Here is a 72,089-nt window from a genome sequence, read left to right on the forward strand (position 1 = left end):
TGATCTGTTATATGGCTTCTCTGCTCCTCTGCTGGTCCTTTTCGTCGGTTGGATCCAGCCGAGAAGCAGACATCACTGTGAGTACACCAAACACTTCACTGTAGCCCCTGATCACCCCCCTGCACCCCAATTAACCCTTTGATCACCCCTTTGATCGCCCCTGTCAATCAACAGTGAAAGGAAAAAAAGTGATCAGTGTAAACTGTCACTTTTTTTTTTTCACTAGTATTGGCTGTTAGGTTTTAGGGATAGTTTAGGACCCTTGGTTAGGTAGTTAGCGTCAGTTAGCGCCCACCCCACCGCACCGCAGTCACTTTTATTCGCTGAATAGCGTATCGCTAATCAGCATTTGTACTTTTATAGTATCTGTAAGTGATCAAAACTGATCACGGTCAGATCTATAATAGTATTAGTGTCACTTTAGTTCGCCCTCCACCCAAAACGCAGTGTTTGCCCGATCAGGCCTGATCGGTCGCCCACACGTGCGTTCACCCACGCCCGCCCCACCGCAGTGACAAAAAATATATATATTTTTGATCACTGCACATTCATTTTACACGCACTGCGGCGATAAAAAAATCAGTTTTGATATTTTTTATCAACCGCAGCGGCCTCCGGTACTTCGCTAGCCTCCCCTTTGTAAGACAGGTTTGCTTTTTTTCTTGGTTAGTCTCAGGGAATACCCCTAAATTTAGTAGTCCAAAATGTCAAACAGGGGGTATTCTTCTGAAGAGGCCTACAGGATTCTGACCCAGTCGGATGAGGAGTGGGAACCCTCATCTGACGAATCTAGCGGGTCAGAATATGAACCTGTGGAAAGCAGTGGCTCTCTGACCCAAAGTTCGGACGAGGAGGTGGAGGTCCCTGATAGCACCAGGCGTACCAGGCCCCGTGTCGCTAGACCACAGGTTACGCAGGATCCGCTTCAAGAGCAGCAGAGTGGGGCTGTCGCTGCCGGATCACGTGGTGAGGCATACACCAGCAGCGCAGCCCTTCCTGGACCTAGTACCAGCACTGCCGTACAACATGGTGACGTGGCGAGCACCAGAAGGGCAGTTGAAGCTGGTACGGTGGCACGTGCACTAGTTACCCCGTCGCAGCCACCGCACAGACAGGCCCGTAGACCCCCTAGAGTCCCTGAGGTGCTGGCAAACCCTGATTGGCAGTCACCAACTTCAGCCGCACCTGTAGTTCCCCCTTTCACCGCCCAGTCTGGAGTTCGGGTTGAGACGGCTCAAATCGGTTCGGCCCTGGGATTTTTTGAGCTGTTCTTGACTGCGGAGCTCTTGGACTTAGTCGTGGCAGAGACCAACCAGTATGCCACACAATTTATATCCGCCAACCCGGGAAGCTTTTATGCCCAGCCTTTCCGGTGGAAACCAGTCCAAGTTTCCGAAATTAAAATTTTTTTGGGCCTTCTCCTCAACATGGGCCTGACAAAAAAGCATGAATTGCGGTCATATTGGTCAACGCACCCAATTCATCACATGCCCATGTTCTCTGCTGCTATGACCAGGGCACGATTTGAGGCCATCCTCCGTTTCCTGCATTTTAGCGACAACACCACCTCCCGTCCCAGAGGCCACCCAGCTTTTGACCGGCTCCACAAAATTCGGCCCCTCATAGACCATTTCAACCAGAAATTTGCAGATTTGTATACCCCCGAGCAAAACATCTGCGTAGACGAGTCCCTAATACATTTTACCGGACGCCTTGGCTTCAAACAATACATCCCAAGCAAGCGTGCCCGGTATGGGGTCAAATTGTATAAGCTCTGTGAAAGGGCCACAGGCTATACCCACAAATTTCGTGTCTATGAGGGAAAAGATCAGACCCTGGAGCCGGTCGGTTGCCCTGACTACCTGGGGAGCAGTGGGAAGACAGTCTGGGACTTGGTGTCACCCTTATTCGGCAAGGGGTACCATCTTTATGTGGACAATTTTTACACAAGTGTGGCCCTCTTTAGGCATTTGTTTCTAGAACGGATTTGCGCCTGTGGCACTGCGCGAACTAGTCGCGTGGACTTCCCCCAACGGCTTGTAACCACCCGTCTTGCAAGGGGGGAGAGGGCTGCCTTGTGTAACGAAGAACTGCTCGCGGTGAAATGGAGAGACAAGCGTGACGTTTACATGCTCTCCTCCATTCACGCAGACACGACAATCCAAATTGAGCGAGCAACCCGTGTCATTGAAAAGCCCCTCTGTGTCCACGACTATAATGCGCTCATGGGAGGGGTGGACTTCAATGACCAGATGTTGTCTCCGTATTTAGTTTCCCGCAGAACCAGACGCTGGTATAAGAAGGTGTCTGTATATTTAATTCAATTGGCGCTGTACAATAGTTTTGTTCTCTACAGTAAGGCTGGGAGAACACGATCTTTCCTCAAATTCCAGGAAGAGATCATCGAGAACCTCCTTTACCCAGGAGGTTCCGTGGCCCCATCCCCCAGTGTAGTTAGCCGTCTACACGAGCGACATTTCCCCAGTGTCGTTCCTGGTACCTCAACCCAACCGTCACCCCGAAAAAGATGTCGTGTCTGTAGCAGGAGTGGAATAAGGCGTGACACCCGCTATTTCTGTCCTGACTGTGCTGACCACCCTGCCCTATGCTATGGAGAGTGTTTCCGGAAGTACCACACACAGGTACACCTAGCATAGGGATTGCATCTCACAGGACAGGCACACAGGGCTATTAGGGCCCTTTTACTCTCAGCTGCTGCAAACCTCTCCTTTCACCTGGGATAAAGTGCATAACGTACTTCGCCACATCTTTGGGCGATTTGCGCTTTGCACATTGTCCCATGGGGAAGGAGAGGTTTGTTCTATAAAGGTAAAAAAAACTAAACAAAAAAAAAATTACCGGTAAGTAAAAAAGTTAAAAAAGTTTAAAAAAGTTAATATGTTCTGTTCTAAAGTTAATAAAGTTATTGCTTTGCGGCCTGGTTTTTTCTTTTTTGTTTTGTTTTTTTTACCTTCCAGGTGGACCAACCGATCGACCAGCTGCAGCACTGATGTGCATTCGGACAGAAGCATTGCGCTGCTGTCAGATTACACGCAAGTCGGTGTATGCGGCGCTGCAAGACGAGATTTCTCCTCTGCAGTAAAAGATATGTTTGCCGAGGCATATGAGCTGAGGAGGTGGCGGTGTTCATATACTTTGGCAAACACTTTGTATATATAAAAAAAAAAATCCCGGCAATGATTTATTCATCCACATCGATTGATGTGAATGGAGAAATCTGGTTTGCCAGGGCATACGAGCTGAAGTGGGTATGGATGTTGGGCGGAGCTCCTATGTCCTGGCAGACGCCTTTCCCCTCCTTTTTCTTTTTTTGGCAGAGATTTTTTCATCCACATTGATCGATGCGAATGAAGAAATCTGTGCCGTTCATTTTTTTCTTTCAGCCCAGAGGCTGAACGGAAAAAAAAAATCTCATTACCCGTATGCTCAATATAAGGAGAATAGCAGAAACTCCTAATGCTGGGCATACATGTAATGATTGCGGAGACCCTCAAATGCCAGGGCAGTACAAACACCCCACAAATAACACCATTTTGGAAAGAAGACACCCCAAGGTATTCGCTGAGGGGCATATTGAGTCCATGAAAGATTGAAATTTTTGTCCCAAGTTAGCGGAAAGGGAGACTTTGTGAGAACAAAATCCAAAAAATCAATTTCCGCTAACTTGTGCCAAAATTTTTTTTTTTCAATGAACTCGCCATGCCCCTCATTGAATACCTTGGGGTGTCTTCTTTCCAAAATGGGGTCACATGTGGGGTATTTATACTGCCCTGGCATTTTAGGGGCCCCAAAGCGTGAGAAGAAGTCTGGTATCCAAATGTCTAAAAATGCCCTCCTAAAAGGAATTTGGGCCCCTTTGCCCACCTAGGCTGCAAAAAAGTGTCACACATGTGGTATCTCCGTATTCAGCAGAAGTTGGGGAATATGTTTTGGGGTGTCATTTTACATATACCCATGCTGGGTGAGATAAATATCTTGGTCAAATGACAACTTTGTATAAAAAAAATGGGAAAAGTTGTCTTTTGCCAAGATATTTCTCTCACCCAGCATGGGTATATGTAAAATGACACCCCAAAACACATTCCCCACCTTCTCCTGAGTACGGAGATACCAGATGTGTGACACTTTTTTGCAGCCTAGGTGGGCAAAGGGGCCCACATTCCAAAGAGCACCTTTCAGATTTCACAGGTCATTTACCTACTTACCAGACATTAGGGCCCCTGGAAAATGCCAGGGCAGTATAACTACCCCACAAGTGACCCCATTTTGGAAAGAAGACACCCCAAGGTATTCCGTGAGGGGCATGGCAAGTTCCTAGAATTTTTTATTTTTTGTCACAAGTTAGTGGAAAATGATGATTTTTTTTTTTTTTTTTTTTTTTCATACAAAGTCTCCTATTCCACTAACTTGTGACAAAAAAAAAAAATTTCCATGAACTCACTATGCCCATCAGCGAATACCTTGGGGTCTCTTCTTTCCAAAATGGGGTCACTTGTGGGGTAGTTATACTGCCCTGGCATTCTAGGGGCCCAAATGTGTGGTAAGGAGTTTGAAATCAAATTCTGTAAAAAATGACCTGTGAAATCCGAAAGGTGCTCTTTGGAATATGGGCCCCTTTGCCCACCTAGGCTGCAAAAAAGTGTCACACATCTGGTATCTCCGTACTCAGGAGAAGGTGGGGAATGTGTTTTGGGGTGTCATTTTATATATACCCATGCTGGGTGAGAGAAATATCTTGGCAAAATACAACTTTTCCCATTTTTTTATACAAAGTTGTCATTTGACCAAGATATTTATCTCACCCAGCATGGGTATATGTAAAAAGACACCCCAAAACACATTCCTCAACTTCTCCTGAGTACGGGGATACCAGATGTGTGACACTTTTTTGCAGCCTAGGTGGGCAAAGGGGCCCATATTCCAAAGAGCACCTTTCGGATTTCACAGGTCATTTTTTACTGAATTTGATTTCAAACTCCTTACCACACATTTGGGCCCCTAGAATGCCAGGGCAGTATAACTACCCCACAAGTGACCCCATTTTGGAAAGAAGAGACCCCAAGGTATTCGCTGATGGGCATAGTGAGTTCATGGAAGTTTTTATTTTTTGTCACAAGTTAGTGGAATATGAGACTTTGTATGAAAAAAAAAAAAAAAAAAATCATCATTTTCCACTAACTTGTGACAAAAAATAAAAAATTCTAGGAACTCGCCATGCCCCTCACGGAATACCTTGGGATGTCTTCTTTCCAAAATGGGGTCACTTGTGGGGTAGTTATACTGCCCTGGCATTCTAGGGGCCCAAATGTGTGGTAAGGAGTTTGAAATCAAATTCTGTAAAAAATGACGAGTGAAATCCGAAAGGTGCTCTTTGGAATATGGGCCCCTTTGCCCACCTAGGCTGCAAAAAAGTGTCACACATCTGGTATCTCCGTACTCAGGAGAAGGTGGGGAATGTGTTTTGGGGTGTCATTTTATATATACCCATGCTGGGTGAGAGAAATATCTTGGCAAAAGACAACTTTTCCCATTTTTTTATACAAAGTTGTCATTTGACCAAGATATTTATCTCACCCAGCATGGGTATATGTAAAAAGACACCCCAAAACACATTCCTCAACTTCTCCTGAGTACGGGGATACCAGATGTGTGACACTTTTTTGCAGCCTAGGTGGGCAAAGGGGCCCATATTCCAAAGAGCACCTTTCGGATTTCACAGGTCATTTTTTACTGAATTTGATTTCAAACTCCTTACCACACATTTGGGCCCCTAGAATGCCAGGGCAGTATAACTACCCCACAAGTGACCCCATTTTGGAAAGAAGAGACCCCAAGGTATTCGCTGATGGGCATAGTGAGTTCATAGAACTTTTTATTTTTTGTCACAAGTTAGTGGAATATGAGACTTTGTAAGAAAAAAAAAAAAAAAAAAAATCATCATTTTCCGCTAACTTGTGACAAAAAATAAAAAGTTCTATGAACTCACTATGCCCATCAGCGAATACCTTAGGGTGTGTACTTTCAGAAATGGGGTCATTTGTGGGGTGTTTGTACTGTCTGGGCATTGTAGAACCGCAGGAAACATGACAGGTGCTCAGAAAGTCAGAGCTGCTTCAAAAAGCGGAAATTCACATTTTTGTACCATAGTTTGTAAACGCTATAACTTTTACCCAAACCATTTTTTTTTTACCCAAACATTTTTTTTTTATCAAAGACATGTAGAACTATAAATTTAGAGCAAAATTTCTATATGGATGTCGTTTTTTTTGCAAAATTTTACAACTGAAAGTGAAAAATGTCATTTTTTTTGCAAAAAAATCGTTAAATTTCGATTAATAACAAAAAAAGTAAAAATGTCAGCAGCAATGAAATACCACCAAATGAAAGCTCTATTAGTGAGAAGAAAAGGAGGTAAAATTCATTTGGGTGGTAAGTTGCATGACCGAGCAATAAACGGTGAAAGTAGTGTAGGTCAGAAGTGTAAAAAGTGGCCTGGTCTTTCAGGGTGTTTAAGCACTGGGGGCTGAGGTGGTTAATTGGGATACCCCCTACATTACTTATCTTGGAGTTAAGATTGGGCCAGACCCTACTTCATTATTCCATCTGAATTATACCCCTCTCTTGAAGTCAATAACTGACCAATTGTTGGTGTTAAAGAACCCCTCGCTTTCGTGGTTTGGCAGAAAAAATATAGTCACCTCCCTTGTCCTACCCAGATTGACCTACCTACAACAGGTTTTACCTATTCCAAATCTGAAGACATACTATGTCAAAATTAAACGTGAAATCAGCACATTTGTTTGGGACGGGAAGAGGGCTCGACTCGCTCGCTCTGTTCTCTGCAGACCAAAGGCTAAAGGAAGGATAGGTTTACCGGACCCTGAGCTTTATGGGAAAGCTGTATTACTATCAAGGGTAGTGGACTGGCTGACGGGTCCTATAAAAAGCCTTGGGTCTTCATGGAGCAGAGTGATCTGGGCTCGTGCCTCTCGGGTCTCTTAGTAGGAAAGGGAAAGTTTCCTGCCCAAGATAAACATCTCAACCCAATTGTAAAGTCGACACTGTCGACATGGAATTGGCTTCAATCTTCGCAATATGCGATACCCCTTCTGTCACCTCTACTTCAGATAAAAGAGATCATGGCACATGCTTCTCCTGACTTAAGAGACTGTCTACCCTTCTCAGTTAGGAACTCCACAATCCAGGTTCTCTCCCTATATGACGAGGAAGGCACAGTATTAAGCAACAGAGAGATTTTACATATTTTTCCAGACTGTAAACCCTTCCCACACCTGCTTTCTTTTATTCGCTCCTTCATTACTAAAAATATACCTATGGAAGCTCTCTTACGTCCATTAACTTGGTTTGAAAGCCTACTTGTGGACCACTCTAGACACACCAAACTGATATCCCGACTCTATAAAAAACTAAATACACCAATGACTATGGCCAAACCGGCTTTTATAGGTCACTGGGAGAAAGATTTGGGAGTTGTATTCTCCCAGGACGAGGTCTCACAACTCTTATTGCTACCCCATAGATCATCCAGATGTGTCCGAACCCAGGAAAACGGTTATAAGGTCTTAACTCGATGGTATAGGTCCCCTGACATCACTTGTATGTACAGTTTGAATGGGTCGGACGCATGTTGGAGATGTAGGGAACAAAGGGGCTCCTTTTATCATATCTGGTGGTTATGCCCAATTATTCAGAAGTGGTGGACCGAAATCTTTAACATAGCCAATAAAATCTGTAAAACGGAGATTCCATTGTCTCCCCAATTGGCATTATTGGGATCCAATCCTTCCACCTCTAGAGGGACTCCTACTCGCCTTTTCTACTGTATGCTAAGTGCAGCTCGCCTCCTTATCCCGAAATTCTTGCTATCACCTGATGTCCCTTCCATATCACAATGGACAGAGAAATTGGATCAGATATACAGATTTGAGGATATCTCGGCCTGGGAAAATCGCAGGTTTAATCCCTTTAGATCTACTTGGAGCGCCTGGACCAATTATAGAAACTTTGCCTAAACTCCTTATTATGATTGCTTTTCCTATGACACTATTTGCACTTAAGGTTATAGGGCAAATCATCTTTATTTGGATACTTGTATGTAAAATGACTGAAGGATAAATACTCAATGTAAGGTTCATTGTCTCTCGGTATTCATACATTGTAATGCAATATATTTATCTATTTCCTGTCATCCAACCTGTTATTTTTATAACATGTACTTCATATGTATGTCCTACATTTTTCAATAAAAAAAATAAAAAAAACAAAAGCATAAAGGGCAAGGACCAGTACTAAGTGGCAACGTACTTAGACCCCCAGTACAAACACAAAATGGCGGACATGTTACCAGCATCACAGAGGGCTGTCAGAATGCAGCATTTCCAGGCCTTTCAGCGGGAGATGCTGCATTTTGCTGTTGCGGGCGCTGGCTGAGGAATTTCCACCCACAGAGAAACAGTTGCTAGTACCAATCCTACAGCGCATGTAAGAAGAGGGTGGTTTGAAGATGTGTTGGTCACTTCGGATTTGAGATCATTCTTGCAGCCAACCCATCGTCAGTCGCCCTCTGGATCCAGCGTCAGGGAACGTCTAGACCGACAGGTGTCTTACTACATCGGGTTAACGGCCGATGTGGATGCTCTGAGAAGCGAGGAACCCCTAGACTACTGGGTGTGCAGGCTTGACCTGTGGCCAGAGCTGGCACAATCTGCCATGGAACTCTTGGCTTTCCCCTCGTCGAGTGTCCTGTCCGAAAGGACGTTCAGCACAGCAGGGGAAATCGTGACCGATAAGCGCACTCGCCTAGCTCACGAAAGTGAATGAGGCATGGATCTCGGAGGAATTCAACACCTGTGACGACCACGTTTAATTGAATTTCCTTATGACAGCCCACAAATATCCGCCTCCACCCAGAACAAATAATGGTCCCTGTCTTAGGTAAATACAGCGGCATAAAAAGCCTTTTCTGTCCGGTGAATGCCTAATGTTTGGGACCTCCGAGGAATTCAACATCTGTGACGACCACTTGTTATCAAATTTCAACAACTATCATTTGGGGATTTTTCAAGAGGGGGGATTTTGTTAGCCATGTTTTTAATCAAATTTTATATTTTTTGTTTTTTTAAACATATGTATTTGACATCTATTTCTACTGGCCTGCAGTAAAATTTATATCTAATGACGTCTAATATACCTCCAGCCACATAATTGCTTGTTCTTTTCTGTTCGGTGAATGCCTAATGTTTGGGGCCTGTACTATACTGGCCTGCAGTAACATTGATATTGAATGGACATCTAATATACCTCAAGCCACATAATCACTTGATCATTTATGTTGACTGCATAATTTTTTGGGCCTGTAATCTAACTGGCCAACAGTAAAATTGTTATACGGTGACCGCTTAATGTACCTCCAGCCACATTATCAATTGTTCTTTTCTGTCCGGTGAATGCCTAATGTTTGGGGCCTGTACTACACTGGCCTGCAGTAAAGATGATATTGAATGACCTTCTAATATACTGCACTTTCAGCCACATAATTACTTGTTTTTTTCTGTCCGGTGAATGCCTAATGTTTGGAACCTCAGAGGAATTCAACACCTGTTGACGACGACCACGTGTTATCGAATTTCAACTTTTATCATTTAGGGTTTATTCAAGAGGGGGATTTCGTTAGCGATGTTTTAATCCAATTTTATATTTTTTGTTCTTTTAAACATACAGTATGTATTTGACATCTATTTGTACTGGCCTGCAGTAAAATTGATATCTAATGACCGTCTAATATACCTCCAGCCACATAATCACCAGGGCCGGTGCAAGGATTTTTGCCGCCCTAGGCAAGATAAAAATTGCCGCCCCCCCCCTTATCAGATGATCTGCCCATATCATGACATCACATATGTTCCACCCCTTTCTCAGCTTTTAAATTAAAAGAACTGCTATGTTTCCCTTACGGTTAATCCAGCTTCTCTTTTTAATTCAGCTGTCTCTTTTTGCGGGCCTGATCCGGAAGTGCGGACCCGGATTCGCAATTCGGATCCTGAAAAAAATGGGGGGGGACTCCCTTTTCACTCTCCCCCCCCCCTTGTCACTCTCTTCTTCTCCCCCCCTCCCTCCCTTGTCACTCCCCCCCCTCCCTTGTCACTCTCCCCCTTTCTCCCTTGTCACTCTCTTCTCCCCCTCCCTCCCTTGTCACTCTCTTCTCCCCCCTCCCTCCCTTGTCACTCTCCCCCCCTCCCTTGTCACTCTCCCCCCTTCTCCCTTGTCACTCTCTTCTCCCCCTCCCTCCCTTGTCACTCTCTTCTTCCCCCCTCCCTTGTCATGCTCCCCCTCCCTTGTCACTCTCTTCTTCCCCCCTCCCTTGTCACTCTCCCCCCTCCCTCCCTTGTCACTCTCCCCCCTCCCTCCCTTGTCACTCTCCCCCTCCCTTGTCACTCTCCCCCTCCCTTGTCACTCTCTTCTCCCCCCCTCCCTCCCTTGTCACTCTCTTCTCCCCCCCTCCCTTGTTACTCTCCCCCCTCCCTTGTCACTCTCCCCCCCTCCCTTGTCACTCTCTTCTCCCCCCCTCCCTCCCTTGTCACTCTCCCCCCTCCCTTGTCACTCTCATTCTACCCCCCTCCCTTGTCACTCTCATTCTACCCCCCCTCCCTTGTCACTCTCATTCTACCCCCCCCCTTGTCACTCTCATTCCCAGATAGCAAGGATAACTTGCCACAAACTTGTGGCAGGGTTAAATTGTAAGTCTTGTTAACTTGCTGCACACATTATCTGGCAAGTTGTACACTTGCAGAGAACTTGCAGCACAAGTTTTTGGGGACTGTACTTCCGTGGCCTAAAATAAAAATTTTCTAGGCTCCAGCAGGCCACATTTTTGACAGTTTCCCTTTAAGACGCATAAAAATGGCCCCGATTACAATACATATTTTTGGTGGGAATTTTTGCCATTGATCCCCCTCTGGTATGTCACTGTCCATGTTGTGAGACGATTTGTGCACTTTCTTGTAAGTATTTGGTGGATGTAATAATGACCTGAAGGTTTTTAAGGTTCGCCTGCCATTAAAGTGAATGGGGACGGCCGCGAAGTTGCGGTTCGCGAACATTTGCTCGAGTTCGCCAATTGTCCCTGCCGATGTTTGTGCATCGCTAGTCCACACCTTCTGTATGTGCATCATGTGTCAAAATATACAATATTTGAAGACCGTACGTACAGTACAGACCAAAAGTTTGGACACACCTTCTCATTCAAAGAGTTTTCTTTATTTTCATGACTATGAAGGCATCAAAACTATGAATTAACACATGTGGAATTATATACATAACAAACAAGTGTGAAACAACTGAAAATATGTCATATTCTAGGTTCTTCAAAGTTGCCACCTTTTGCTTTGATTACTGCTTTGCACACTCTTGGCATTCTCTTGATGAGCTTCAAGAGGTAGTCCCCTGAAATGGTTTTCACTTCATATAGGTGTGCGCTGTCAGGTTTAATAAGTGGGATTTCTTAACTTATAAATGGAGTTGGGACCATCAGTTACGTTGAGGAGAAGTCAGGTGGATACACAGCTGATAGTCCTACTGAATAGACTGTTTGTAATGACCGGCGTCACACACAGGGAGGGAAAAGGGAAAGCCCTGCCCAAGGGAGAGGGAAAGGTGGTGACCCCTAACTCACCTTGCGGCTGGCACCTGACTGCCCTGACGTCCCTAGACGGGTTCCTCACCCGTGCGGCGATCACATGCCTAAACCCTGGCTTTCCCTAGAATGAGCCCTAGATAGTGAACGGGCCGGTGGGATCGCTAGTCCGCACCACTGTCACTAAGAGGGAAACACCAGGGAGAGGACAGACAAAACAGACAAACACATACACCCAGGTGGGCGATCACAATAGACCACAAAAGGTCCAACAGGGATCCGGAGGGTAGCGTTCTGGACCAACTACCAGAGAACGCAGCAACACAGCTCCAGAGGGTCAGAATAGATGTCCAGGCAGGAAGCTCTATATCTGGCACCCAGAGAAGTGGGAGAGGGGAATATAAGGAGGTTGGGAGTGCTGGACAAGGAACAGCTGAGGAGAAGGAGCTACGGATCCCTGAGTGAGCCAAAAGGGTTTGCAAAGCAAACCCAGAAAGCTACCATAAGGAAACAGCCCTATCTTACATAGAGCGTGCAGCCAACCGCTGCGACTTCCTGTCCCCGGGTATAACGGAGTCAGGCGTGGTTCTTGACACCCTCGTGACAGTACCCCCCTCTCTATGAGGGGCCTCCGGACACTCAGGACCAGGTCTCTCAGGATGAGATGCATGAAAAACCCGAACTAGCCTGTCGGCGTTTACCTCAGACGCAGAAACCCACATTCTTTCCTCGGGACCGTAACCTCTCCAATGCACCAGATATTGAAGAGAGCGGCGGACCCGACGAGAATTAACAATTTTGGATATCTAAAATTCTAGATTACCATCCACGACAACAGGAGGGGGTGGCAGCGGTGACGGTTCTAGAGGTGGAACATATTTTTTGAGTAACGACTTATGAAAAACATTATGGATTTTAAAAGTCTGAGGTAACTCCAGGCAAAAAGCCACGGGGTTGATGATGGCTACTATTTTGTAAGGGCCAATAAACCTAGGACCCAGTTTCCAAGATGGAAACTTCAATTTAATATTCCTAGTAGACAACCACACATAGTCATTCACTCCTAGGTCCGGACCTGGCGACCGTCTCTTATCAGCCATGCATTTGTATTTACCTCCCATATTTTTCAAGTTAGCTTGCACCTTCTGCCATACCGATGAAAGAGATGACGAAAACCGTTCCTCTTCGGGAACCCCAGAAGACCCCCCCTCTTTGAAAGTACAGAATTGGGGATGAAAACCATATGCACCAAGAAATGGTGACTTGACAGTGGATTCCTGATAACGATTATTTATGGCAAACTCAGCTAACGGTAAATATGATGACCACAACTCTTGGTTTTCAGACACAAAACATCTTAGATATGTCTCCAGGTTTTGGTTGGTACGCTCCGTCTGTCCATTTGACTGAGGATGGAAAGCTGAGGAAAAGGATAAGTGTACCCCCAAACGGGAACAAAAAGCTTTCCAAAATTTAGAAATAAACTGGGTACCCCGATCCGAAACAACATCGGAGGGGACCCCGTGAAGCTTCACGATTTCACTGACGAATACCTGAGCAAGAGTCTTAGCATTAGGTAGTGCGGGTAACGCAAATGAAGTGTACCATTTTGCTAAACCTGTCCACTACTACCAAAATAACTGTTTTACCCGCAGACAAAGGTAAGTCAGTGATAAAATCCATTGACAGATGTGTCCATGGTCTATTGGGAATGACGAGTGGTAATAGAGACCCTGCAGGACGTGTATGTGAAACTTTTGCGCGCGCACAGGTAGAACAAGAAGATACAAAATCCAATACATCCTGACACAACCTTGGCCACCAAAAACGACGAGACAATAGCTCCAAGGTTGCTTTACTACCGGGGTGCCCAGCAAGTGCCGAATTATGATGTTCCTTTAATAATTCGAAACGTAGGTTCAACGGTACAAACAATTTCTCTGAGGGGCAAGAGACCGGGGCGTCCCCCTGGGCCTCTAACACCTTCCCCTCCAGAACAGAGTGTACAGCAGAAACAACCACTCCTCTTTGAAGAATGGGTACCGGATCACTCACATTACCCCCTCCAGGGAAACAACGAGATAGTGCATCAGCCTTGGTATTCTTTGCCCCAGGACAATAGGTAATCACAAAGTTTAACCTGGTAAAAAATAGCGACCACCTAGCCTGTCTAGGGGTGAGACACTTAGCTGATTCGAGGTACAGAAGTTTTTTGTGGTCCGTAATCACAGTGACGGGGTGGACTGCCCCCTCTAAAAAGTGACGCCACTCCTCAAACGCAAGTTTAATAGCTAATAGTTCCCTATTGCCAATATCGTAGTTCTTTTCTGCTGCAGATAGTTTTTTAGAAAAGAAAGCACAAGGACGCCATTTGCCAGGAGACGGACCCTGAGACAGCACCGCCCCCACTCCCACCTCTGACGCATTGACTTTAACAATAAAAGGCTGAGAGACATCAGGTTGGACTAGTACAGGTGCTGAGGTAAACCTCTTTTTTAGAGAGGAAAAAGCAACTTTAGCGGCGTCAGACCATTTAGAAAAATCAGTCCCCTTCCTAGTCATGTCAGTAAGGGGTTTTACAATAAGTGAATAATTTTTAATGAATTTCCTATAGAAATTCGCGAAGCCCAAGAACCGTTGTAGTGCTTTGAGGTTCTCAGGAAGATCCCAATCTAAAATTGCCTGGACCTTCCTAGGATCCATACGGAAACCTGACGCAGATAAAAAATAACCTAGGAATTGTATCTCCTGAACGGTGAAGACACATTTTTCAATTTTAGCATATAATTTATTCGTCCGTCGGACCTGCAGTACTTGTCTGACATGCACCTCATGTGTTCTCAGATCAGACGAATAAATTAAAATATCATCTAGGTATATTACCACAAACTTGCCGATTAGATGACTAAAAATGTCATTAACGAAATGTTGAAAGACGGCAGGAGCATTGGTCAGACCGAAAGGCATAACTAGATTTTCATAATGCCCCTCAGGGGTGTTAAAAGCTGTCTTCCACTCATCCCCCTCCTTAATACGAATCAGATTGTAGGCCCCCCTAAGATCAAGTTTGGAGAACCACCTAGCACCCGCAATCTGGTTAAACAGGTCAGGAATGAGAGGAAGAGGGTATGGGTCTCGGATGGTTATCCGATTTAATTCGCGAAAATCTAGGCAAGGACGCAGGCACCCATCTTTCTTTTTAACGAAGAAAAACCCTGCAGCCACGGGTGAAGAAGAGGGTCTGATGTGTCCTTTAGCCAAGCTCTCGGAGATATAATCCTTCATGGCTTGTCTCTCTGGACCCGAAAGATTATATAACCTGGTCTTGGGTAATTTTGCGCCGGGAATAAGTTTAACCGGGCAATCATAAGGACGATGAGGTGGTAACTTCTGACAACCCTTTTCAGAAAAAACATCCTCAAAATCCGAAATAAATGTAGGTAGGGTAGTTATGGAGGCGACTAAGCAATTGCTATTTAAGCAATTTTCTCTGCACTGCTCACTCCACTCCAATATCTCCCTGGCCTGCCAATCCACCACTGGATTGTGCGCTACCAACCAGGGAAGACCCAGCACTACCGGAGTGGGAAGCCCCTCCAGAACATAACATGAAAGCATCTCGTTATGGTGGTCCCCTACCCAAAGGTGTAAATTATGAACAATGTGGGTGAGGTTTCTCTGAGACAGAGGAGCAGAATCAATAGCGAATATGGGAATAGGTCTCTGTAGCGTACAGAGAGACAAATCCATAGTGCGGGCAAAATGGGCATCTATCAAATTTACCCCTGCTCCACTGTCTAGAAAGAAATAAATAGTCTCTGTCTTATCACCAAAAACAATAACCGCTGGCAACACAAATTGCGATGTACGTATGGAGGAAACGTATACCCCCCGGCTGATATCCTCCACACAGCCTGGGGTTAGTAGTTTTCCGACGGTCTTTTGTTTCTGAGGAAAGAAGGACAGACATTAATGAAATGACCCCTCTCCCCACAAAAAAAACAAACCCCACGCCTACGGCGAGCCTCAGGAGGACGGACCTGACGAGTAGTACAGACTAACTGCTGCTTGGGAGGGGTTACCAATTGCTCCGGTTTTTTCAACCTGTCCCTAAGGCGTCTATCTATTCGGATAGAAAGGGACATAACCTTATCAAGGGAAAAGGGGGTCTTATATAATGCAAGCACATCCTTAACCCTTTCGGATAACCCAGAGCAGAACTGACTCCTGAGAGCCGGGTCGTTCCATTGGGTATCCGTAGCCCACCTACGGAATTCAGAGCAATACTCCTCTACCGGCCGCTCTCCTTGTAAGAGTCTCCGTAATCTTGATTCAGCCAGTGCGACTCGGTCAGGGTCGTCATATATGAGACCCAAGGCCCCGAAAAACTCATCCACTGACCGAAGAGCCTGGGAATCAGTAGGTAAAGAGAACGCCCAGGACTGCGGGTCCCCCTGCAGCAGGGAAATAACAACCCCCACCCGCTGTTCTTCATTACCAGAGGAGTAAGGGCGCAGTTTAAAATATAATTTACAGGCCTCACGGAATGTCAAAAACTTGTCCCTTCCCCCAGAAAATCTGTCAGGGAGAGGGACCTTGGGTTCCGCAACAACCTGGTTACCAGTAGCAACCGCTGGGCTTGCGGTCAGTTGTAATTGCTGCTGTTGCTGGATGACCGACGCCTTCAATCCTGCCACCTCCAAAGACAGGCCATGAAATTGTTTGGACAGAGCAGCAATTTGATCCATACTGGATTCTAAGTAGGTAAAAAAAAAAAAAAATTTTTTTTTTTACCTACACAAAATAAGGGCCAGATATAATGTAATGACCGGCGTCACACACAGGAAGGGAAAAGGGAAAGCCCTGCCCAAGGGAGAGGGAAAGGTGGTGACCCCTAACTCACCTTGCGGCTGGCACCTGACTGCTCTGACGTCCCTAGACGGGTTCCTCACCCGTGCGGCGATCACGTGCCTAAACCCTGGCTTTCTCTAGAATGAGCCCTAGATAGTGAACGGGCCGGTGGGATCGCTAGTCCGCACCACTGTCACTAAGAGGGAAACACCAGGGAGAGGACAGACAAAACAGACAAACACATACACCCAGGTGGGCGATCACAATAGATCACAAAGGTCCAACAGGGATCCGGAGGGTAGCGTTCTGGACCAACTACCAGAGAACGCAGCAACGCAGCAACACAGCTCCAGAGGGTCAGAATAGATGTCCAGGCAGGAAGCTCTATATCTGGCAACCAGAGAAGTGTGAGAGGGGAATATAAGGAGGTCTGGGAGTGCTGGACAAGGAACAGCTGAGGAGAAGGAGCTACGGATCCCTGAGTGAGCCAAAAGGGTTTGCAAAGCAAACCCAGAAAGCTATCATAAGGAAACAGCCCTATCTTACATAGATCGTGCAGCCAACCGCTGCGACTTCCTGACCCCGGGTATAACGGAGTCAGGCGTGGTTCTTGACACCCTCGTGACACTGTTAGAATTTGTATTATGGCAAGAAAAAAGCAGCTAAGTAAAGAAAAACGAGTGGCCATCATTACTTTAAGAGATGAAGGTCAGTCAGTCAGCCGAAAAATTGGGAAAACTTTGAAAGTAAGGGCTATTTGACCATGAAGGAGAGTGATGGGGTGCTGCGCCAGATGACCTGGCCTCCACAGTCACCGGACCTGAACCCAATCGAGATGGTTTGGGGTGAGCTAGACCGCAGAGTGAAGGCAAAACGGCCAACAAGTGCTAAGCATCTCTGGGAACTCCTTCAAGACTGTTGGGAGACCATTTCAGGGAACTACCTCTTGAAGCTCATCAAGAGAATGCCAAGAGTGTGCAAAGCAGTAATCAAAGCAAAAGGTGGCTACTTTGAAGAACCTAGAATATGACATATTTTCAGTTGTTTCACACTTGTTTGTTATGTATATAATTCCATATGTGTTAATTCATAGTTTTGATGCTTTCATAGTCATGAAAATAAAGAAAACTCTTTGAATGAGAAGATGTGTCCAAACTTTTGGTCTGTACTGTACATGTCTGTGTAACATGTGCCTAATATGCGAGTCTTTGTGTGAACCATATGTCCAATATGGTGATCATGGTGACATCATCACGCTCAGCGCAGGTCCTTCGGCAGGTTTTCTCCACTCAAGAGAGGAGTGGACTGCTTCTCCGAAAGCAAGTGGATGAGGTGATTTTTTTTTTTTAACCCAAAAGGCCATATTGCACTAGTTTGTTAACGTTTTTAACAACTGTTAGACGGGTGCACTTCTGTCTAAGCAGCTGCTAAAAACGGTTCCATTGATTGATAGGCAGAATTCTTGACCATTCCTCTTTACAGAACTGTTTCAGTTCAGCAATATTCTTGGGATGTCTGGTGTGAATTGCTTTCTTGAGGTCATGCCACAGCATCTCAATCAGGTTGAGGTCATGACTCTGACTGGGCCACTCCAGAAGGCGTATTTTGTTCTGTTTAAGCCCATTCTGTTGTTGATTTACTTCTATGCTTTGGGTCGTTGTCCTGTTACAACACCCATCTTCTGTTGAGCTTCAGCTGGTGGACAGATGGCCTTAACTTCTCCTGCAAAATGTCTTGATAAACTTGGGAATTCATTTTTCCTTCGATGATAGCAATCCATCCAGGCCCTGACGCAGCAAAGCAGCCCCAAACCATGATGCCCCCACCACCATACTTCACAGTGGGGATGAGGTTTTGATGTTGGTGTTCTGTGCCTCTTTTTTTCCACACATAGTGTTGTGTGTTTCTTCCAAACAACTCAACTTTGGTTTCATCTGTCCACAGAATATTTTACCAGTACTGCTGTGGAACATCCAGGTGCTCATGTGCAAACTGTAAACGTGCAGCAATGTTTTTTTTGGACAGCAGTGGCTTCCTCTGTGGTATCCTCCCATGAAATCCATTCTTGTTTAGTGTTTTACGTATCATAGATTTGCTAACAGGGATGTTAGCATATGCCAGAGACTTTTGTAAGTCTTTAGCTAACACTCTAGGATTCTTCTTCACCTCATTGAGCAGTCTGCGCTGTGCTCTTGCAGTCATCTTTACAGGACGGCCACTCCTAGGGAGAGTAGCAGCAGTGCTGAACTTTCTCCATTTATAGACAATTTGTCTTACCATGGACTCATGAACAGCAAGACTTTTGGAGATACTTTTATAACCCTTTCCAGCTTTATTCAAGTCAACAATTCTTAATTGTAGTTCTTCTGAGAGCTCTTTTGTGAGAGGCATCATTCACATCAGGCAATGCTTCTTGTGAAAAGCAAACCCAGAACTGGTGTGTGTTTTTTATAGGGCAGGGCAACTGTAGCCAACACCTCGAATCTCATCTCATTGAGTGGACTCCAGTCCAATTAGTTTTTGGAGATGTCATTAGTCTAGGAGTTCACATACTTTTTCCACCTGCACTGTGAATGTTTACATGGTGTGTTTAATAAAAACATGGTAACATTTAATTCTTTGTGTGTTATTAGTTTAAGCAGACTGTGATTGTCTATTGTTTAAGATCAGATCACATTTTATGACCAATTTGTGGAGAAATCCATATCATTCCAAAGGGTTCACATACTTTTTCTTGCAACTGTATATATAATGTGTGAGTGACAGATATGTGGCATGTATATAATGTGTGAGTGGTGGGTATGTGGCATGTACAAACCGGATTCCAAAAAAATTGGGACACTATACAAATCGTGAATAAAAACTGAATGCAATGATGTGGAGGTGCCAACTTCTAATATTTTATTCAGAATAGAACATAAATCACGGAACAAAAGTTTAAACTGAGAAAATGTACCATTTTAAGGGAAAAATATGTTGAATCAGAATTTCATAGTGTCAACAAATCCCACAAAAGTTGGGACAAGGCCATTTTCACCACTGTGTGGCATCTCTCCTTCTTCTTACAACACTCAACAGACGTCTGGGAACCGAGGAGACCAGTTTCTCAAGTTTAGAAATAGGAATACTCTCCCATTCTTGTCTAATACAGGCCTCTAACTGTTCAATCGTCTTGGGCCTTCTTTGTTGCACCTTCCACTTTATGATGCGCCAAAATCCATGTACCAGTTTAGTAGCTCTTCTCTGAACTCTCTCCAAAGTATCAATATCCTTCTGGAGATATGGTCTCCAGTACTGAGCACAATACTCCAAATGAGGTCTTACTAGTGCTCTGTAGAGCGGCATGAGCACTTCCCTCTTTCTACTGGTAATTCCTCCCCCTATACACCCAAGCATTCTGCTAGCATTTCCTGCTGCTCTATGACATTGTCTGCCTACTTTTAAGTCTTCTGAAATAATGACCCCTAAATCCCTTTCCTCAGATACTGAGGTTAGGACTGTATCACTGATTTTATATTCTGCTCTTAGGTTTTTACGCCCCAGGTGCATTATTTTGTGTGGCATCTCCCCTTCTTCTTACAACACTCAACAGACGTCTGGGGACCGAGGAGACCAGTTTCTCAAGTTTAGAAATAGGAATGCTCTCCCATTCTTGTCTAATACAGGCCTCTAATTGTTCAATCGTCTTGTGCCTTCTTTGTTGCACCTTCCTCTTTATGATGCGCCAAATGTTCTCTATAGGTGAAAGATCTGGACTGCAGACTGGCCATTTCAGTACCCGGATCCTTCTCCTACGCAGCCATGATGTTGTGATTGATGCAGAATGTGGTCTGACATTATCTTGTTGAAAAATGCAGGGTCTTCCCTGAAAGAGATGACGTCTGGATGGGAGCATATGTTGTTCTAGAACATGAATATATTTTTCTGCATTGATGGTGCCTTTCCAGACATGCAAGCTGCCCATGCCACACATAGAAACATAGAAACATAGAATGTGTCGGCAGATAAGAACCATTTGGCCCATCTAGTCTGCCCAATATACTGAGTACTATGGATAGCCCCTGGCCCTATCTTATATGAAGGATGGCCTTATGCCTATCCCATGCATGCTTAAACTCCTTCACTGTATTTGCAGCTACCACTTCTGCAGGAAGGCTATTCCATGCATTCACTACTCTCTCAGTAAAGTAATACTTCTTGACATTACTTTTAAACCTTTGCCCCTCTAATTTAAAACTATGTCCTCTTGCAGCAGTTTTTCTTCTTTTAAATATTCTCTCCTCTTTTAGCTTGTTGATTCCCTTTATGTATTTAAAAGTTTCTATCATATCCCCTCTGTCTCGTCTTTCTTCCAAGCTATACATGTTAAGGTCCTTTAATCTTTCCTGGTAAGTTTTATCCTGCAATCCATGTACCAGTTTAGTAGCTCTTCTCTGAACTCTCTCCAAAGTATCAATATCCTTCTGGAGATATGGTCTCCAGTACTGAGCACAATACTCCAAATGAGGTCTCACTAGTGCTCTGTAGAACGGCATGAGCACATCCCTCTTTCTACTGGTAATTCCTCTCCCTATACACCCAAGCATTCTGCTAGCATTTCCTGCTGCTCTATGACATTGTCTGCCTACCTTTAAGTCTTCTTAAATAATGACCCCTAAATCCCTTTCCTCAGATACTGAGGTTAGGACTGTATCACTGATTTTATATTCTGCATTTGGGTTTTTACGCCACAGGTGCATTATTTTGAACTTATCCACATAAAATTTTAGTTGCCAGATTTTTGACCATTCCTCTAGTTTTCCTAAATCCTTTTCCATTTGGTGTATCCCTCCAGGAACATCAACCCTGTTACAAATCTTTGTGTCATCAGCAAAAAGACACACCTTACCATCGAGGCCTTCTGCAATTTCGCTGATAAAGATATTAAACAATATGGGTCCCAGAACAGATCCCTGAGGTACCACACTGGTAACAAAACCTTGGTCTCAATATACTCCATTGACTACAACCCTCTGTTGCCTGTCCCTCAGCCACTGCCTAATCCATTCAACAATATGGGAGTCCAGTCCCAAAGACTGCAATTTATTGATAAGCCTTCTGTGTGGGATAGTATCAAAAGCCTTACTGAAGTCTAGATAAGCGATGTCTACTGCACCTCTGCCATCTATTGTTTTAGTCACCCAATCAAAAAAATCAATAAGATTAGTTTGACATGATCTCCCTGCAGTAAACCCATGCTGTTTTTCATCTTTCAATCCATGGGATTTTAGATGTTCCACAATCCTCTCCTTAAGTATGGTTTCCATTAATTTCCCTACTATTGATGTTAGGCTTACTGGCCTATAGTTGCCCGATTCCTCCCTACTAACTTTCTTGTGAATCAGCACAACATTTGCTAATTTCCAATCTTCTGGGACTCCTCCTGTTGCCAGTGATTGGTTAAATAAATCTGTTAATGGTTTTGCTAGTTCACCGCTGAGCTCTTTTAATAGCTTTGGGTGTATCCCATCAGGCCCCTGTGACTTATTTGTATTGATTTTAGACAGCTGACTTAGGACCTCTTCCTCTGTAAAGACACATGCATCAAAAGATTCATTAGTCTTCTTTCCTAACTGAGGTCCATTTCCTTCATTTTCCTTCGTAATGACTGAACAGAAGTATTCATTGAGGCAGTCAGCTAGTTCTTTATCTTCTTCCATATACCTTCCTTCTTTTGTTTTTAATTTTGTAATTCCTTGTTTTAGTTTCCTTTTTTCATTTATGTATCTGAAGAATGCCTTATCGCCTTTTTTCCCTGACTGAGCTAATTTCTCTTCTGCCTGTGCTTTAGAAGCTCTTATAACTTGTTTGGCCTCTCTCTGCCTATTCTTGTAAATTAGCCTGTCATCCTCGTTTTTTTTTTTATAATTCCTAAATGCTATCTTTTTGTTTTTAATAATTTTGGCCACTTCTGCTGAGTACCACAGTGGTCTTTTCCTTTTTTTGCTTTTACTGACAAGCCTAATGCAATTTTCTGTTGCCTTCAATAGTGCCTCTTTTAAGTTGTTCCAATCTGATAGGGACTCGTATACCACTATTCTAATTTTAGAAAAGTCAGTTTTTCTAAAATCTAAAACTTTTGTTTTTGTGTGGTGTGGCTCAGTCACTGTGCTTATAGTAAACCACACTGACTGGTGATCACTAGATCCCAAGCTTTCCCCTACAGTAATATCATATACCAAATTCCCATTTGTGAATACTAAATCTAAAATGGCCTCCTTCCGGGTTGGCTCCTCAACTACTTGCTGTAGAGATAATCCCAGTAGGGAATTTAGAATATCTGTACTCCTGGCAGAACTAGCTATTTTGGTTTTCCAGTTTACATCAGGAAGATTGAAGTCTCCCATAATGATAACTTCCCCCTTCAATGTCATTTTAGCTATTTCCTCAACTAGTAGATCATCTAATTCTTTGACTTGGCTAGGTGGTCTATATATCACACCTACACGAGTTACCTTATGATTATCAAGCTGCAAGGTAACCCAAACTGACTCTAAATTGTTCTCACTAACTTGTATCAAATTAGATTTTATGCTGTTTTTCACATACAGGGCCACCCCTCCCCCCTTCTTGCCTTCTCTGTCTTTCCTGTATAGAGAGAACCCTGGTATTGATATATCCCAGTCTGTCAGGATTCGAACCGATGACCAGCCATGTCCCAGGCAGTAGCTCTAGCCACTAGACTACCAACCCTTCTGGACATTTCCTTCTACTGAACTCTTTGATCTACCTTGTTCCAGCCTTGCCTTGTTAATCTCTGTGATTCCTTGCACCTGCTACTTCCTCTTTATAAGCCCAGCCTCTTGCACCAGATCCCTGCTGGTTATTGTTCTTCTGGACTTGATCCTGCTGCATCTACTGCTGTTCCTCTGTTGCTACTGCTACCAACTTGACTGCTGCCGACCTTGGAATTGTCCCCGACTACTCTTCTGCTTGTCCCTACCAACTGAACTGCTTCCACCGTTCCCGATCCGGATTGTCTGACCACGCTCACTGCCGCCTGCCCTGACCCACCGCCTGCTAACCGATTACGCCTCTGCCTGACTTCCTGCAACTACAACCTGCCTGCGGTCCTTGCCACTGGGCTCCACCTCCAGCCAGCTGTCCTCTGACTCAGGTGAGCCTGTAGGATTGCAACACAGTCATTACTCCCCTTGAACCATGTCTCAGTAACAGCCACTACATCTACATTCTCAGATGCCATTATAGCCTCAAGTTCATTGATCTTATTCCATAAACTGCACTCATGCAACCCCATACCATCAGAGATGCAGGCTTCTGAACTGAGCGTTGATAACAACTTGGGTTGTCCTTGTCCTCTTTGGTCCGGATGACATGGCGTCCCAGATTTCCAAAAAGAACTTCGAATCGTGACTCGTCTGACCACAGAACAGTCTTCCATTTTGCCACACTCCATTTTAAATGATCCCTGGCCCAGTGAAAACGCCTGAGCTTGTGGATCTTGCTTAGAAATGGCTTCTTCTTTGCACTGTAGAGTTTCAGCTGGCAACGGCGGATGGCACGGTGGATTGTGTTCACTGACAATAGTTTCTGGAAGTATTCCTGAGCCCATTCTGTGATTTCCTTTACAGTAGCATTCCTGTTTGTGGTGCAGTGTCGTTTAAGGGCCCGGAGATCATGGGCATCCAGTATGGTTTTATGGCCTTGACCCTTACGCACAGAGATTGTTCCAGATTCTCTGAATCTTCGGATGATGTTATGCACAGTTGATGTTGATAGATGCAAAGTCTTTGCAATTTTTCGCTGGGTAACACCTTTCTGATATTGCTCCACTATCTTTCTGCGCAACATTGTGGGAATTGGTGATCCTCTACCCATCTTGGCTTCTGAGAGACACTGCCACTCTGAGAAGTTCTTTTTATACCCAATCATGTTGCCAATTGACCTAATTAGTGTTAATTGGTCTTCCAGCTCTTCATTATGCTCAAATTTACTTTTTCCAGCCTCTTATTGCTACTTGTCCCAACTTTTTTGGGATTTGTTGACACCGTGAAAATTGGAATCAACGTATTTTTCCTTTAACCACCTCAGCCCCCAGTGCTTAAACACCCTGAAAGACCAGGCCACTTTTTACACTTCTGACCTACACTACTTTCACCGTTTATTGCTCGGTCATGCAACTTACCACCCAAATGAATTTTACCTCCTTTTCTTCTCACTAATAGAGCTTTCATTTGGTGGTATTTCATTGCTGCTGACATTTTTACTTTTTTTGTTATTAATCGAAATTTAACGATTTTTTTGCAAAAAAATGTCATTTTTCACTTTCAGTTGTAAAATTTTGCAAAAAAAACGAGATCCATATATAAATTTTGCTCTAAATTTATTGTTCTACATGTCTTTGATAAAAAAAAAATGTTTGGGTAAAAAAAAATGGTTTGGGTAAAAGTTATAGCGTTTACAAACTATGGTACAAAAATGTGAATTTCCGCTTTTTGAAGCAGCTCTGACTTTCTGAGCACCTGTTATGTTTCCTGAGGTTCTACAATGCCCAGACAGTACAAACACCCCACAAATGACCCCATTTCGGAAAATACACACCCTAAGGTATTCGCTGATGGGCATAGTGAGTTCATAGAACTTTTTATTTTTTGTCACAAGTTAGCGGAAAATTATGATTTTTTTCTTTTATTTTTTTTTCTTACAAAGTCTCATATTCCACTAACTTGTGACAAAAAATAAAAAGTTCTATGAACTCACTATGCCCATCACGAAATACCTTGGGGTCTCTTCTTTCCAAAATGGGGTCACTTGTGGGGTAGTTATACTGCCCTGGCATTCTAGGGGCCCAAATGTGTGGTAAGGAGTTTGAAATCAAATTCTGTAAAAAATGACCAGTGAAATCCGAAAGGTGCTCTTTGGAATATGGGCCCCTTTGCCCACCTAGGCTGGTATCTCTGTATTCAGGAGAAGTTGAGGAATGTGTTTTGGGGTGTCTTTTTACATATACCCATGCTGGGTGAGATAAATATCTTGGTCAAATGCCAACTTTGTATAAAAAAAAATTTGAAAAGTTGTCTTTTGCCAAGATATTTCTCTCACCCAGCATGGGTATATGTAAAATGACACCCCAAAACACATTCCCCAACTTCTCCTGAGTACGGAGATACCAGATGTGTGACACTTTTTTGCAGCCTAGGTGGGCAAAGGGGCCCATATTCCAAAGAGCACCTTTCGGATTTCACTGGTCATTTTTTACAGAATTTGATTTCAAACTCCTTACCACACATTTGGGCCCCTAGAATGCCAGAGCAGTATAACTACCCCACAAGTGACCCCATTTTGGAAATAAGAGACCCCAAGGTATTCGCTGATGGGCATAGTGAGTTCATGGAAGTTTTTATTTTTTGTCACAAGTTAGTGGAATATGAGACTTTGTAGAAAAAAAAAAAAAAAAAAAAATCATCATTTTCCACTAACTTGTGACAAAAAATAAAAAATTCTAGGAACTCGCCATGCCCCTCACGGAATACCTTGGGGTGTCTTCTTTTCAAAATGGGGTCACTTGTGGGGTAGTTATACTGCCCTGGCATTCTAGGGGCCCTAATGTGTGTTAAGTAGGTAAATGACCTGTGAAATCCTAAAGGTGCTCTTTGGAATGTGGGCCCCTTTGCCCACCTAGGCTGCAAAAAAGTGTCACACATGTGGTATCGCCGTATTCAGGAGAAGTTGGGCAATGTGTTTTGGGGTGTCTTTTTACATATAGCCATGCTGGGTGAAAGAAATATCTCGGCAAAAGACAACTTTTCCCATTTTTTTATACAAAGTTGGCATTTGAACAAGATATTTATCTCACCCAGCATGGGTATATGTAAAATGACACCCCAAAACACATTCCCCAACTTCTCCTGAGTACGGTGATACCACATGTGTGACACTTTTTTGCAGCCTAGATGCGCAAAGGGGCCCACATTCATTTTATGAGGGCATTTTTAGACATTTGGATCCCAGACTTCTTCTCACGCTTTAGGACCCTTGAATGCCAGGGCGGTATAAATACCCCACATGTGACCCCATTTTGGAAATAAGACACCCCAAGGTATTCAATGAGGGGCATGGCGAGTTCATAGAATTTTTTTTTTTTGGCACAAGTTAGCAGAAATTGATATTTTTTTTTTTTTTCACAAAGTCTCCCTTTCCGCTAACTTGGGACAAAAATTTCAATCTTTCATGGACTCAATATGCCCCTCACGGAATACCTTGGGGTGTCTTCTTTCCGAAATGGGGTCACATGTGGGGTATTTATACTGCCCTGGCATTCTAGGGGCCCTAAAGCGTGAGAAGAAGTCTGGAATATAAATGTCTAAAAAATTTTACGCATTTGGATTCCGTGAGGAGTATGGGGAGTTCATGTGAGATTTTATTTTTTGACACAAGTTAGTGGAATATGAGACTTTGTAAGAAAAAAAAAAATAATTTCCGCTAACTTGGGCCAAAAAAATGTCTGAATGGAGCCTTACAGGGGGGTGATCAATGACAAGGGGGTGATCAGAGAGTCAATATGGGGTGATCACCCCCCTGTAAGGCTCCATTCAGATGTCCGTATGTGTTTTGCGGATCCGATCCATGTATCCGTGGATCCGTAAAAATCATACGGACATCTGAATGCAGCATGACAGGGGGGGTGATCAATGACAGGGGGGTGATCAGGGAGTCTATATGGGGTGATCACCCCCCCTGGAAGGCTCCAGGGAGACGCCTGTATGTGTTTTGCGGATCCGATCCATCTATCAGTGGATCCGTAAAAATCATGCGGACGTCTGAATGGAGCTTTACAGGGGGTTGATCAATGACAGGGGTGTAATCAATGACAGGGGGGTGATCAGGGAGTCTATATGGGGTGATAACCACAGTCATTGATCACGCCCCTGTAAGGCTTCATTCAGACGTCCGTATGCGTTTTGCGGATCCGATCCATCTATCAGTGGATCCGTAAAAATCATGCGGACATCTGAATGAAGCTTTACAGGGGGTTGATCAATGACAGGGGTGTAATCAATGACAGGGGGGTGATCAGGGAGTCTATATGGGGTGATAACCACAGTCATTGATCACGCCCCTGTAAGGCTTCATTCAGACGCCCGTATGCGTTTTGCGGATCCGATCCATCTATCAGTGGATCCGTAAAAATCATGCGGACATCTGAATGGAGCTTTACAGGGGGTTGATCAATGACAGGGGGGTAATCAATGACAGGGGGGTGATCAGGGAGTCTATATGGGGTGATAACCACAGTCATTGATCACGCCCCTGTAAGGCTTCATTCAGACGCCCGTATGCGTTTTGCGGATCCGATCCATCTATCAGTGGATCCGTAAAAATCATGCGGACATCTGAATGGAGCTTTACAGGTGGTTGATCAATGACAGGGGTGTAATCAATGACAGGGGGGTGATCAGGGAGTCGATATGGGGTGATAACCACAGTCATTGATCACGCCCCTGTAAGGCTTCATTCAGACGTCCGTATGCGTTTTGCGGATCCGATCCATCTATCAGTGGATCCGTAAAAATCATGCGGACATCTGAATGGAGCTTTACGGGGGGTTGATCAATGACAGGGGGGTAATCAATGACAGGGGGGTGATCAGGGAGTCTATATGGGGTGATCAGGGGTGATCAAGGGTGAATAAGGGGTTAATAAGTGACAGGGGGGGGTGTAGTGTAGTGGTGCTTGGTGCAACATATTTACTGAGATACCTGTGTCCTCTGGTGGTCGATCCAAACAAAGGGGACCACCAGAGGACCAGGTAGCAGGTATATTAGACGCTGTTATCAAAATAGCGTCTAATATACCTGTTAGGGGTTAAAAAAAACACATCTCCAGCCTGCCAGCGAACGATCGCCGCTGGCAGGCTGGAGATCCACTCTCTTACCTTCCGTTCCTGTGAACGCGCGCGCCTGTGTGCGCGTGTTCACAGGAAATCTCGCGTCTCGCGAGAGGACGCCCCGGCGCGTCCACCCAGAAGAGCAGGGCCGCCGCAAAGACGCAATCCTGCGTACGGCGGTCCTGAGGAGGTTAAAATATTACATTTACTCGGATTAAACGTTTGATCTGTCATCTACGTTCTATTACAAATAAAATATTGACATTTGCCATCTCCACATCATTGCATTCAGTTTTTATTCACAATTTGTTTAGTGTCCCAACTTTTTTGGAATCCGGTTTGTATACAGTTGCAAGAAAAAGTATGTGAACCCTTTGGAATGATATGGATTTCTGCACAAATTGGTCATGAAATGTGATCTGATCTTCATCTAAGTCACAACAATAGACAATCACAGTCTGCTTAAACTAATAACACACAAAGAAATAAATGATACCATGTTTCTATTGAACACACCATGTAAACATTCACAGTGTAGGTGGAAAAAGTATGTGAACCCTTGGATTTAATAACTGGTTGAACCTCCTTTGGCAGCAATACCTTCAACCAAACATTTCCTGTAGTTGCAGATCAGACGTGCACAACGGTCAGGAGTAATTCTTGACCATTCCTCTTTACAGAACTGTTTCGGTTCAGCAATATTCTTGGGATGTCTGGTGTGAATCACTTTCTTGAGGTCATGCCACAGCATCTCAATCGGGTTGAGGTCAGGACTCTGACTGGGCCACTCTAGAAGGCGTATTTTCTTCTGTTTAAGCCATTCTGTTGTTGATTTACTTCTATGATTTGGGTCGTTGTCCTGTTGCAACACCCATCTTCTGTTGAGGTTCAGCTGGTGGAAAGATGGCCTTAAGTTCTCCTGCAAAATGTCTTGATAAACTTGGGAATTCATTTTTCCTTCGATGATAGCAATCCGTCCAGGCCCTGACGCAGCAAAGCAGCCCCAAACCATGATGCCCCCACCACCATACTTCACAGTTGGGATGAGGTTTTGATGTTGGTGTGCTGTGCCTCTTTTTCTCCAAACATAGTGTTGTCTGTTTCTTCCAAACAACTGAACTTTGGTTTCATCTGTCCACAGAATATTTTGCCAGTACTGCTGTGGAACATCCAGGTGCTCTTGTGCAAACTGTAAACGTGCAGCAATGTTTTTTTTGGACAGCAGTGGCTTCTTCTGTGGTATCCTCCCATGAAATCTATTCTTGTTTAGTGTTTTACGCATCGTAGATTCGCTAACAGGGATGTTAGCATATGCCAGAGACTTTTGTAAGTCTTTAGCTGACACTCTAGGATTCTTCTTCACCTCATTTAGCAGTCTGCGCTGTGCTCTTGCAGTCATCTTTACAGGACGGCCACTCCTAGGGAGAGTAGCAGCAGTGCTAAACTTTCTCCATTTATAGACAATTTGTCTTACTGTGGACTGATGAACAGCAAGGCTTTTGGAGATACTTTTATAACCCTTTCCAGCTTTATGCAAGTCAACAATTCTTAATCGTAGGTCTTCTGAGAGCTCTTTTGTGCGAGGCATCATTCACATCAGGCAATGCTTCTTGTGAAAAGCAAACCCAGAACTGGTGTGTGTTTTTTATAGGGCAGCTGTAACCAACACCTCCAATCTCATCTCGTTGATTGGACTCCAGTTGGCTGACACCTCACTCCAATTAGCTCTTGGAGATGTCATTATTCTAGGGGTTCACATACTTTTTCCACCTGCACTGTGAATGTTTACATGGTGTGTTCAATAAAAACATCTTAACATTTCATTCTTTGTGTGTTATTAGTTTAAGCAGACTGTGATTGTCTATTGTTGTGACTTGGATGAAGATCAGATTACATTTTATGACCGATTTGTGCAGAAATCCATATCACTCCAAAGGGTTCACATACTTTTTCTTGCAACTGTATAATGTGTGAGTGGTAGGCATGTGGCATGTATATTATGTGTGAGTGGTAGGCATGTGGCATGTATATAATGTGTGAGAAGCAGGTATGTGGCATGTGTATAATGTGTAAGTGGCGGATATGTGGCATGTGTTTATTTGAGTGGCTGGTATGTGGCATGTATATAATGTGTGAGTGGTAGGTATGTAGCATGTATATAATGTGTGAGTGACAGGTATGTGGCATGTTTATGATGCGTGAGTGGTAGGTGTGTGGCATGTATATAATGTGTAAGTGGTGGATATGTGATGTTTATAATGTGTGAATGGCAGGTGGGTGGCATTTATATAATGTGTGAGTGATGGGTATGTGGCATATATATAATGTGTGAGTGGTGGGTATGTGGCATATATATAATATAGTTGCGCCATTCCTGGCTACATTATAGATGAAATGGTTATTTTAGTGTAATTGTATACACTTTTATTACATGAAATGATGTTTTTATCGCCTATTTTAGTGGTATTTAATAAATTGTATATTTTTAAATATTCATTGTGTTTTTTAATGCATGCAAGCAGCTTTTATATAGAAAACGCACTTTGATAATATAAACCGCTTAGGAAACGCATAGAATATCGCATTTCAACAAATCCGGGTTTTATATCCACCCATGGAGTACTGTGATTCCGGTCTGGTCTTTGACATTCATTCCAATATAAAAGAAGGAGGGGAAATGCTGCAAGGTTACCACTGATGAAGGGGCACACCCCCGAAACGCGTATGGGCTACACCTTGCATCGGCATGCTGGCAAAGAGTCTCCCCTAGACTTGAATCAAACTTCGGAACCATAAAACAACTCTGACGACGCATGGTCCCACGGAGCGCACAACTCGCTGATGATACAAGGTACAGTCAGCTGATATCCGCCAGACCATCGAATCGGCGTCCAGAAAAGAGAAACGACCAGACTAAGGTAACAGTGCAATAGCAACTACAAATAGGTGGGACGCCACCATGAATGCTTCCTGCATTAACCTGCTGGTCCTCCGGTCATATTGAAAAGACTGGTAATTCACCTGTCTATACTGACATAGAAAGCTAAAAGCGGAATCACGCATATGTAATATTCTTTGGATTCGGAATCACCTGTAAAGCCTCCTGTGACTTTGTGCTGCTATTAGTTGATATTACGATTCAAATGGATGTATAAACGCACAACCAGCTTGCGGTTTTCTGTTGGACTACAATAGCGTTACCGCTGGATTACTGTTTGAACTTTTACTAGTGTTACCAATTGCTGCGATTATCCCACACTGTTGCTACATTGGATATTGTTGCTAGTCCTTTATACCATTGCTGCTACTTATCATGATATATGATTTTTCATTTTAATGCTGTTGTTCAATAGTGTATGCTGATTTTAACAATTGATTTTATGTGTATCAAATAAAAATCTCATCCTTGACAATATATATAGAGTGCCTGGTCTATCTTTCTCCATTTTTATCTATTTATTTGTGGCTGGGTGGGCCACTTAGACCAAGAGCACCTGATCCACATTGTCTAGCTGAAGTGATCCACAGATATTTTCTCCTGTTTCACTTTTCCTCCACCCTTTCTGATGAGCTCCTCGGCAGATAATATGGATATATGGAGTCATATTGAGATGAAAAAACATAAAGTGGATACATTTGACTTTGATGTAATTCAGAACAATACAGATTCAGTGTCCGGGGTCTTTGGAGAGTTGGAGACCCTGTTACAAAAACAACTTAGACAGCGGTGGGAGATAAAATCTCTCACACAATATATTAAAAATGGGAATATCCCCAAGGGTCTGCAGCTCTCCAAGACCCCGGCACAGGATTTATGTGAAGACAGATTCAATATGGAATGGAATCAACTGTTGAGAAATCAGTCTGTTGCATTGATAGAATTAATTATCAGAAGACGGACACAAATACTGGATGATTTATCCAGTAAAATTATGGAAATTAAAGGGAAGGTTGAGACATTTCCAAAAAATTAAGAATATAACACCTGGCAACAAAAAATATGTAGGAGTATGGACAGATTAGAACAGGAAATTATCGATAAAAAAATGAGAAAATATGGTAAACGACATATAATAAACAATAGGGCACATATAGAAACTATTTCATTAGTAGAGAAGGATGAATCTCCCACACAGTATTCAAAAGTGAAGGTAAAAACTAAACACAGAGAAACACATAAAGAGACCCATAAGGAAACAAGAGATAAAGTCAAAGATAGGAATGACACCAACCCATATATTAGCGTTCAAACGTCAAATAAATATGAAGTTTTAGGTAGGGAGCCTTTTTTAGATTATACCCCCCCATCACCGAACACCAAACACGCGGCACCGAACCTAATACTCTCCCAGAAGGATACCTCATTTAGACCATCTAAATCCCCCAGTCCAACACACATACAATTTGAGGAACAAACCAACAACACAGGATTGGGATTATAGAGAGACACCACACAGTCTAGCACTCAATCACAATCCCTACCGGAGATACAACAGGACACCAGAGAGGTCACACAGGACACCGGAAAGACCTCACAATTGGACACAAAATCACCAAGAATTAAGAGGAAAACAAGAAGGGCACAAAGAAAGAAAACACAAACACAAATATTAGACACAGAACTATCATCACAAAGTTCTATAATTAATTTAAGTAAGATAAATCTAACATCACCTCAAATTTCACTATTGAATAAAGGTCTCAAGTTTGCTCCAAGCTCATGTTTGAGTAAATTTGACACATATGTGGGAGTTGAAAAATTTGTGAGGAAAATCTGCCTCAAGAAATATTTCTTAAAAAACCCTATCATTACCAATGCCCAGGTGACATCAAACTTTATCCATACAGAACTAAGGGCCAAATCGACAAAATACCCCAGAAATGAAATTAGCTCTGAGATAGAGGCCTTTAGGAAAAGTGTAGAGCGGGATCGTAAATCTATAAATAATGGGAACAAAAATAAAAATAGATCAAACCTTTCCAATCAGGAAATTGCGGCCATTAAGCTATTCCAGAAAAATGAAGCAATCACAATCCGACCCGCGGACAAAGGCGGAGCTATAGTGATTCTAAACACAGAGGATTATAGAAAAGAATGCTATAGACAGCTAACAGATATGGAGATCTATACCAAATTGATTAAGGACCCAATAAATGAATTTTATCCAGAATTGGTGGAACTATGTGAGAAAGGCGCACGGACGAACATCTTATTGGAGAGTGAGGTGAATTTTATATTAAACACACAATGCAGGCTTCCGGTTTTTTATTATTTACCGAAGGTGCACAAATGCTTGATAAATCCTCCAGGCCGCCCGATAATTTCGGGGATTAATTCTTTGACGGCAAATCTCTCACAATATGTGAATCGTCAGTTGCAGCCCATAGTTAAGGACACCAAATTTTATTTATAAGATACTACACAAATTATTAAAATTTTAGAAAATTTTATAGTAGACCAGAGTTGCATATTGGGCACGCTAGATGTCCAATCCTTATACACATCGATAAAACATGAACAGGGATTGGAGGCATTGACATCTCAATTGCATAAAAGTGGTAGATTTAAATCCACACAGATAGATTACATATCGGAAGCTGCTAATTTTATACTCAAACATAATTATTTTACATTTGATGAGGAATTTTTTCTACAAAAGTCTGGTACCGCGATGGGTACCAGATTCGCCCCCAGCTATGCTAATTTATTTATGTCGGATTGGGAGGATGAGTACATCTCGCCGAGACTGGGGGCGGAGCTGGTGCTCTGGAAGCGGTATATAGATGACGTTGTTTTTATATGGAGAGGACCAGACTCAGCATTGAATGTGTTTTTATCTGAGATTAATTGTAATAATCTGAACCTCCGTTTTACATCTAACATCAGCAAAACCCATATTGAATTTTTGGATTTGAATATTGATGTCAATGCAGACAAGTTGATTTGTAGCACTTACCACAAGCCAACAGCCAAAAATAATTTTATTTTACATTCTAGCTGCCACCTACCTAGGTGGCTGCTGAATGTCCCTACCAGCCAATTCAGACGCCTCAAAAGAAACTGTACAGGTAACGACACATTTATGAAAGAGGCTGAAAATCTGAAACAGCAATTTATGGATAAAAACTATCCTAACCAATGTATTGAAAGAGCATTGAATAAAATTAAAGATTTGGATTGTAAAGATTTTTTTGTGGAGAAAACCACAGAATCCCAAAATGATTTGATGCCACATGAAGGGCTGCAGATAGTACTACCCTTTAACATCCAACATAAAAAAGTGGAAGCTAGTATTACCAAACATTGGTCCTTCTTATTGAAAGATAAAATTATAGGACCCATGTTACCAATAAAACCCAAAATAGTATATACACGTGCTGATAATTTGGGCGTAAAGATAGCCCCCACAGTCAAAAGATCAAACCAATTGAAAGACAAACATTGGTTGTGCTTTGAAGGGTTCTATAGATGCAACTCATGCTCTAATTGCAAGTTAACTAATTTTCCCCAAAAAACTGTGAAGGCCATTTCCAATAGTAATGGTTATTCACATGAGATTAAAACCTTTTTGACCTGCAAAAGCAAGAGTGTCATCTATCTGCTAACATGCCCCTGCAAAAAATAATATGTTGGACGCACAAAGAGACTCTTAAAGAAAAGGGTCTCTGAACATGTGGCCAACATACGCCGGGGCTATGAGAACCATACCGTATCAAAGCACTTTAAAATATATCACAACAAAGACCCCACTGGTTTGATATATACAGCCTTAGCCAAAGTAGAACCAGACTGGAGAGGAGGCAATCTGGTAAAAAAGACGTCCAGATTAGAATCAAAATTGATATTTGATTTTGGCTCACTGGCACCGAACGGGTTAAATGCAGATTGGGAACTATTTGGGTTTCTGTGAATGTCCCCCTTCCCGGCATGGTTAGGTTATAACATCACCTCTTCCCCCCCCCCGTATTATTGTTGTCCATAAAAGACATGTATTGAAGAACATATTTGTCCTCACATCCAGAGACCAAACCGAGTAACCATTGTCCTATATGTGGGGATGATACTGTTCACATCTTTGACTTATCCAATATTTTTGATCTATTTGGCATTTGGGTATTTGCATAACTCCTATTCTTAACAGATTCCATATTGAATCTAAGATAAATTCAATATGAATGAAAGCATTAACATGTATATAGAAAAATAAAAACATATTAAATTGTATAGTAGAGTTACATACTGTAAGTCGCATCATAAAATATTTGGATTTTATACCTATAACTGTGATTGAGTGATAGTTGCGCCATTCCTGGCTACATTATAGATGAAATGGTTATTTTAGTGTAATTGTATACACTTTTATTACATAAAATGATGTTTTTATCACCTATTTTAGTGGTATTTAATAAATTGTATATTTTTAAATATTCATTGTGTTTTTTAACGCATGCAAGCAACTTTTATATAGAAAACGCACTTTGATAATATAAACCGTTTAGGAAACGCATAGAAAATCGCATTTCAACAAATCCGGGTTTTATATCCACCCATGGAGTACTGTGATTCCGGTCCGGTCTTTGACATTCATTCCAATATAAAAGAAGGAGGGGAAATGCTGCAAGGTTACCACTGATGAAGGGGCACACCCCCGAAACGCGTATGGGCTACACCTTGCATCGGCATGCTGGCAAAGAGTCTCCCCTAGACTTGAATCAAACTTCGGAACCATAAAACAACTTTGACGACGCATGGACCCATGGAGCGCACAACCCTCTGATGATACAAGGTACAGTCAGCTGATGTCCGCCAGACCATCGAATCGGCGTCCAGAAAAGCGAAACGACCAGACTAAGGTAACAGTGCAATAGCAACTACAAATAGGTGGGACGCCACCATGAATGCTTCGTGCATTAACCTGCTGGTCCTCCGATCATATTGAAAAGACTGGTAATTCACCTGTCTATACTGACATAGAAAGCTAAAAGCGGAATCACGCATAAGTAATATTCTTTGGATTCGGAATCCCCTGTAAAGCCTCCTGTGACTTTGTGCAGCTATTAGTTGATATTACGATTCAAATGGATGCATAAACGCACAACCAGCTTGCGGTTTTCTGTTGGACTACAATAGCGTTACCGCTGGATTACTGTTTGAACTTTTACTAGTGTTACCAATTGCTGCGATTATCCCAGACTGTTGCTACATTGGATATTGTTGCTAGTCCTTTATACCATTGCTGCTACTTATCATGATATATGATTTTTCATTTTAATGCTGTTGTTCAATAGTTTATGCTGATTTTAACAATTGATTTTATGTGTATCAAATAAAAATCTCATCCTTGACAATATATATAGAGTGCCTGGTCTATCTTTCTCCATTTTTGGCATATATATAATGTGTGAGTGGTGGGTATGTAGCATATATACAGTCAGGTCCATAAATATTGGGACATCGACACAATTCTACAATTTTTGGCTCTGTACACCACCACAATGGATTTGAAATGAAACAAACAAGATGTGCTTTAACTGCAGACTGTCAGCTTTAATTTTAGGGTATTTACATCCAAATCAGGTGAACGGTGTAGGAATTACAACAGTTTGCATATGTGCCTCCCACTTGTTAAGGGACCAAAAGTAATGGGATAATTGGCTTCTCAGCTGTTCCATGGCCAGGTGTGTGTTATTCCCTCATTATCCCAATCACAATGAGCAGATAAAAGGTCCAGAGTTCATTTCAAGTGTGCTATTTGCATTTGGAATCTGTTGCTGTCAACTCTCAAGATGAGATCCAAAGAGCTGTCACTATCAATGAAGCAAGCCATCATTAGGATTAAAAAACAAAACAAACCAATCAGAGAGATAGCAGAAACATTAGGTGTGGCCAAAACAACTGTTTGGAACATTCTTAAAAAGAAGGAATGCACCGGGGAGCTCAGCAACACCAAAAGACCTGGAAGACCACGAAAAACAACTGTGGTGGATGACCGAAGAATTCTTTCCCTGGTGAAAAAAACACCCTTCACAACAGTTGGCCAGATCAAAAACACTCTCCATGAGGTAGGTGTATGTGTGTCAAAGTCAACAATCAAGAGAAGACGTCACCAGAGTGAATACAGAGGGTTCACCACAAGATGTAAACCATTGGTGATCCTCAAAAACAGGAAGGCCAGATTAGAGTTTGCCAAACGACATCTAAAAAAGCCTTCACTGTTCTGGAACAACATCCTATGGACAGATGAGACCAAGATCAACTTGTACCAGAGTGATGGGAAGAGAAGGGTATGGAGAAGGAAAGGAACTGCTCATGATCCTAAGCATACCACCTCATCAGTGAAGCATGGTGGTGGTAGTGTCATGGCGTGGGCATGTATGGCTGCCAATGGAACTGCTTCTCTTGTATTTATTGATGATGTGACTGCTGACAAAAGCAGCAGGATGAATACTGAAGTGCTTTGGGCAATATTATCTGCTCATATTCAGCCAAATGCCTCAGAACTCATTGGACGGCGTTTCACAGTGCAGATGGACAATGACCCAAAGTATACTGCAAAAGCAACCAAAGAGTTTTTTAAGGGAAATAAGTGGAATGTTATACAATGGCCAAGTCAATCACCGGACCTGAATCCGATTGAGCATGCATTTCACTTGCTGAAGACAAAACTGAAGGGAAAATGCCCCAAGAACAAGCAGGAACTGAAGACAGTTGCAATAGAGGCCTGGAAGAGCATCACCAAGGATGAAACCCAGCGTCTGGTGATGTCTATGCGTTCCAGACTTCAGGGTGTAATTGACTGCAAAGGATTTGCAACCAAGTATTAAAAAATGAAAGTTTAAATTTATGATTATTATTCTGTCCCATTACTTTTGGTTCCTTAACAAGTGGGAGGCACATATGCAAACTGTTTTAATTCCTACACCGTTCACCTGATTTAGATGTAAATACCCTCAAATTAAAGCTGACAGTCTGCAGGTAAAGCACATCTTGTTCGTTTCATTTCAAATCCATTGTGGTGGTGTATAGAGCCAAAAATTTTAGAATTGTGTCGATGTCCCAATATTTATGGACCTGACTGTATAATGTGTGCGTGGTAGTAGGTATGTGGCATGTATATAATGTGTGAGAAGCAGGTATGTGGCATGTGTATAATGTGTAAGTGGCAGATATGTGGCATGTGTTTATTTGAGTGGCGGGTATGTGGAATGTATATAATGTGTGAGTGGTGGGTATGTGGCATGTATATAATGTGTGATAATCAGGTATGTAGCATGTATATAATGTGTGAGTGACAGGTATGTGGCACATATATAATGTGTGAATGGTAGGTACGTGTCATGAATATAATGTGTGAGTGGTGGGTATGTGGCATGTATATAATGTGTGAGTGGTAGGTACGTGGCATGTATATAATGTGTGAGTGGTGGGTATGTGGCATGTATATAATGTGTGAGTGACAGGTATGTGGCATATATATAATGTGTGAGTGACGGGTATGTGGCGTATATATAATGTGTGAGTGGTGGGTATGGGGCATGTATATAATGTGTGAGAAGCAGATATGTGGCATGTAGATAATGTGTGAGTGATGGGTATGTGGCATATATATATATATATATATATATATATATATATATGTATATACAGTACAGACCTTCTCATTCAAAGAGTTTTCTTTATTTTCATGACTATGAAGGCATCAAAACTATGAATTAACACATGTGGAATTATAGACATAACAAACAAGTGTGAAACAACTAAAAATATGTCATATTCTAGGTTCTTCAAAGTAGCCACCTTTTGCTTTGATTACTGCTTTGCACACTCTTGGCATTCTCTTGATGAGCTTAAAGAGGTAGTCCCCTGAAATGGTCTTCCAACAGTCTTGAAGGAGTTCCCAGAGATGCTTAGCACTTGTTGGCCCTTTTGCCTTCACTCTGCGGTCCAGCTCACCCCAAACCATCTCGATTGGGTTCAGGTCCGGTGACTGTGGAGGCCAGGTCATCTGGCTCAGCACCCCATCACTCTCCTTCATGGTCAAATAGCCCTTACTTTCAAAGTTTGCCCAATTTTTCGGCTGACTGACTGACCTTCATTTCTTAGAGTAATGATGGCCACTCGTTTTTCTTTACTTAGATGCTTTTTTCTTGCCATAATACAAATTCTATCAGGCTATTCAGTAGGACTATCAGCTGTGTATCCACCTGACTTCTCCTCAACGCAACTGATGGTCCCAACCCCATTTATAAGGCAAGAAATCCCACTTATTAAACCTGACAGGGCACACCTGTGAAGTGAAAACCATTTCAGGGGACTACCTCTTGAAGCTCATCAAGAGAATGCCAAGAGTGTGCAAAGCAGTAATCAAAGCAAAAGGTGGCTACTTTGAAGAACCTAGAATATGACATATTTTCAGTTGTTTCACACTTGTTTGTTATGTATATAATTCCACATGTGTTAATTCATAGTTTTGATGCCTTCAGTGTGAATCTACAATTTTCATAGTCATGAAAATAAAGAAAACTCTTTGAATGAGAAGGTGTGTCCAAAATTTTGGTCTGTACTGTATGTATATATATATATATGAAATGTGTGAGTGGTGGGTATGTGGCATGTATATAATGTGTGAGCTATGTGTATGTGGCATGTATATAATGTGTGAGTGGCGGGTTTATGGCATGTGTATATTGTTTGAGTCAACAGTGAGACGTCAGTGTGTTTAAAGTATGAATTACATCTATACAATATGTTAACATTCCCCTTGGCAATAACAATGCGATGTCCTTACACAGTCTGGTACTGTCAGCAATGATTGGACACTGTCAGTATGTAGCGGCACAGCCATTTGACAAGGAGATTGTAACACACAGTTGTAAATTTATCAAAACATTCCCAAGAGAAATAATATAGGAATGACAAAGTTCTTTTTTTTAAATAAATTCTGGAGAAAGAAATCTCCAGAACTGTTCTATTATGGGAAATACAAGTATTTACTAAAACCATCAATCCAGGAAGGTGTAACATGTATTAGAACAGTTCACGATGTTAAAGGCGTTATCCCATGATGTAAAAAATGAAAATCAGACATAATCTAGTACATGACAACCTCTTTCTAACAAAGCTAGAACCAGCCCTGTACCTCACATCTCCCCATTCATTGCTCTAATTGTTCTGCTAAATTTATTTAAAGCTTACAGCTCAAGGGACATGTCTTTTCTTAGAGCAGCTGCAGTTGAGGTATTATCATTGAGATGTGCTTCCATCTCAATGAGCAGGACACAGAAATTAGAATGAGAGAAAACAGCAGGTGGCGCTATAGAGATGGATTTCAGTGAATAACTCAGTATCTAAAATACATTTTTATTTACATGCGATTACAAAAGATCAGGTGCCGGTTTGAAAGCTGTAGAAAAATTTTCAAGAGACAACTCCTTTAATAATGTAGCATCCTGTCTGTAATAAATCAGTTGTACTGGCCCTGCAGAGTTGATGTGCATATGCAGCTGCAGAAGGGGAACTTTTCACAACTCGACGTCCCATGAAGCACAAGGTTGCTTTAGTACCATCACACAGCTATGTTTTCTAGACTGCTTAATGGGTGCCATGTACACAATACAGTCCAGGAACAGTGATGGCCAGTTTGCAGTGTTCGCCGACGAACACATGCGATCTGCCATCTTTATTCCCAAGCCTGGCGATGCAGAGGTAAGTCCTTACCTGTGCCTGCACCGCGAGCCGCTCTGAAACACATGCGGTCACCGGGAGCAGGCAGTTCCGAGAACAGTCCGATGAAGGCTGCTCTCGGAACTGCCTGCTCCCGGTGACCGCATGTGTTTCAGAGCGGCTCGCGGCGCAGGCACAGGTAAGGACTTACCTCTGCATCGCCGGGCTTGGGAATAAAGATGGCAGATCGCATGTCTTCGTCGGCAAACACTGCGAACTGGCCATCACTGTCCAGGAACAACACTTGCTAGATTAGTCCTGGATGTCAAAATAAAGTCAGCATATCCTATAGAATGAAAAAAAAGACATAGGTAGGTTTACACCATAGTTGTAATAAAAAACAAACACAAGATGCAACAGCGCTCTGCAAATATATGGATTATAAATTGTATCAGTGTTATTATATTTGTTATATACCGCATTTTTCACCCCATAAGACACACTTCCTCCCCCCCCCCCAAAGTGGGGAAAAATGTCAGTTTGTCTTATGAGGCGAATACTAATGAGCGCTTCAATTATGGAAGTGCTCATTAGTACTGGAGGACAGGGAAGCGTTGAATGCATCGCTCCACGGGTTCTGTACTCACCGCTTTCTGGTCCTCTACAGTTGGTTGTGCTGTGGCTGCGCACAGCATGAGGGCGCTCTGTGATCTCATGCTGTGCGCATCGGGTCACAGCGCAGCCAACGGCATAAAGAAGAAGAAGAAAAAGAGAGCTGTAGGTGAGGAGCGACAGCATCCGGAGTAGGAGAGGTAAGTGGATTTTTATTATTTTAGATGATCTAAAGCTGGGGGTTTGTACTGAGGCTGGGGGTCTGTACTGAGGTGGGGGTGTAATACCCCAGAGTGGTATTACCATTCCTTCACCCTGCTACTGTCTCTAATGGTCTAACATTAATTCCATCTGTGTATTTATTTCAAGGTCCTTTACACTGTGCATTTCTTTTTTTGTCATGAAACTGTTTGGTACATGTAATATGCCTGGTTCACCAGCAGGTGGCGGTGTGTATCTGGCAGGGTGAGAGATTCCTAGATAGAAAGGAACCAGTCCTGTTTCCTACCAAAGGGAAGGGTTGCAGTTATAGTTGGTTCCAGTTCAGACTCGATAGTGCAGCTGAGAAGACATGAAAGATGTAGCAGCAAGGGGAAAGTTTCAAGCACCCTGACTCCTTACAGATCTACAGACAGTGTGTCACTAGGGGGTCAGCAGCCAAAAGCACCCGACTCAGAGATATCAGGACAGTCCTAAAGCCCAGCTACCAGACTAAAGGCGGTTTTAGCACAGCAGAGAGAGAAAGCAGAGTGTTCAAGTTTGACTACCAGTTTATGCCAAAACCTGCTGGAACCAAGAGAAAGCCTGAATATTGTCTGGATGCAAATTAATGCAAGTAAAGCTGTTGAACTTTATAAGAGTCTGGACTTGACCTACAGTATTCACTACCATACTGTCACATCCCACCAACCACCAACCCTGAACTTGTTGTCCACCACATACACACCATTCCATTCACATGTAAAGGGGAAGGTGTCAAAAACCTCTGGTTGTTTCCGTCTTACTTTGCTAAGGTTTCTTTAGCTGTGGAAGTATGGAGGCCTGTGAAGGTTCACACAAAACGATAGAAAAGAAGAAAAGAGGGAAAAAGCTAACCTGAGCTTGGCCGTCGATGCTTCAGCATCCTATCATCTTTATGTCACAGCCAGACAGCTGAGAAGCTCTGACAGGAGCCTTTCAGATCCTCCTCCTTGAATTTCTTTGTTTTGGTTGAGTTCCTCATCTCGTTAGTCTATCTCAGCTGTCATGCAGTTGGACTGATTGCTGCCCTTTAAGTTCCTCCCCAGAATGCAGTAGTGTGCGGCTTATACAACTTCCTGGAGTGTGTGTGCATGCTGTTCCTAGTTCTCAGTCCACAGTCCCCAGTCGTCTGCAAGATAAGTGCTGTTTATGTATTTATGATTTTCTGTTTTCTGGATCCAGGTGACCCTGACTCCCTCCGTGTCTGTGTAGGGAGCCGGTGGTCGTATCCCCTCACTATTGTAGGGTCTTCAGGTGTAAGATAGTCGAGGTACGTGGATATGCACCCATCCACCTTTGGGGTGGTCGCATAGGCTGAGCAATAAGGGAGAGCGTCAGGTCTCATGCAGGGGTCTCCCTTTTGTTCCTTAGTTGTGGATCCAGTGAGTCAATGTTTATATTGTATTGTCTTGTTTCCTGTACACCATCCGTGACACTTTATGATATGTTTAACCTTTATGAACATCTCCTTCTTTGGTCTTTATCAAAACCTAAGGAGGCCACATCGACCATCTGATGGTTCAAGGTTAGAACACTCCACCAGACAATTATGTTAATAAAACCTGTACAGGTGAGAACTATTGATTAGAGTTGAGCGGACACCTGGATGTTCGGGTTCGACAGGGCTTGGCCGAACTTCACAAAAAAGTTCAAGTTCGGGACCCGAACTTGACCCCAAACCCGAACCCCATTGAAGTAAATGGGGACCCGAACTTTGGAGCACTAAAATGGCTCTAAAAAAGTCATGGAAAGGGCTAGAGAGCAGCAAATGACATTAAAATGTGGCAAAGAGCATGGAAAGTGCTCTGCAAACAAATGTAGATAGGGATATGACTTAAAATAACATGAAATATGCAAAAATAAAAAATAATAATCTTGATCTAGGAGGACGAGGTCCATATGGAGTAGGAGGTTGAGGAGGCGTGGATGTGGTGGTGTAGGTGGAAGTGGCGGTGGAGGAGGAGGAGGTAGCCTACACTGGTTTTTGGCTTTAATTTATTTATTTATTTTTTATTTAAATTAGGGAACACCCCAAAACATTGGGAAATATAACCTGTGATAACCCCCCCTCCAGCCGTGCTAAACAAACGTTCAGACAATACAATGGCTGCAGGGCAGGCCAGCACCTTCAAGGCGTAAAGGGCAAGCTCAGGCCATGTGCCCAATTTGGAGACCCAGAAATTGAAGGGGGCAGACCCATCAGTCAGTACGTGTAGGCGTGTGCACACATACTGCTCCACCATGTCGCACATAACCGGGCACGTAACCGGGCACTCCAATTGGATATCTGCTCTATCAACTTTCGATGTTCTTTTCTGCGCCTACCATTTAAGAATACCAGAATATAACAGCGGTATATCACGTCTGTATTGGACTGTCAGAAATGCAGCAAAGGCAGCAAATTTATTATCTTGCCCAAAATGGGTGTTTTAAGAATACCAGAATATAACAGCACTATCTAACGCTTGTATTTCACTGTGACAAATGTAGCAAAGACTCCACATGTAGAGTATTGAAAAAAATTGGTGTTTTTTTAAAACCAGAAAATAATTGCAGTACTTCAAGCTTGTATTTCACTGTGACAAATGCAGCAAAGGCCCCAGATGTAGGGTATTGCCAAAAATGGGTGATTTTTTTAAACCCAGAATATAATTGAGGTATTTCAAGCTTGTACTTGACTGTCACAAATGCATATATGCTGTGCTGGTGCACTGAACTTGCATAAAATGGCCACCAAAGCCCACCTAACTAACGGATAAAAGTACATTTTCTGTGTCAATGGGCTCAGGGCAGGGTAAAAATATTGTGCACTGCACCCACAAAAAGAATAAAAAAATCGCTGTAGATCGCTGAGTTAACAAGCACTTCTGATAAAAGATTCTTTCCTATTCTCTCCTTCACAGCAGCAGCATCCTATCTCTACACTAATAAGAGCAGAGTGACGTGCAGCGATACGTGACTCCAGCTTATATAGAGGCTGGGTCACATGCTGCACTGGCCAATCACAGCCATGCCATTAGTAGGCATGGCTGTGATGGCTTCTAAGGGCACAACAAGTTAAATGCTTGTTGATTGGCTGCTCTGCAGCCTTTCAAAAAGCGCCATTAACTTGCCGAACACCGAACCCGCACCCAAACTTTTACTGAACAGTTCGGTTCCGGGGTCCAAAAATCCCAAAATTTGGTACTAGTGATCGAGCATGCTCGACCGAACACCAGTTATACCACGTGTGCTCGAGCTCGATGCTAGAGTCTCCTCCCCACACGTTTGGTAACTGCTAAGCAGCTAATAAACATACAGGTAAGCACTGCCACTCACTATAATGCTGTAGCTATTTTGGCTACTGGCATTACAGTAATCGGCTGGTCGGAACGCGTCATCGGGTGCTATAAAGCTGTTCTGTAGAAGGGACAGATAGTGTAGGGAATTTTATTATTATTTTTTGTTAGGCAGGGTTGGTGTTAGAGACCCAAAAGTCCTTTTAAGGACTATTATTGTGTCTGGCAGCAATATATATTTTTAGCGCAACCTGCGCTAAATTGCGTGCAATTGTTTGGCCGCTTCATAACCGCTGCGACATTATCTGCGCTACATCTCCAGTATAACGTTAGCGCATTCGAAATATCTGTGACATTCAGTGTAATTTTTTCGCTGCTGGTGACAGCGACATTACCTGCACTACATCTCCAGTATCACATTAGCGCATCCAAAATATCAGTGACAATCAGAGTAATTTTTTCGCCGCTGGTGTCAGCGACATTACCTGAACTACATCTCCAGTATAACGTTAGCGCATCCGAAATATGAGTGACATTCAGTGTAATTTTTTCACCACTGTTGACAGCAACATTACCTGCGTTACATCTCCAGTATAACGTTAGCGCAACTGAAATATCAGTGACATTCAGTCAAATTTTTTCGTTGATAGTTTCAGTGACATTACCTGCGTTACATCTCCAGTATAACATTAGCGCATCTGAAATATCAGTGACATTCAATCAAATTTTTTCGCTGCTGGAGTCAGCGACATTACCTGTGCTACATCTCCTGTATAATGTTTGCCCATCCTAAATATCAGTGACATTCAGTCTAATTTATTTGCGCATACACTTACAAAACCTGCGCTACTGTACGTGTGACATACTTGCAAGCATATATACCATTTAATATGCGCAAGGCGAGCAGTAAAGGAAGGGAAGGGGCCGTGCTGCTGATGGTGCACGCAGAGGCCGTGGCCCTGTGTGTGGAGAAACTGTGCCTGCTGCCAGAGCACAAGAAGCACACTCATCCACGATACCTAACTTCATGTCTCAGTTTGCAGGGCGATGCAGGTGGTCGGTTGGATTGCAGCAGATAATGCTTCCAGTCGGTTAAGCACCACCCTGTCTTCCACAAAGTCCAGTCACAGTAGCCAAGAGTCTGGTCAACAGAATCCGTGGGGAACGGCAATTAGTGTTTCAGGAGGTGGATGATGATGACGAGACACAGTTGCCAATAAGTTAACCGCAAGTAGTGTCTCAAGAGGTTGATGAGGATGAGACGCAGTTGTCAATAAGTGAGGTTGTTGTTAGGTCAACAAGTCAGGAGGATGACTAGAGTGAGGACGATGAATTCACTGACCCAGGTGGAGGGATCCACAGCACCGCAACTGGTTGGAAGAGGCAGTGGGGTGGCAAAAGAGAGAAGGCGGGCCACATCAAACAGGCCCGAAAATGTTCCACGGAGCACCTCCTTGCGGAAATATCCCTTGCCAAGGGGTAGGTGTTCCGCAGTCTGGCGCATTTTTGATGAAAGTGCGGACGATAAAAGAATTGTCATTTGCAACCTGTGATGTACCAAAATGAGCAGGGGCGTGAACACTAACAACCTCACCACCACCAGCATGATCTGCCACATGGCATCAAAGCACCCTAATAGGTGGTCCGATCGCCTGGGTCCACAATCAGTGTCTGCGGGTCACACATGTGGAAGAGGTGGAAATGGGGGAAGACAGTACACAAGGTGATAGCCAGACCACGAATTGGATGATGAGGAGGAGGACGAGCAGGAGACGGTTGCCTCCGCTACAGAGGGTAGTACCCATGGAAGTTTTATTCCATCTGTTCAGCGTGGATGGGTAGAAAAGGAGGAAAAGGATGAGGAGATTGAGAGTCATCCTCCTGATGAGGACAGCGAAGTCTTGTCTGTTGGGACTCTGGCACACATGGCTGACTTTATGTTAGGCGGCCTTTCCAGTGACCCTCGCGTTGTATGCATTTTGGCCAACACCGATTACTGGTTGTTCACCCTTCTCGACCCCTGCTACAAAAATAACTTCTCATCTCTCATTCCTGTGGTGGAGAGGACTAGCAAACTGGTGCAGTACCAGAAGGTCCTTATAGAAAAGTTGCTCCAAAAATTTCCAGCTGACAATGCTGGCGGAGAGTACCTAGTTCCTTGGGCAACCGAAGAGGGGAGACTAGGGGAACACACAGCAGTTCCAACAGAGGAAGGGCAACACTCTCCAAGGCCTGGGACAGTTTCATGACACCCCGCTAGCACCCTAACTCTGATGCGCGGCCTACTGTCACAAGGAGGGAAAATTTTGGGAAGATGGTGAAGGAGTACATAGCAGACCGTGTCTGCGTTCTCAATGTTCCCTCTGTGCCTTACAACTATTGGGTGTCTAAGCTGGACACGTGGAATGAACTGACGATCTACGCCTTGGAGGTCCTGGCCTGCCCTGCCGCCAGTTTTTTGTCAAAGCAGGTATTTAGTGCTGCTGGGGGCATAATAACTGATAAGTGCATCCGCCTGTCAACTGAAAATGCTGACTGGTTGACTCTTATAAAAATGAACAAGGCCTGGATTGCCCCTGACTTCTCTACTCCACCAGAGGAAAACGGCTGAACATAAAGACACTTTAAATGTGGCTTTTCTGGTGTATTAAATATACTATTTTCCCATGCACCCCTTCCACCACAAAAAAGGGTATATGGTTCAATCTTCCTTTGATCGTCGTCCTCCTCCTGCTCCATCATATCAACATGCTTATTAGGCTGCCCTCGTGCCTAATGTTTTAGAGGGTCAGCTCAGTAGCAGGCCCTCAACCATAATTTTTTTGATGGTCAGCTCAGCAGCAGACCCTCACCCATAATTTTTTCCATGGTCAGATCAGCAGCAGACACTCGCCCCTAATGTTTTACAGAGTAAGTTCGGCAGCAGACCCTCACCCGTAATGTTTTAGATGGTCAGCTCAGCAGCAGGCCCTTGCCCATAATTTTTTCCATGGTCAGATCAGCAGCAGACCCTCACCCCTGATGTTTTAGAAGGTCAGATCAGCAGCAGGCCCTCACTCCTAATGTTTTAGAGGATCACCAGCATGCCCTTGCTCCTAATGTTTTTGAGGGTCACCAGCAGGCTATCAATCATAATTTTTCAAGGGTGTGTATAATACCCTCCTTTATGTGTAATAAAGGTTGTATCGGAGTGCCTCTTCCTTGTAATTTTTTAGCAGCACTTTATATACAAGTAAATATACAGGAACATAAGTTTCGTAAATTTTTTTCCTCTAAAATCGATTTTATCTTCGGTTTTGTGCATATTAGGCCTCATGCACATGACCACAGTTTGGGTCCGCATCCGAGCCGCAGTTTTTGCGGCTAGGGTGCGGACCCATTCACTTCAATGGGGTCGCAAAAGATGCGGACAGCACTCTGTGTGCTGTCCGCATCCTTTGCTCCGTTCCGTGGCCCCGTAAAAAAAATATAGCATGTCCTATTCTTGTCCGCAAAACGGACAAGAATAGGCGTTTCTACAATGGGCCACCCGTTCTGTTCCGCAAATTGCGGAAGGCACACGGGCGGCTTCCGTTTTTTGCAGATCCGCGTGTTTGTGGACCGCAAAAAACGCAATGGCCATGTGCATGTAGCCTTATTGTCAGTCTATAAAAGTGGCGTACTACTCGGACAACATCGTTCCCAGCAGCGACCTGGGAGTCCAAGATGCATCCAGACATCCTCCCCATGCTGTTCCCAAACCATTTCATTGGTGTTTCCATCAATTTCTTACCTTTTCATGTGAACCAGACACCCTCCCCTCTTCAGAGCAGGGGAGCCTGGTTAAATGCTCAGGTTCTCCCATTGACTTCCATTGTGCTCGGGTGCTCGGTAGACCACCCGAGCATCCCGAGGTATTCGAGCACCCGAGCACTTTGGTGCTCGATCAACACTAGTGACAACTACATCTGGCTGCGACTTACCATTTTAGTGATCTCATCAAATGGCCGCAGAAGTCTGCATGCGTCGCGCATGAGCAGCCGCTGGCACAGTGAAAAGTAACCAAGCTCCCCAGAACCTGTCCTGCTGCAGAGTTTGTACAGGTAGTTGTTAATGGCAAGTTTCTGCTGGAGCAGCCTATCAAGCATATACAAGATGGAGTTCCAGCGCGTCGGGCAGTCACAAATTAGACGTCTGACAGGCAAATGGTGTCGCCGCTGAACACCAGCAAGGCGAGCCATGGCTCTGTAAGATCTAAAATGGCCAGAGATTTTCCTGGCCTTTCGCAAGACGTCCTGGTATTTGGCAACGAATCGCTGCACAACTAAGTTCAGGACGTGTGCCATGCACAACACGTGTGTCATTTTGTCCTGTTTCGGCGCGCTCAGCAGATTGGCACCATTGTCGCACACAACTTTACCAACTGTCAAATTGAGTGGGGTTAGCCACTGTTCGGCTTATGACCGCAGAGCTGAAAGCAGTGAAGGATCGATGTGGCACTTGGTTTCCAGGCATAACAGCGGCAGCACAGCAAGGCAACGTCTCCTGGCACGTCGAATAGGTTCTGGGGAGCTTGGGGGGTGAAGCGGAAGGTGCAGTAGCAGTGGAAAAGGAGTCAGCCGAGGAGGAGACGTTGGATGGAGTAGAAGGAGGAGAAGAAGAGGCAGGCCTGCATGCAATACGTGGCAGTAACACCAGATCCACACGGGTGCCATGGGTTACATGCTTGACGGCCATCAGAAGGTTCACCCAGTAGGCAGTAAAAGTTATGTACCTTCCCTGCTCGTGTTTGCTAGACCACGTGTCTGTGGTCAGATGTATCTTGGCACCAACTCTGTGTGCCAGAGATTGTCACGGTCCCTCAGGTGACTGATGTCAGGAAATCAAGGAGATTGGCTGAGCTTGGAGGAATCTAACAGCCTCCTTGATTTCTCTTGATTCAGTGTTGATAGGGTTAATGACCACTTCCCTTTTCTCAGCTGTTGCTCAGTGGTCATCACTTCTACCCTTTATAGTATCACCCCACTCTTCTGACTATGCGGTTGATAGCTTCATTTAGGTTTGGCTGAGCTGGTGTGAGATCCTGTCTGGTGTTCCTGTTCTTTTATCTCTACAGAAGTTAAGTGCTGTGTTTGTTTGTATTTGTTATATTCCCTGTTGTTGTATCTGGGCCTGAGACAGAGACTTCCATTTGTCCATCTGGGGAAGAATGGGTTGTTTCTGGTCCTATACTTATTCCAGGGCCTTAAAGGGAAATCTAGGCCTAGGTATCCTGCAAATGAATATTCCTACCTTCAAGGTCTATTCATATTGATAGAAACAGTTGCAAGAAAAAGTATGTGAACCCTTTGGAATGATATGGATTTCTGCACAAATTGGTCATAAAATGTGATCTGATCTTCATCTAAGTCACAACAATAGACAATCACAGTCTGCTTAAACTAATAACACACAATTAAATGTTACCATGTTTTTATTGAACACACCATGTAAACATTCACAGTGCAGGTGGAAAAAGTATGTGAACCCCTAGACTAATGACATCTCCAAGAGCTAATTGGAGTGAGGTGTCAGCCAACTGGAGTCCAATCAACAAGATGAGATTGGAGGTGTTAGTTACAGTAGCCCTGCACTATAAAAAAAAAAAAAACACACACCAGTTCTGGCTTTGCTTTTCACAAGAAGCATTGCCTGATGTGAATGATGCCTCGCACAAAAGAGCTCTCAGAAGACCTACAATTAAGAATTGTTGACTTGAATAAAGCTGGAAAGGGTTATAAAATTATCTCCAAAAGCCTTGCGGTTTATCAGTCCACGGTAAGACAAATTGTCTATAAATGGAGAAAGTTCAGCACTGCTGCTACTCTCCCTAGGAGTGGCCGTCCTGTAAAGATGACTGCAAGAGCACAGTGCAGACTGCTCAATGAGGTGAAGAAGAATCCTAGAGTGTCAGCTAAAGACTTACAAAAGTCTCTGGCATATGCTAACATCCCTGTTAGGGAATCAACGATACGTAAAACACTAAACAAGAATGGATTTCATGGGAGGATACCACAGAGGAAACCACTGCTGTCCAAAAAAAAACATTGCTGTTTTTATTTTATTTTGAGTGACATAAATAAATATAAGAACTATTACATAACTCTGGTACATTGTTTCCATGTGATCAACATAATGTAAAATGGCTGCCAGATCGGGTTCTGTTATAGGGTTGGGGCTGTGTCCATGTGCTGAAACATCTCAATTGGCTGTCCTGTCCCACCTGATGGATGTGTCATGGGTCAAAGTTTGGCGCAATGCAAAAGAATATGGTGCCGGCGGACATTATCATATGTTTGCATGTTCGGCGAATCTCGAACAATCAAAGTTCACTGCTTAACGACCGCAAGGCCATCTCTAATTGTGACACCTATTGTGGGGATTCGCTCTAGTAGTTAGGACTAGCGGATGCAGAAGAGAGGCAAAGTTCACAGTTCTTGAATCAAACAGCAGTGTTTATTCAGACATTGGTGTATAACAAAATGCAGATAAGGTGTATCACAAAACGCAGGTGACTTGGTGTTTGTTCAAACAAAAAATGGATGGTAGGACAGCACCACTTACTTGAAAACACTCAAGAGACTTTGCGGCGGTGCTCGTGGCGTCAGGTCTCGGCCTCAGAGACCCCCAAAATACCAGTAAAGATGAAGAAGGTCACGGCACTCCAAAAGCTAGTTCAATGTTCTTTAATCCACCAAAAATTCAGCAGCAACGTTTCGACAATAGTCTTTATCAAGCTACATACAAGTTTACAAGTGACTCACATTATATTATATAAGGGTACTAATTCATACCAATTAATCAGTGGGTGTGCTCCCGACAATAAACCCGCCTCCTCTCAGGTACAAACAATCATATGATTAATTTCAACCTACCAACCACAGTGTATATTAATGTAAGGCTTACCAAGCGTTCATACGTGGGCTGTTACTCTGTAGTGTGTCCATGATGCGCGGCGTCTTCCGCATACGACTGCTGCTGCGCAAATGTTCAGACGGGATTCACATGCATCACATGATCAACTGTATGGTCATGTGATCAGTGACGCTACTATCGGTCACCTGACAGGTGACGCGCCTAAGCGTCTAATCGCTGTCATAGTAACCCCAGGTCCTGCAGAGAAAGTATATCCTTTCGTGTGGTACTCTTCATTCAGTATTATTTCAAATGCGTATAACTAAATGTCAGGACGCCGGTCACCACGGACACATCAACAGAAAGGTGATATCATTTAATGAAAATATAGTTTTGTTTAACAGTGTCATAGGAACCGATCTCAGCAGGATGTCTCAAACACCTCAATTATAACAAAACTACGGTTCAGTACCTAACTGGGTAGACGAAAAACGGAAATGTGTAATACCACACATAAACATAGAGGGAACCCTTTCATAGAGGCTCGGAGCTGTTCAAAAGATCCGACCCTACCAACGTTCGTTTACAAGAAAATTAGTTCAAAAATGGCATATAGGGTGGGATCCCGTGTGCTGCACGGTACAGAGTAACCAAACCCCTACCCCCCATAAGTGGATACCCAGGGGAGTATTGGTATGATATACCCTAGATATGCTAAAGAATACATTTGGACAAGGGATACTAGGGCCACAACCATCGCCCCCCTCTGTCAAAAGAGAGACCACCGATGTGTGCCCTTGCCTGGTCTGGGCCCCACCGCCAAGTGGAAGACCCCTACCACGCTTATCCCCATTGTCTCCTATAAATATAAATATTTTGTCATATTCTATATAAGCATCACCCTACGCCACTAAACCTCGATATAGCCCGCATACATAGATCAGCTCCCCAGGTGAATAATTAGGGTTTGGTAAATCAAAACCCTAATTATTCACCTGGGGAGCTGATCTATGTATGCGGGCTATATCGAGGTTCGGTGGCGTAGGGTGATGCTTATATAGAATATGACAAAATATCTACCCCCCTGGGTATCCACTTATGGGGGGTAGGGGTTTGGTTACTCTGTACCGTGCAGCACACGGGATCCCACCCTATATGCCATTTTTGAACTAATTTTCTTGTAAACGAACGTTGGTAGGGTCGCATCTTTTGAACAGCTCCGAGCCTCTATGAAAGGGTTCCCTCTATGTTTATGTGTGGTATTACACATTTCCGTTTTTCGTCTACCCAGTTAGGTACTGAACCGTAGTTTTGATATAATTGAGGTGTTTGAGACATCCTGCTGAGATCGGTTCCTATGACACTGTTAAACAAAACTATATTTTCATTAAATGATATCACCTTTCTGTTGATGTGTCCATGGTGACCGGCGTCCTGACATTTAGTTATACGCATTTGAAATAATACTGAATGAAGAGTACCACACGAAATGATATACTTTCTCTGCAGGACCTGGGGTTACTATGACAGCGATTAGACGCTTAGGCGCGTCACCTGTCAGGTGACCGATAGTAGCGTCACTGATCACATGACCATACAGTTGATCATGTGATGCATGTGAATCCCGTCTGAACATTTGCGCAGCCGCAGTCGTATGCGGAAGACGCCGCGCATCATGGACACACTACAGAGTAACAGCCCACGTATGAACGCTTGGTAAGCCTTACATTAATATACACTGTGGTTGGTAGGTTGAAATTAATCATATGATTGTTTGTACCTGAGAGGAAGCGGGTTTATTGTCGGGAGCACACTCACTGATTAATTGGTATGAATTAGTACCCTTATATAATATAATGTGAGTCACTTGTAAACTTGTATGTAGCTTGATAAAGACTATTGTCGAAACGTTGCTGCTGAATTTTTGGTGGATTAAAGAACATTGAACTAGCTTTTGGAGTGCCGTGACCTTCTTCATCTTTATTGGTGTTTGTTCACACACAAGGAACATCCATAAACAATAATAGTCACCTTTTCTCCTGGGTGTTAATTCACACCCTTTTAGCCGTTCAGCCTCATCAAGTCCATAAGCGGCCTGTTTGCCTTTAGAGTGGCCTGAGTCCTCCAGCCCAGCTCAAACCTCAAATCCCAGCACAGCCCTCAGTTCACAGCACACAGACTACTGAGATCCACTGTCAGGAGGTAAATCCACACACCTGGCAGTGCTGGTTTTTATGCCTGGTAAAACCCGGCATGGAAAATGGGGAGTAGTCACCCACCCAGCACTTTGACTACTCCTAGTAAGAGCCATCCCGTATCAGCTATGACAGCCATGCTAAATCTCAAGGTGTCACTTAGCAATAGCTGCTGCTGACACTTAAAATACCGGCTCTTACTTCACCGAGGCCAGGAACCTCGGTGACACATACCTTCCATCCATGATGATTCCAGGTACCTTCTTACACTATGTGTTCGGTCAAAATTAATCACCGTCTTGTTATTTAGCACTTGACCTTGTTTAGCATCTTTGTTCCCTTTGTTGTGTAAACTACAGACAAAAATGCAATAATGGATATTAGCTATTTGCTGCTTTTCACTAATTTCTGTAGAGTTGTCATTTGGGTCCCAATCATTGGCTGTAATAGGATGTAACCAGCAGACACCAGGTCTAACCCTTTCTTGGATACTGGCATCAAATGATCTATTTTTATGCCTATCTTTGTAAATTGTAGACTCTAATTACAAATGTTTTGTTATTTTCTTAATAATGAATGGCCTTTGTGTTCACATGAATGCCATCTTGGTGAGACAGGGCAACTGAGTCAAATTATCTCTTTAATGGGGCTATTAATCCTACATCTTCACATCCTGTTTTTAACAAAGACAGTAATGTTTTATTAATGTGTTCAATAAGGGCAATTGTTATTTATTTGTTTAATTAATCTCCTTATCTATTCTAGGAACTTTCATTAGGCTGGGTTTTAACTCTCATGTTTTTTGTTGTAGTGCTTGAAGCCAAATCCAGGAGTAGATTTGAAAACAGGAGGAGATCCAGGGAAAGATAAAAAATGGAAGGCACTTACAAAGGAAAAACTGGTTCTCCTTTTCTTTTTGAACCCACTCCTGGCTTTGGCTTCAGAAACAGCATAAAAAAAAAAACCTGAACATGCAAATCCAGTCCTAAAGGGGTTCTAGACTTTAATTGCATTAGGGCTTAAAGATGGTTAGCACGGGTGCTTTGCCGAAATGGGGTCTAGGGTTCAAATCCAACCAAGGACAACATCTGCATGGAGTTTGTATGTTCTCTCTGTGTTTACGTGGTTTTCCTCTGGGTACTCTAGTTTCCTACCACCCCACAAAGACATACTCATAGGGAACTTAGATTGTGCGCTCCATGCCCACACTGCGGAGCATGTCAGTGTTATATAAGTGAGTGAAATAAATAAAGTATTTTTATATTGATGGGCTATCCTCAGGAGTAGCTCTGGCACCTCTGTCCATTGGGATGGAGCTGGTCACAATGTGTAGTGTGAGGGGTGTCAGACCTCTGCCCTTCTGATACATAAACTTAAATATAATATGAGTGTATAACCACTTTAATGTGGAGAGTATTTACAGAGTTTGTGTTGGTGATAGGCTACGTGTTTTAATGTAGTGCCTAAGAAGAGATCTTGGAGTCTGCTGCTTTAAATATGTGTGTGACCACTGTGTAAGAAGGTACCTGGAATCATTGTGGATGGAAGGTATGTGTCACCGAGGTTCCTGGCCTCGGTGAAGTAAAAGCCAGTATTTTATGTGTCAGCAGCAGCTATTGCTAATTGACACCTAAAAATTTTGCATGGCTGTTATAGATGATCCGGGACGGCTCTTACTGGGAGTAGTCAAAGTGCTGGGTGGGTGACTACTCCCCTTGTTCCAGGCTCGGTTTTGCCAGGCATAAAAACCAGCCAGCATTGCCAGGTGTGTGGATTTACCTCCCTCTGACAATGAAGCTCAGGAGTCTGTGTGCTGTGAACTGAGGGCTGTGCTGGGATTTGAGGTTTGAGCCAGGCTGGAGGACTCAGGCCTCTCTAAAGGCGAACAATGAGGCTGAACGGCTAACAGGGTGTGAATTAACACCCAGGATAAAAGGTGACTTATTATTTATGGACTTTCCTTGTGTGTGAACAAACACCAAGCCACCTGCATTTTATGATACACCTTATCTGCATTTTCTTATACACCAATGTCTGAATAAACACAACTGTTTGATTTAAGAACTGTGTACTTTGCCTCTATACTGCATCCGCTAGTCCTAACTACCAGAGCGAATCCCCACACCTTTTACATACATTGAAAATATGCCCTCCCTGGCAGATAAACTGCCTGCCTGGGTTTAATATGTGCATAGACTATGTATCCTACTCTCTGCTTGGCTGAACATCTTTGGAGCCTGTTTTTAAAGCAATGCATACATGCTGCAAGTAGAGGTCTTCAAGACTAATGCAAGTTTCACACCACCAGTGTGAATTCTGGAAGGCTGTTCTGGCAGACAATGCCAGGGATTGGCCAGAAACAAGCCACAAAATGCAGCGGTTTGTGTCTGGCCAATTCTCCACATTGTATAACGGAACGCAGCCGGATCTCCGCTGGACACCATTATGAGGCTGGCGTACATTCCGTCTGCATTCAGCAGCATCGGATGCAATGAATCCTGGAAGCCTGTTCTCTGCCAAAACAGCCTGCTGGGAATTTACACCACAGGTGTGCAACTAGCCTAAGACCTGCTCTCTGAGAAAGCTGTATAGACAGCACTCCAAAAATGTAGCACTATAACGGCTTTTTTCTTTAAAAGGGAAATCCAGTCAAAATAATTTACTGATGTTATAGACACATGTGAGACGCTCCCATTGGTGCAGCCTAGGATCTCAGGCAGCTCTGAATGTGCAAATTGTTCACCAATTAAGGGAGTAGCTTCTTAATGTCTAATAGAGTCAGTACATGTATATTGTGGGGATTCGCTGTGGTAGTTAGTATTAGCAGGTGCAGCACAGAGGCAAAGTACAAGTTCTTTGTTCAAAACATCAGTGTTTATTCACACGTGAAAGCAAAACAAAAACGCAAGTTGCTTGATGATCGTTCACACACATGAAAAGTTCATGTACAAAACAGTCACCTTTTCTCCTGGGTGTTACTTCACACCCTGTTGGAAGTTCTGCTTTGTCAAGTCCACAGGCAGGTGTTAGGCAGCCTGTTCACCCTCACAGGGGTCTGAGCCCTCCAGCCTGGCTCAAGCCGCAGATCCCAACACAGCCAACAGATCACAGCACACAGACCTTCTGAGCTCCACAGTCAGACGGAGGTAATCCTCTCCACCTGGCAGTGCTGGCTGGTTTTTATGCCTGGCAAAACCCGGCCTAGAACATGGGGAGTAGTCACCTACCCAGCACTTTGACTACTCCCAGTAAGAGCCGTCCCGAATCAGCCATTATAGCCATACTAAGTATCAAGGTGTCAAACATCAACTGCTGCTAAAAATCAGCTCTTACTCCACTGAGACAAGGGACCTCGGTGACACGTACCTATCATCCACAATGATTCCTTGCACCTTCTTACATACCTCCCCTCCTTTGTTCAACCATGAGGGGTGAACACATGTTATGCAGTATACTCGGGACAGGGCATCCGCGTTTCCCTGCAACCAGCCTGCCCTGTGTTCCACAGAGAACTTAAGGTTTTCTAAGCACAGGAACCACCTGGTGACTCAGGCATTTCTCTCTTTGGCCTGGCTCATCCACTTGAGAGTGGAGTGGTCAGTCACCAGGCAGAATATTCTCCCCAACAAATAATAGCGGAGAGACTAGAGTGCCCACTTGATAGCCAGGCAGTCTCTCTCCACTATACTGTACCTGGTCTCGGCTGGGGTGAGCTTGCAGCTTAGGAAGACAACGGGATGCTCCTCCCCGTTGACTTCCTGAGACAGTACTGCACAGAGGCCGACTTCGGAGGCGTCCATCTGCACTATGAATACTGGCCTGAAGTTGAGCGTCACCAAAATCGGGGACCCACACAGGGCCGACTTCAAAGGGGAGAAAGCCTCTTCCGCCCGGTCATTCCAGTGAACCATCACTGACTTGCGTCCCTTCAATAACCCTGTCAATGGCGCGGCTACAGTAGCTAATTGGGGAATAAATCTCATGTAACAGCCTATCATTCCTAGGAATAACTTTTCTTGTTTAGTAGTGACTAGAGTTGAGCGAACACCTGGATGTTCGGGTTCGAGAAGTTCGGCCAAACTTCCCGGAAATGTTCGGGTTCGGGATCCGAACCCGACCCGAACTTCGTCCCGAACCCGAACCCCATTGAAGTCAATGGGGACCCGAACTTTTCGGCACTAAAAAGGCTGTAAAACAGCCCAGGAAAGAGCTAGAGGGCTGCAAAAGGCAGCAACATGTAGGTAAATCCCCTGCAAACAAATGTGGATAGGGAAATGAATTAAAATAAAAATAAAAAAAATAAAAATTAACCAATATCAATTGGACAGAGGTCCCATAGCAGAGAATCTGGCTTCACGTCAGCAGAGAATCAGTCTCTTCATGCCATAGCAAAGAATCTGGCTTCATGTCAGCAGAGAATCAGTCTCTTCATGCCATAGCAGAGAATCTGGCTTCATGTCAGCACAGAATCAGTCTTCATGTCATAGCAGAGAATCAGGCTTCACGTCACCCACCACTGGAACAGGCCACTGTCACACATTTAGGCCCCGGCACCCAGACAGAGGAGAGAGGTCCGTAACAGAGAATCTGGCCTTATGTCAGCGCAGAATCAGTCTTCATGTCATAGCAGAGAATCAGGCTTCACGTCACCCACGCAGTGCCATCTTAAGAGCATTATAGGCCCCCGGGCAATACAGTGCACTGGGGCCCTGTCTACACAATCACGCACTAGAATAAAAATGCAAATTATCAATAAGGCGATATTTATTGGTACTTTCAACAAAATCAGTGTTTAATATAGGAATAATATATAGGGGGGGCACAAAGATACCACAGTCAAAAATGGGGGGGCAAAAACAAAATAAGTATATATAAATAAGATTACAAAATATGAGAGAATTGCGGTATGCAGGGATACATTTATAATAAAACTATTTACTTACAAAAGAAGCTGTTCAATCGTCTGCTGTGCCGTCCTCTGCTTGCTTCCGCGGATTCTTTCCCCTTCTTTCTGTCTCTCGTCAGTGCGCAGGCGCACTGTTATGGTGGATCTGTGGAAGACACACTGTTATGGGGGCATCTGTGGATGACAGTGTTATTATGCCTCTCATTAGCCCCCATATGCTGCCTCTCATCATTAGCCCCCATATGCTGCCTCTCATCATTAGCCCCCATATGCTGCCTCTCATCATTAGCCCCCATATGCCTCTCCATTAGCCCCCATATGCCTCTCCATTAGCCCCCATATGCCTCTCCATTAGCCCCCATATGCCTCATTAGCCCCCATATGCCTCTCCATTAGCCCCCATATGCCTCATTAGCCCCCATATGCCTCTCCATTAGCCCCCATATGCCTCTCCATTAGCCCCCATATGCCTCATTAGCCCCCATATGCCTCTCCATTAGCCCCCATATGCCTCTCCATTAGCCCCCATATGCCTCTCCATTAGCCCCCATATGCCTCATTAGCCCCCATATGCCTCTCCATTAGCCCCCATATGCCTCTCCATTAGCCCCCATATGCCTCATTAGCCCCCATATGCCTCTCCATTAGCCCCCATATGCCTCATTAGCCCCCATATGCCTCTCCATTAGCCCCCATATGCCTCTCCATTAGCCCCCATATGCCTCATTAGCCCCCATATGCCTCTCCATTAGCCCCCATATGCCTCTCCATTAGCCCCCATATGCCTCATTAGCCCCCATATGCCTCTCCATTAGCCCCCATATGCCTCTCCATTAGCCCCCCATATGCCTCTCTCCATTAGCCCCCCATATGCCTCTCTCCATTAGCCCCCCATATGCCTCTCCATTAGCCCCCCATATGCCTCTCCATTAGCCCCCATATGCCTCTCCATTAGCCCCCTTATGCCCCCAGCAGCCACATTTTCTTATAAAATAAAAAATCACTTACCTCTCCTGCTCCTGGACGCCGCCTGCCTCTCCTCAGTCGACTCTGTGCTCTGAACTGGCGCGCACAGCGTGAGGTCACAGAGCGCCCTCACGCTGTGCGCAGCCCTGCACAGCCGACAGCCGAGGACCAGGAAGTGGTGAGTACAGAGCGTTCACCACTTCCTGGTCTCTCGGTTCTAATGAGCGCTTCCATAATGGAAGCGCTCATTAGTATTCAACTGGGGGAATCAGCGGGGGGGCAACCGGGGGGGCAAAGGACAACATAGGGGGGGCGATTGCCCCCCCTCGCCCGCTGCTAAATGACGGTTGGGAAGTTGGCTGGTGGGTTCACTGGGCAGGCGGGCCCCCAGGCAAGTGGGGCCCCCGGGCAACTGCCCAGCGTGCCCATTCGAAAAGACGGCCCTGCACCCACCACTGGAACAGGCCACTGTCACACATTTAGGCCCCGGCACCCAGACAGAGGAGAGCGGTCCCGTAACAGAGAATCTGGCCTTATGTCAGCGCAGAATCTGTCTTCATGTCATAGCAGAGAATCAGGCTTCACGTCACCCACCACTGGAACAGGCCACTGTCACACATTTAGGCCCCGGCACCCAGACAGAGGAGAGCGGTCCCGTAACAGAGAATCTGGCCTTATGTCAGCGCAGAATCTGTCTTCATGTCATAGCAGAGAATCAGGCTTCACGTCAGCCACCACTGGAACAGGCCACTGTCACACATTTAGGCCCCGGCACCCAGACAGAGGAGAGGTTCATTCAACTTTGGGTTGCCCCGCAATATAATGGTAAAATGAAATTAAAAATAGTATTGAATGAGGAAGTGCCCTGGAGTAGAATAATATATTGTTAAGGGGAGGTAGTTAATATCTAATCTGCACAAGGGATGGACAGGTCCTGTGGGATCCATGCCTGGTTCATTTTTATGAACGTCAGCTTGTCCACATTGGCTGTAGACAGGCGGCTGCGTTTGTCTGTAATGACGGCCCCTGCCGTGCTGAATACACGTTCAGACAAAACGCTGGCCGCCGGGCAGGCCAGCACCTCCAAGGCATAAAAGGCTAGCTCTGGCCACGTGGACAATTTGGAGACCCAGAAGTTGAATGAGGCCGAACCATCAGTCAGTACGTGGAGGGGTGTGCACAGGTACTGTTCCACCATGTTAGTGAAATGTTGCCTCCTGCTAACACGTTCCGTATCAGGTGGTGGTGCACTTAGCTGTGGCGTGTTGACAAAACTTTTCCACATCTCTGCCATGCTAACCCTGCCCTCAGAGGAGCTGGGCGTGACACAGCTGCGTTGGCGACCTCTTGCTCCTCCTCTGCCTTCGCCTTGGGCTTCCACTGGTTCCCCTGTGACATTTGGGAATGCTCTCAGTAGCGCGTCTACCAACGTCCGCTTGTACTCGCGCATCTTCCTATCACGCTCCAGTGTAGGAAGTAAGGTGGGCACATTGTCTTTGTACCGGGGATCCAACAGGGTGGCAACCCAGTAGTCTGCACACGTTAAAATGTGGGCAACTCTGCTGTCGTTGCGCAGGCACTGCAGCATGTAGTCGCTCATGTGTGCCAGGCTGCCCAGAGGTAAGGACAAGCTGTCCTCTGTGGGAGGCGTATCGTCATCGTCCTGTGTTTCCCCCCAGCCACGCACCAGTGATGGGCCCGAGCTGCTTTGGGTGCCACCCCGCTGTGAACATGCTTCATCCTCATCCTCCTCCACCTCCTCCTCATCCTCGTCCTCCTCGTCCTCCAGTAGTGGGCCCTGTCTGGCCACATTTGTACCTGGCCTCTGGTGTTGCAAAAAACCTCCCTCTGAGTCACTTTGAAGAGACTGGCCTGAAAGTGCTAAAAATGACCCCTCTTCCTCCTCTTCCTCCTGGGCCACCTCCTCTTCCATCATCGCCCTAAGTGTTTTCTCAAGGAGACATAGAAGTGGTATTGTAACGCTGATAACGGCGTCATCGCCACTGGCCATGTTGGTGGAGTACTCGAAACAGCGCAACAGGGCACACAGGTCTCGCATGGAGGCCCAGTCATTGGTGGTGAAGTGGGTCTGATCCGCAGTGCGACTGACCCGTGCGTGCTGCAGCTGAAACTCCACTATGGCCTGCTGCTGCTCGCACAGTCTGTCCAGCATATGCAAGGTGGAGTTCCACCTGGTGGGCACGTCGCATATGAGGCGGTGAGCGGGAAGGCCGAAGTTACGCTGTAGCGCAGACAGGCGAGCAGCGGCAGGGTGTGAACGCCGGAAGCGCGAACAGACGGCCCGCACTTTATGCAGCAGCTCTGACATGTCGGGGTAGTTGTGAATGAACTTCTGCACCACCAAATTCAGCACATGCGCCAGGCAAGGGATGTGCGTCAAACCGGCTAGTCCCAGAGCTGCAACGAGATTTCTCCCATTATCGCACACCACCAGGCCGGGCTTGAGGCTCACCGGCAGCAACCACTCGTCGGTCTGTTGTTCTATACCCCGCCACAACTCCTGTGCGGTGTGGGGCCTGTCCCCCAAACATATGAGTTTCAGAATGGCCTGCTGACGTTTACCCCGTGCTGTGCTGAAGTTGGTGGTGAAGGTGTGTGGCTGACTGGATGAGCAGGTGGAAGAAGAGGAGGTGGAAGCTGAGTAGGAGGAGGAGGAGACAGGAGGCAAAGAATGTTGCCCTGCGATCCTTGGCGGCGGAAGGACGTGCGCCAAATAGCTCTCCGCCTGGGGCCCAGCCGCCACTACATTTACCCAGTGTGCAGTTAGGGAGATATAGCGTCCCTGGCCGTGCTTACTGGTCCACGTATCTGTGGTTAGGTGGACCTTGCCACAGATGGCGTTGTGCAGTGCACACTTGATTTTATCAGACACTTGTTTGTGCAGGGAAGGCACGGCTCTCTTAGAGAAGTAGTGGCGGCTGGGAACAACATACTGTGGGACAGCAAGTGACATGAGCTGTTTGAAGCTGTGTGTGTCCACCAGCCTAAATGACAGCATTTCATAGGCCAGTAGTTTAGAAATGCTGGCATTCAGGGCCAGGGATCGAGGGTGGCTAGGTGAGAATTTACGCTTTCTCTCAAATGTTTGTGAGATGGAGAGCTGAACGCTGCCGTGTGACATGGTTGAGATGCTTGGTGACGCAGGTGGTGGTGTTGGTGGTACATCCCATGTTTGCTGGGCGGCAGGTGCCAACGTTCCTCCAGAGGCGGAGGAAGAGGCCGAGGCGGCGGCAGCAGCAGCAGAAGAGGCCGAGGCGGCAGCAGCAGAAGATGTAGCAGGGGGAGCCTGAGTGACTTCCTTGTTTTTAAGGTGTTTACTCCACTGCAGTTCATGCTTTGCATGCAGGTGCCTGGTCATGCAGGTTGTGCTAAGGTTCAGAACGTTAATGCCTCGCTTCAGGCTCTGATGGCACAGCGTGCAAACCACTCGGGTCTTGTCGTCAGCACATTGTTTGAAGAAGTGCCATGCCAGGGAACTCCTTGAAGCTGCCTTTGGGGTGCTCGGTCCCAGATGGCGGCGGTCAGTAGCAGGCGGAGTCTCTTGGCGGCGGGTGTTCTGATTTTTCCCACTGCTCCCTCTTTTGCTACGCTGTTGGCTCGGTCTCACCACTGCCTCTTCCTCCGAACTGTGAAAGTCAGTGGCACGACCTTCATTCCATGTGGGGTCTAGGACCTCATCGTCCCCTGCATCGTCTTCCACCCAGTCTTGATCCCTGACCTCCTGTTCAGTCTGCACACTGCAGAAAGACGCAGCAGTTGGCACCTGTGTTTCGTCATCATCAGAGACGTGCTGAGGTGGTATTCCCATGTCCTCATCAGGAAAAATAAGTGGTTGTGCGTTAGTGCATTCTATCTCTTCCACCCCTGGGGAAGGGCTAGGTGGATGCCCTTGGGAAACCCTGGCAGCAGAGTCTTCAAACAGCATAAGAGACTGCTGCATAACTTGAGGCTCAGACAGTTTCCCTGATATGCATGGGGGTGATGTGACAGACCGATGGGCTTGGTTTTCATGCGCCATCTGTGCGCTTTCTGCAGAAGACTGGGTGGGAGATAATGTGAACGTGCTGGATCCACTGTCGGCCACCCAATTGACTAATGCCTGTACCTGCTCAGGCCTTACCATCCTTAGAACGGCATTGGGCCCCACCAAATATCGCTGTAAATTCTGCTGGCTACTGGGACCTGAGGTAGTTGGTTCACTAGGACGTGTGGCTGTGGCAGAACGGCCACGTCCTCTCCCAGCACCAGAGGGTCCACTAACACCACCACGACCATGTCCACGTCCGCGTCCGCGTCCCTTATTAGATGTTTTCCTCATTGTTCCCGTTCACCACAATTTTGAGAATGGCAAATTTGGGAATGCTTTTTCAACCCAGAACAAAAAGTCTGCTTTTACGGTCACTACAAATAACTTGACCAGCTAAAACTGTGCAGATTTGGTTGAATAGAGATGTGAGACCTGTTTTTTTTTTGCGCTGTGTGACAGTTATAGGTTTAATCACAGAATGACACTTCTATCAGCACGCTAGTGTGTGTCTTAGGTTTTTCTGAATGACACTATCAATACCTTCAATGTAAGATTTTCTTTTTGGGATAGATTTCAAGTAGGCCTCAAATACCACAAACTAGTTATTTTCAGAATGGCAAATTTGGGAATGCTTTTTCAACCCAGAACAAAAAGTCTGCTTTTACGGTCACTACAAATAACTTGACCAGCTAAAACTGTGCAGATTTGGTTGAATAGAGATGTGAGACCTGTTTTTTTTTGCGATGTGTGACAGTTATAGGTTTAATCACAGAATGACACTTCTATCAGCACGCTAGCGTGTGTCTTAGGTTTTTCTGAATGACACTATCAATACCTTCAATGTAATGATTTTCTTTTTGGGATAGATTTCAAGTAGGCCTCAAATACCACAAACTAGTTATTTTGAGAATGGCAAATTTGGGAATGCTTTTTCAACCCAGAACAAAAAGTCTGCTTTTACGGTCACTACAAATAACTTGACCAGCTAAAACTGTGCAGATTTGGTTGAATAGAGATGTGAGACCTGTTTTTTTTTGCGATGTGTGACTGTTATAGGTTTAATCACAGAATGACACTTCTATCAGCACGCTAGCGTGTGTCTTAGGTTTTTCTGAATGACACTATCAATACCTTCAATGTAATGATTTTCTTTTTGGGATAGATTTCAAGTAGGCCTCAAATACCACAAACTAGTTATTTTGAGAATGGCAAATTTGGGAATGCTTTTTCAACCCAGAACAAAAAGTCTGCTTTTACGGTCACTACAAATAACTTGACCAGCTAAAACTGTGCAGATTTGGTTGAATAGAAATGTCAGGTCTATTTTTTAGGCGCTGGGTGACAGGCTCAACTTGCCCCTGATGTAATTTATGGGCAAAAAATAACCACACTGTTGATGGTTAAATGCACTTGGGTGACACAGGCTCGGCCTGCACCAGATGTAGTATACGGCCAAAAAATAACCAGACTGTTGATGGTTAAATGCACTTCGGTGACACAGGCTCAGCCTGCAGCCAATGTAGTATATGGCCAAAAAATAACCAGACTGTTGATGGTTAAATGCACTTCGGTGACACAGGCTCAGCCTGCAGCTGATGTAGGATATAGCACAAAATAACCACACTATCGATGGTTAAATACACTTGGTGATAGCTCGTGCTGGCGCACCACAAGTCACAAAATGGCCGCCGATCACCCCAGAAAAAAAGTGATCTAAAAACGCTCTGGGCAGCCTCAAAAAAGTGAGCAAGTCAATAATAGCACTTCAATGATCCACAGCTGCAGATCGATCACAGAATGAAGTCTTTTGGAGGAGTTAATCTGCCTAATCTCGCCCTAACGTCGCAGCTGCAACCTCTCCCTATACTGATCATAGCAGAGTGACGTGCGGCGCTACGTGACTCCAGCTTAAATAGTGGCTGGGTCACATGTTGCACTGGCCAATCACAGCCATGCCAATAGTAGGCATGGCTGTGATGGCCTCTTGGGCCAAGTAGTATGACGCTTGTTGATTGGCTGCTTTGCAGCCTTTCAAAAAGCGCCAAGAAAGCGCCGAACACCGAACCCGAACCCGGACTTTTACGAAAATGTTCGGGTTCGGGTCCGTGTCACGGACACCCCAAAATTCGGTACGAACCCGAACTATACAGTTCGGGTTCGCTCATCCCTAGTGGGGGTATCAGTTTGGGTATCAGTACCGGTTTGGGTATCAGTACTACAGGACTGATTTGGGTATCAGTACTACAGGACTGGTCCACTCACTTATAGACTCCTCGATGACGTCTAGTTGCAGCATTAGTTGTACTTCCTCAGAGATGGCCTGTCGCTGAGTCTTGAGTACCCAGTATGGTTTCAACCGGATTGTGGCCTGAGGTTCAGTGACAATGTCATGCTGGATTATGGAAGTGTGTCCAGGGAGGTCTGAGAACACATCCGTGTTCCTGCTGAAGAACTCGCTAACCTCCTGAGTCGGTTTAGAGGATAGGCTGTCAGCAATCTTCACTGTGGCAACCGCTTCCCTTACATCTGACTATGGGTCCGGAACCTCTCCCCCTAGAAAACTCAGCCGCGGGCTATCATCAGTACTGGTCTCCCTATCCTTCCATGCTTTGAGTAAATTCACATGGTACACCTGCTCCGGCTTCCACTGCCATGGCTGGTGTACCTTGTAGTTTACTTCTCTAACCTTTTCGAGTAACTCGGAGGGTCCATGTCACCTAGCCAGTAACTTACTGTCCACTGTCGGTACCAGAACCAAAACCCGTTCTCCCGGGTTAAAGATCCGGACCTGAGCCTGCCGATTATACACCCTACTTTGATCTCGCTGTGCTGCCTCCATATGTTCCTTTACCATCGGCAACACGGTTTCCATACGTGCCTGCATCTGGGTAATATATTCAATAACGATTTTATATGGTGTGGGTTGTTGCGCCACGACTCTTTCGCTATATCCAACAAACCACATGGATGTCTGCCATATAGAAGTTCGAAGGGCGAGAACCCAGTGAAGGGTACTTCTCGCACTGCAAACATAAGATAGGCCAGAAGGAGGTCCCAGTCCTTCCCATCCTTAGACACTTCTCATTTTAACATGGTTTTTAACGTTTTAATTAACCTTTCTACTAGGCCGTCTATTTGCGGTTGATGGATGGACGTCCGTATCTGTTTGATGTTCAGCAACTTACAGAGTTCCCGCATGACCTTGGACATAAAAGGGGTCCCCTGGTCAGTCAGAACCTCTTTAGGTAGCCCACTCTGGAGAACATCTCCATTAACTACTTTGCTATGAGTTTGGCCGATGTATGTCGCAGTGGCACCGCCTCCGGGAACCGAGTGGCGTAGTATAGGACTACCAATATATGTTGGTGCCCTCTAGCGTACTTTGGTACTGGGCCCACGAGATTCGTAGCGATTCTTTCAAATGGAGTCTCGATAATCGGGAGAGGCACTAAGGGACTGTGGAACAGGTGCTGGGGGCTAGTTGTTTGACAGGTTGGGCAAGACTTACAAAAGTCATCCACCTTTCTAAAGACGCTGGGCCAGTAAAACCGTTATATTATCTGGTCCTGTGTCTTCTGCAGTCCCAGATGACCTCCGAGAACATGTTGGTGGGCTAACTCTAACACATGTATTTGATAAGCCTGGGGCACCACCAACTGTTCAATGGGTTTACCCCGCAGCTGGTTCATGATATAGCATATTCTGGTTGACCACAAAACAGGGAAACATTGAATCGGCTCAAGGTTGCTGATATACTGCACATCTGGGATGACACGTGCATAAGTGACTGTCACATTTAGGCCAGAAATACGGCTTTTTGGTTACTGGGGTGAAAAAACCCTCTGATATACTGCACATCTGGGATTACACGTGCATAGATGACTGTCACATTTAGGCCACAAATACGGCTATTAGGATACTGTGGTGAAAAAAGCACTCATATACTGCACATCTGTGATTGCACTTGCATAGGTGACTGTCACATTTTGGCCATAAATACGGCTTTGGCATAGTGTGGTGAAAAAAGCCTCTGATATACTGCACATCTGGGATTACACGTGCATAAGTGACTGTCACATTTAGGCCAGAAATACGGCTTTTTGGTTACTGGGGTGAAAAAACCCTCTGATATACTGCACATCTGTGATTACACTTGCATAGGTGACTGTCACATTTTGGCCATAAATACGGCTTTGGCATAGTGTGGTGAAAAAAGCCTCTGATATACTGCACATCTGGGATTACACGTGCATAAGTGACTGTCACATTTAGGCCAGAAATACGGCTTTTTGGTTACTGGGGTGAAAAAACCCTCTGATATACTGCACATCTGTGATTACACTTGCATAGGTGACTGTCACATTTTGGTCATAAATACGGCTTTGGCATAGTGTGGTGAAAAAAGCCTCTGATATACTGCACATCTGGGATTACACGTGCATAAGTGACTGTCACATTTAGGCCAGAAATACAGCTTTTTGGTTACTGGGGTGAAAAAACCCTCTGATATACTGCACATCTGTGATTACACTTGCATAGGTGACTGTCACATTTTGGCCATAAATACGGCTTTGGCATAGTGTGGTGAAAAAAGCCTCTGATATACTGCACATCTGGGATTACACGTGCATAAGTGACTGTCACATTTAGGCCAGAAATACGGCTTTTTGGTTACTGGGGTGAAAAAACCCTCTGATATACTGCACATCTGTGATTACACTTGCATAGGTGACTGTCACATTTAGGCCACAAATACGGCTATTAGGATACTGTGGTGAAAAAAACCCTTTTTTTCATATACTGCACATCTGTGATTACATGTGCATAGGTGACTGTCACATTTAGGCCACAAATACGGCTATTAGGATACTGTGGTGAAAAAAGCACTCATATACTGCACATCTGTGATTGCACTTGCATAGGTGACTGTCACATTTTGGCCATAAATACGGCTTTGGCATAGTGTGGTGAAAAAAGCCTCTGATATACTGCACATCTGGGATTACACGTGCATAAGTGACTGTCACATTTAGGCCAGAAATACGGCTTTTTGGTTACTGGGGTGAAAAAACCCTCTGATATACTGCACATCTGTGATTACACTTGCATAGGTGACTGTCACATTTTGGCCATAAATACGGCTTTGGCATAGTGTGGTGAAAAAAGCCTCTGATATACTGCACATCTGGGATTACACGTGCATAAGTGACTGTCACATTTAGGCCAGAAATATGGCTTTTTGGTTACTGGGGTGAAAAAACCCTCTGATATACTGCACATCTGTGATTACACTTGCATAGGTGACTGTCACATTTTGGTCATAAATACGGCTTTGGCATAGTGTGGTGAAAAAAGCCTCTGATATACTGCACATCTGGGATTACACGTGCATAAGTGACTGTCACATTTAGGCCAGAAATACAGCTTTTTGGTTACTGGGGTGAAAAAACCCTCTGATATACTGCACATCTGTGATTACACTTGCATAGGTGACTGTCACATTTAGGCCACAAATACGGCTATTAGGATACTGTGGTGAAAAAAACCCTTTTTTTCATATACTGCACATCTGTGATTACATGTGCATAGGTGACTGTCACATTTAGGCCACAAATAAGGCTTTTAGGAATGAATGAACCCTTGCTGTGCCTGTGTGACAGGGGCCTAAATCTCTCAAAATGCTCTGTTGTATTGCTGGGTGACATGAACCCCATTTTGCTGTGAATGAACCCCTGCTGTGCCTGGGGGACATGGGCCTCGTTCTCTCAAAATCCTCTGTTGTATGGCTGGGTGACAAGAACCCCCTTTTGCAGTGAATGAACCCCTGCTGTGCGTGGGTGACAGGGGCCTAAATCTCTCAAAATCCTCTGTTCTATTGCTGGGTGACATGAACCCCCTTTTGCCGTGAATGAACCCCTGCTCTGCATTGCTGACAGGGAACAAAATTTTGTGAAAACATCTGTTACTGATCGGAAGATGCGCGACTACAAGCGCACGCTGATGATAGCATTCCCACCTGACAGCGGGGGCACAGTGGAAGCACAAGGCGAAGGCAGAGAAGGAGGAAGAGGTCGCCAACGCAGCTGGGGCACCACCAGCACCTGAGAAGGCAGGGTTAGCATGGCCAAAATGTGCAAAAGCTTTGTCAGCCTTGTAGGTGCTGACCTGCCCTGCAGCCAGTGTATTTAGTGAACGTGTGTTTAGCACGACAGAGAGCATTATCACAGGCCGCAGCCAATGTGGACAAGCTTACGTTTATTAAAATGAACCAGGCATGGATCCCACAGGACTTGTCCGTACCTTTTGCAGAATAGACATTTATACCAGCCTCAACCATCCATTCTTGTACTCAAGTGCACTTATTCTTTGTTTTATTTTGTTATATGTCCCAATATTTTGGGGGATACCGCAATTCAAAAATAAAAAATAACACAAATCAGTGTTGGCGACCTATTCCTCCTTCACCGCCGCTTCCACCTACACCGCCACGTCAACCTACACCGCCACATCCACCGCCTCCTCAACCTCCTACTCCTAGATCCAGATTGTTATTTTTTATTTTTCTGTATTTTATGTTATTTAAAGTAATTTCCCTATCCACATTTGTTTGCAGAACAGTTGCCATGCTCTTAAGCACATTTTGATGCCTTTTGCAGCCCTCTAGCCCTTTCCAGGACTATTTTAGAGCCATTTTAGTGCCCAAAAGTTCGGGTCCCCATTGACTTCAATGGGGTTCGGGTTCAGGGTCAAGTTCGGGTCCCGAACCCGAACTTTTTTTTCAAGTTCGGTCGAACCCGAACATCCAGGTGTCCGCTCAACTCTACTTGAGACATGACTTGGATAATAATTAAGCTAACCTCTCAACCAATAAGAATTAAGCCAAGAAGCCAACAGTTGCTTCAGGATGATTGCCCTCATCAGTGCAGAGCAGACAGTACTGGCTTAACTGGCTGAGAGGCCTGGATCAGGATTTGGGTGCTACTATATCTCCATATGGAGAGTGCCTAATTGGCATAAGGAGTTTTATAGGCCAGGCAATGCTCCTCTGGAATTCTGGGAAGAGGGTATGCCAATGCATGCAAATACTTGCTTTCACAGTGGCAGGGTCTCTGCAGGCAGTAACTTCAAGAAAACAGGTCCCTCTTTAGAGAGTGGTGGCTGGCCTGCCTTTATACCTAGAAGTCATCTCATCCAGCTGATACCGTTATAATAATAAGCTGGGGAGTTTCCTAAATAACATACTCAGTTTATTTTTATATGAACATAGGCTGGTTTAGATGCTGTATGCTGCCTGTCTATATGTAGTGCAATCAGTGTCCTGTGTTATGTGCCACTTGTGCAGAGGTGGGGAACTAGGGGCTCACCTTGCTCAGGGGCCCACTGGCGGATTCACCTTCTCTCCTTTGGGCCAGTCCAAGCCTGCGGGAATACAATCCTTCTAGCTCGCATTACATGTCACATTCCTTCCCATTTCCTCGTTAATACAATTTATTGATTAAAACAGCTCTGCAATCAAATCTCTTAATTAACTAGCAAGTTCCTTAAGGGCCCTTTCCACCGGCCGAGAATCCGCCAGATAATCATTAGTGGTTATCTGGAGGTGTAAAGGTGCCACCAATTACCCGATAAAAGAGCGAAAACGCTCATTCATCAGATAATCGCATCATTCATGCGGTCACCTAAAATGTCGTTTGCAGACTGCAGATCGCGCTGTGCAAATAGCGTCTGCTGCCGGCAAACAACGAGTCTGTATGGGGATGAGCGATGTCATTAGTGATTTCTCCTCCTCATACTGTGCTCTTCTTCACTGACGAGCGGGCACTTGTCGGGAAGGTACGCCCGTGTAAAGGGGCCTTTAAACAGACACACAAACAGCTGGTAATTCCTTCTCTTGG

This window comes from Bufo bufo, chromosome 6, assembly GCF_905171765.1.
Source record: "Bufo bufo chromosome 6, aBufBuf1.1, whole genome shotgun sequence".
NCBI lineage: Eukaryota > Metazoa > Chordata > Amphibia > Anura > Bufonidae > Bufo > Bufo bufo.